This window comes from Populus alba, chromosome 18 (genome assembly GCF_005239225.2).
Source record: "Populus alba chromosome 18, ASM523922v2, whole genome shotgun sequence".
NCBI lineage: Eukaryota > Viridiplantae > Streptophyta > Magnoliopsida > Malpighiales > Salicaceae > Populus > Populus alba.
In genome coordinates, this window is record NC_133301.1 from 14,962,335 (window position 1) to 15,014,239 (window position 51,905).

The 51,905-nt window shown below is 33.0% G+C and overlaps 2 protein-coding genes and 1 non-coding gene across 7 annotated transcripts; 1 reads left to right on the forward strand and 2 right to left on the reverse strand.

Annotated features, from left to right (window-relative positions):
- Positions 1 to 1,056: 1,056 nt before the first annotated feature.
- Positions 1,057 to 7,137, forward strand: LOC118039531 (pentatricopeptide repeat-containing protein At5g57250, mitochondrial). Of its 4 annotated transcripts, XM_035046241.2 has the most exons (5): positions 1,057 to 4,518; positions 4,904 to 5,010; positions 6,252 to 6,322; positions 6,427 to 6,673; positions 6,827 to 7,137. In XM_035046241.2, exon 1 carries the CDS (start codon positions 1,204 to 1,206, stop codon positions 4,432 to 4,434), a length of 3,231 nt encoding a protein of 1,076 aa, XP_034902132.1. In that variant the 5' UTR covers positions 1,057 to 1,203; the 3' UTR covers positions 4,435 to 4,518; positions 4,904 to 5,010; positions 6,252 to 6,322; positions 6,427 to 6,673; positions 6,827 to 7,137. The 4 variants fall into 4 exon arrangements, with proteins under 4 accessions (XP_034902132.1, XP_073262379.1, XP_034902131.1 ...); XM_073406278.1 differs by lacking the exon at positions 4,904 to 5,010 and having other exon boundaries at positions 5,744 to 6,322; XM_035046240.2 differs by lacking the exon at positions 4,904 to 5,010.
- A 2,021-nt stretch (positions 7,138 to 9,158) lies between these two features.
- On the reverse strand, positions 9,159 to 17,087 carry LOC118039530 (glycosyltransferase BC10). Of its 2 annotated transcripts, none has more exons than XM_035046239.2 (11): positions 16,761 to 17,087; positions 14,769 to 15,307; positions 13,595 to 13,693; positions 12,399 to 12,499; positions 12,214 to 12,285; positions 11,923 to 12,013; positions 11,439 to 11,519; positions 10,459 to 10,518; positions 10,250 to 10,372; positions 9,781 to 9,819; positions 9,159 to 9,688 (listed from the first exon to the last, which is right to left on the reverse strand). In XM_035046239.2, exons 2-11 carry the CDS (start codon positions 15,150 to 15,152, stop codon positions 9,560 to 9,562), a joined length of 1,179 nt encoding a protein of 392 aa, XP_034902130.1. In that variant the 5' UTR covers positions 15,153 to 15,307; positions 16,761 to 17,087; the 3' UTR covers positions 9,159 to 9,559. The 2 variants fall into 2 exon arrangements, with proteins under 2 accessions (XP_034902130.1, XP_034902129.1); XM_035046238.2 differs by having other exon boundaries at positions 16,582 to 17,087.
- A 20,813-nt stretch (positions 17,088 to 37,900) lies between these two features.
- Positions 37,901 to 37,974, reverse strand: TRNAN-GUU (transfer RNA asparagine (anticodon GUU)). Its single transcript has one exon. It is a non-coding gene; the product is annotated as a tRNA-Asn (tRNA).
- Positions 37,975 to 51,905: the final 13,931 nt, after the last annotated feature.

Here is a 51,905-nt window from a genome sequence, read left to right on the forward strand (position 1 = left end):
TTAATGATCATTACAGGTCAAAGAAAATGGTGGGATGAAGAACTACAATGGGAGGATTTCACAATCAAGCAACAACTTCAGCCTCTTTTCAAAGCATGTCTTGATGCTGAATTTATTTCTTTCAGAAACATCAAAGATCGGAATCTGGGGCAAACAAAGATCGAAATCTGCTTATGTTTTCTCTGTCTTCTGTTCTTTTGCCTTTTGTGTTTGGCTGCAGAGAATGAATTTGTTGCATTGTACTGTTCAAATCCTGAGACTAATAAATGATTTTTTCTCTTCCAGGAAAAAAACTCCACAAATACTTATGGTGGAAATGGCACATCAATAATTTGGCATCACACCAACATTGCATATTCAAGAAAAACCGAGGAGAAGAAAATGCAGATGCTGTGCATTTGGTGTTATTCTTTATGCAATGCAATTTTTTAAAGTTTTTTTTTTTATTTGGAGATTTATTAAAATTTTTTTTTTAATTTTGAATATTAATATATTAAAATTATTTTAAAAAATTATAAAAAAATATTAATTTGATTTTTTTCAAGAAAAACATACTTTTTAAAGGTAGCTTGAAATACACTCTTGAAACTTATTTGAAAATAAGATTAGCCACATGTTTTAATTAATTTATTTTAAAAAAATTAATATGTTTTTAGATTATTTTAATGTATTATTATTAAAATTAAAATTTTTAAAATAAAAAAATATTATTTAAATAAAAATTATCCGTTATTAGTGTAATGGTTGTAAGTACATAGATAACAGTAATTTATTTGACATTATCAAATTTTATGAAATGAGTATTTAGTTGAGTGATTAGTAGGGTTGTAATTTCTGTTTTTAAATGATTTTTAAATTATATTTTATTTAAAAAATATTAAATTAATATTTTTAAAATTGTTTTAGATAACTTTCATAAGTTAATGTTAAAAATAAAAAAATAATTTTAATATAATTTTTTAAACTTAATAAATCTTAATTTTTATATATAAAAAAAATTTAAGGATATAATAGATCAAGCTTGTAGTTCAGGTTTTATTTTACCATAACCTCGATAGTTTATTTTGAAAAATATTCCATATTTCTGACTGGGACACCAAATCCTTTCGAGGATTCCCTGGGGACTGTATGAGTTACTCAGAGCCCAAAATCCTTAATGACACAGAACAGCGTTTTCCAAATTCAAAGTAGCAAAGAGAACTCATGTCTTTCTCTCCTTCCTCCTCCTCCTCCTCCTCTTCTTCTGTACAAACTCTACTCAAAAGTGGGTTCTCTCCAACTCTCAAATCCATCAACCAATTTCTCCACTTTCTCTCAAAATCCCACAAATACGAATTGATCACTCACTTTTTCTGTCAAATTAATCGAAACAAGATCAAATGCAACCGCCAAACTCTTTCAGTTTTCACCTTTGCTCTCCTCAAACTCGACAAATTTGAAGAGGCAGAGCATTTTATGAAGACCCAGATGGAGAAATCTTTAAAAGTTTCAGGATTTGGCGTTTGGGATTCTTTAATTCGAGGTTTTAGTGTCAATAAAAAGGACCCGGAGAAGGGTTTGTCGATACTAAAAGATTGCTTGAGGAATTATGGTATTTTGCCTTCTTCTTTTACTTTTTGTTCAATGATTCATAGTTTTAGTTATAAAAGAAATATGAGTGGAGCAATTGAGGTGTTAGAGTTAATGAAGGATGAGAAAGTTAGATACCCTTTTAATAATTTTGTTTGTAGTTCAATCATTTATGGGTTTTGTAAGATAGGAAAGCCAGAACTTGCTATTGGGTTTTTTGAAAATGCTGTAAAAGTTGGAGCTTTAAGGCCCAATGTTGTGACATATACTACACTTGTGAGTGCACTTTGTATGTTAGGTAGAGTTAGTGAGGTCTGTGATTTGGTTTGTAGGATGGAGAAGGAAGGACTGGCATTTGATGTTGTCTTTTATAGCAATTGGATTTGTGGGTATTTTAGGGAAGGGATGTTAATGGAAGCGTTACGAAAGCATGGGGAAATGGTGGAAAAAGGAATAAATCTGGATATGGTAAGCTATACTGTACTCATTGATGGTTTTTCCAAGGGAGGGAATGTGGAGAAGGCGGTTGGTTTTCTAGACAAGATGATTGAAAATGGGTCAAGACCCAATTTGGTTACCTATACTTCAATTGTGATGGGGTTTTGCCAGAAAGGAAAAATGGATGAGGCGTTTGCAGCATTTAAGATGGTTGAAGATATGGGAATGGAAGTGGATGAGTTCATTTATGCTGTTTTGATTGAAGGGTTTTGTAGGGAAGGAGACTTTGATCGTGTTTATCAGTTGCTTCAGGACATGGAGCTTAAGAGGATTAGTCCAAGCATTGTTACTTATAATACTTTGATCAATGGGTTGTGCAAGAGTGGGAGGACACTAGAAGCAGATGAAGTCTCAAAAAGGATACAAGGAGATGTAGTTACATACAGTACATTGTTACATGGGTACACAGAGGAAGAGAACAGTGCAGGGATTTTGGAAATTAAAAGGAGGTGGGAAGAAGCTGGAGTTTGCATGGATATTGTAATGTGTAACATACTTATCAAAGCACTTTTTATGGTTGGTGCATTTGAAGATGTGTATGCACTGTACAAAGGAATGAAAGAAATGGATTTGGTTGCAGATTCAGTTACTTATTGTACATTGATCGATGGATATTGTAAATTCAGTAGAGTTGATGAAGCACTTGAGATATTTGATGAGTTTAGGAAGACGTTAGCTTCTTCAGTTGCATGCTACAATTGTATGATTAATGGACTGTGCAAGAATGGTATGGTGGATGTGGCCACAGAGGTATTCATTGAACTCAGTGAGAAAGGTTTGACTTTTGATGTGGGCATCTATATGACTTTAATCAAGGCAATAGCTAAAGCAGAAAGCATGGAGGGGGTTTTGAATCTAATTTATAGAATTGAGAATCTGGGATTGGACATGTATGACACTATATGCAATGACACAATCAGTTTTCTGTGCAAGCAGAAATGTCCCCTGGCCGCAACTGAAGTGTGCATGGTGCTCAGGAAGAATCAGTTGATTGTTACATGTAAGTCTTACTATTCAATTTTGAAAGGGCTTATTGATGATGGAAAAATATGGCTGAGTAAGCTCTTAATAGGAAGTTTTATGAAAGACTATGGCATTGCAGAACCTAAATTAAGTAAGATACTGCTGCATTACCTCAGTCTGAAAGACATTAACAGTGCACTTTGTTTTCTGAGTAAGATGAAGGAGAATGATTCATCTGTCACTTTTCCTGTTTTTGCTTTAAAAGTACTAATGAAAACTGGTAGATTTTTGGCTGCCTATGAACTTGTCATGGGAGCTAAACATAATCTACCAGTTATGGATGTGGTTGATTACTCTATCATTGTTGATGGCCTTTGCAAAGGAGGGTATCCTGTCAAGGCTTTAGATCTCTGTGCTTTTGTTGAAAAGATGGGTGTAATTTTTAACATAATAACTTATAATTCAGTCATAAACGGACTGTGCCGACAAGGTTGTCTTGTTGAAGCATTTCGGCTATTCGATTCATTAGAGAAAATAAACTTGATTCCCTCAGAAATAACATATGCGACACTCATTGACAACTTATGTAAAGAAGGATATTTGGTGGATGCCAAGAAATTACTTAAGAGGATGCTCCTCAAGGGCTATAAAGGAAACACACGCATCTATAACTCATTCATTCACGGTTACTGCAAGTTTGGACAACTAGAGGAAGCCTTGATGATTCTGGATCATATGGAGATCAAATACCTTGTTCCTGATGAATTTACTGTCAGTTCTGTGATTTATGGTTTTTGTCAAAAGGGTGACATGGAAGGGGCTCTAGGATTTTATTTTGAACACAAGGGGAAAGGTATATCCCCTGATTTCTTGGGTTTTCTGCGTTTGATAAGAGGCCTTTGTGCAAAGGGGAGGATGGAAGAGGCCAGGAGCATTTTAAGAGAAATGCTTCAGTCACAATCTGTTAAGGAGCTGATAAACAGAGTCAACACAGAGGTGGAAACAGAATCAATAGAAAGTATTCTTGTCTTTTTATGTGAGCAGGGAAGTATCAAGGAAGCAGTTACTGTACTTAATGAAGTTGGCTCTGTGTTTTTTCCTGTTGAAAAGTGGTTTGGCCCTTTTCATGAATCTCAAGAACTGCTGCCACTTTCAGAGTTGAATGGTTTTAGTAGTGTTTCTTCCAGCACTGTATCTTCTTGTGAAAGAAATGATTTGGATTTGGCATCTGTGAATAAAGTAGATAACATGGTGGAGAACCCTGGTGATTTGAAGAAGATTTCTCAATGTAATTTCTTTGACTCTTATTACTCTCATATTGCACCACTCTGCTTGAAAGGGGAGCTACGGGAGGCTAATATATTAGCAAAGGAGATGCTTGCTAGTTTGGATGGAGATTGTTAATGGGTTACACATTGTTTGGTTCTACCACGTTCACAGTTTCTTCCTCCCATGCAGAACATGTAACCTCCCTATTACAAATTTCAGGTGCATCAAACTCATTTTTGCTTGTTTATGGTCTTTAAACTGAGATAATGTTATTCAGTATTGTGGTCTACGCTAAATAATCCTGCAAAGAGCAGTTTAACACAATAATGATGCTAGAATTTAAATATGTGATGTAGTGGATAAGATGGTGTCTTAATTAATGGTTTGACTTGGTCATATGTGTTTTCAGAATAAATGAGTCAAAACTTTGAAATAGTATCTTAGGAAAGTTAAACTATGCGTATGAGATTATTGGTTTCAAGAGGTCAAGGAAATAGAAATCTTGCAAGCACCAAAGACTAAGGCTATATAAGGAGTCTTGTAGTGTAGATGTCACATCATGTTATTTTATATTTTTAATGAATTATCTTTTATGGCTGTTTAGGTTGAGTTTGGCTCCCTTCTATCCATTTATGGTTTGCTTCTTCTTCTTCTTTTTTCCGCGGGTGTGGATTTGAATATTTATGTTTCTTCTCTCCTCCCATCGTATCAGTAAGTCTTATCTTCTGTTATAAAAGGCATTCCGATAAAGTCAACATTAAAGTGTTTTTGAACTTGATGCATCTGGGTTGCTCGGAAGATTATACAAGGTTGAAGTCTAATTCATCTTGTGAAATTCAACGAGATCAGCCTACTAGCACATATTTTTTATTGGAAACCAAATGTTTTAAATTTTGGGTTTTGCATGTCCCATTTGTAAGCTTTTGATATTTTCAGCTACGTCCTTGTGTTACAGTCCACCATACATAACATGAGGAACCCATTTCTTTGGCTTTAGGCATTTGAAGGAGCCAACTTCTATCTTGCATTGCTTATATATATATATATATATATATATAACTACCTCTTGCAATCCTTTCATAGCTGCACTTGGCTGGGTTTGGCTTTCCACCATCCCCTCCCTTCGACTCTCTGTCACCTTAAGTCATAATATTGTGAAGATTGTCGTTCTCTTTTTGTTACAATTGTTTCAAAACTTTCCTGTTTCTTTTTTCATTTATGCTCTTTAAAGATAAGCTTTCTGGTGTGAAATCAAATTAATAATACAAGGTATTAGAACTCATTTAAGTTGTTCTGCTTTTGGGAACAATTTAGGAGTTAAACTGAAACAATGTATATGAAATATTAAATGAGAATACTTCAGAGCAGACAAATGACAGGCTGTGAATGGTCTTATGGTCTAATAAAATGCCTCATTTTTCTGGCCGTGAAACTGTGGTTTCAGGGGTTTAGTAAGCATAATGGACAAGCATTTACTTTATATTTTTGAAGGAAGAAACGAATACTGGGTGCTTTTAAAAGTTGCTTCCAAGGATGTAGGTTTGTAAATACTTTTCCGCCAAATTCCCTAAGCATGTAAGCATTCTTTCATCCATTTCAAGATCCAGATGGATCGTAGCACCTCCTTCCGCTTCTTTTTCTTCACATGCTTTCCCTTGCGTATCCAAACAGAAATAAATTTGACAATGATGAAAATGATCTCATTTTAAACATCTCCCTCCTCCTCCTCCTCCTCCTTTTCTTTTTCTTTTTTATGTAATTTCCGTTTCATCTTTTTCATATGGTTATTCATTCAGCTTCATAATAAGACCTTCACCTGAACAGCATCATCCACAAGTAAAATATTCACTTTTATCATTGGGATATGATTTGGTTCCCTTATCTTGTTTAGCTGGTGCATCAAATTTATCCTCATAATCTGTTAATGACTAGAACCATTTACATTGATACAGGGAATGGGGAGGCTAGGAAATTGAATGAATGAAGCAGCATCACTCTCTTCAGCAATCTCATATTGTTTAAGGTAAATTTTAAAATTCTTGATGTTTTTATATTCTCCTCTGTTTTGTCTTTCCTTAATTTTGGTCTTGAATTGTTAATTTAGAGTTTTCTTTTTTGTTATTTTAGGATGTCTTGATGGGATTGCTTTTCGTTGAGGTGATTCTGGGAGCCTGGGCTTCATGATCTGGAATGGTTCAACAGGGCTTGCATGAGCTGAAGATGGATTTTATACAGGCGTAGCAGGGATCTTTCCTATTTCATTGGCCCTATCTGTCCTAATTGCCATGGAGACCATAGTGGCTGTCAATCCAACATGCTTGGGGTTTTGAATTTTATCATTTCGCATCTTATGATGAAAATCAGCAGGGTTTAGGTTCTCTCTATAACTTTCTTTCTTCTATGGCTGTAATGTAACCTCCTTTTTTATGGTTTTTCTTGGTGGTGTTGCCTCTAACGTCCAAAATTGCTAGATAGAATTGGAGAGGGTTCTGCTCTTACACTCGTGATGGTTTGTGAAAATTGCCAGGGACACTCCAATGTTTCTTCTGCAAAGCAAGGATGAGTCGTATAAAAAGATGCATTGCATGAGGGGATCATGAGATGTTATTCCGATCCACACAGCAGGGTGTCTAGCAACAAAGTTTGGATATTTAGGCGTCTGAGTTGGCTGCTGGCATAACAAGGTGGTGACTTTCTGCATGGCGTCTTCTGGCAATGTTTCTGTGTTGGTTTTCGAGTAATGTAATCTTCTGCATTCAATATCAGAAATATATTCTTGTGATCATAGTTCCGAAACCTGGCCAAATCAGATAATTTAAATTATAGTTTTTGTGATCATAGTTCGACATTCAATATCAGATAATGTAAATTATAAACCCTAATCAATATATTGTAGTCATTATAGGGATTCTGAAATAAATAGAAAAAAATAAAACTATAAAGTATAATATTTGATTTTTTAAACTAAATAGGAAAAAAAAAAGAGCTTCATTTTTTTCTAAAATAAATAGAAACAAAATAACTGACAAAATAAATAATTTACCCAAAAAATTATATTGCATCAAGTATGCACTAATTAATTTGATGAATTATTTATTATGTATGAGAGCTAGATTTGTAAAAAAAAATGTAGGGAAAAAAACCTGAAAAATCAAGAAAACAAAAAAAAAAATCTAGCTGAAAAAACCAAATTAATATATTAGAAAACCCAAAAAAAAATTGTTCAGTTTTCTATTAGAAGTCTGAAAGTGATTAAACTATATTGATTTAACCATCATTGAACTAAATTGGTTTAACCAATATTGAACTGAGTTGCAAAAAACAGGTGTAAATAAGGAATTTTCTTCTAACCATGAAATAATCAAAATATTATTTTTATTTATTTGTTTTATAATTGCCTTTTATATCATGATAAGTTTTTGCTTATCTTATTTGAATAACCACTACTCGAATGATTTTAAGCATCCCTATATTGAATCGCTATGTTACCCAAAGATTTAACTATAAAAGATCAAAAACAGGCTAACCATAATTATAGTTTATTTTTGTTGTAACTAAAGATGTGGCTAAATTGTTATGTAATGAAAGTTAATCATGCCATTCTAGATCATAAAAGCAAGTCATTTTAGGTTATAATAACCATGTCATAATAAGGTCGGTTTTTATGACATGTTTAATGACATAATTGACTTTTATAACCTATAATTAAATGACTTATTTCCATGATATGGTTGGCTTTTATGACATGATTGGCTTTTATGGCCTAAAATATCTAAGTGAAGCTCAATTTGATTAATGATTAATCTAGAATTTGCATGGTGACTAGGTGTATTTATACACCTAGTCCATGAGATTTTCTTGTGAAGAAAAAAAATGTATTATTAAGGAAAAAATTAATATGTTATCATTGATTAGTCATGATAATCACGTGTCATTCTATAATTGTTGTGTCATATATATTAGTGATGGAAATGAAGTTTGCTATTCATAGTGCTAGGTGAAAGAAATAACTTGCTCATTATGAAATTTTATAAAGCTCAATTGGACCTGGTGTGTATGATATATCATATAAAAAGCGCGCATGAAAAAATATAATGAATAGTGTCTTAGTTATAATACCGAAAAAGGCTTAGCAGGTAAACCTTGTAACCTACTAATATAGGGTTTGGCTTGCACAAGATCATTGAAAAAACTGGAGGATTTTTTTAAATCATATTATCTTAGGGTTTTTCTCTACTATTTCAAGCATTTAAAAAAAAAAAAACACTTGAATTAACTTGTATTAGCTGGCCCATTTCTTATTCCAAACCTTAGATCATACTGATTTTTAGGTCAGGGCATATAATTATGATTATGGTAAGTGCAAAGATTTTTTTTCCAATAAAGTCACCAATTAGAAGGGTACAGATAGACATTCCAGATTGCTTTGTTTTTCTTGATAATGTGAGAAAGGAGTCCAGGTGAGGAAATGGTATCAACTCCCCATTGAGCCTACGGACAAATCAGACCCCTCAAAAGCCGAGGGATCTCCTCTTCACTGTGCATCTCACCTCCTTCCTCGTCAGGATCAATTCAAATGCAGACAGGTGTTGTCTCTCAGGTTTTTACCACAGCATTATTCAAATGTAATGCCATATAGAAGCATTTACAAAGACAGGCATCCAAATTCAACAAGCCAAGGTGAGAGGTCCTAGAATTTGGAAACTTTGAAGAAAAGAAACACTCTTTCAATTCAAATGGAAAGCTGGAAAATTGGGAATTTTAAGCTGATATAATTTCCTGTCTTTAAGAAAAAAAAACAAATTTAAAGGAATTTTGTTTCTAAGCTTCTGACAAATTTTCAAATGAGTTGTACAACGTTTTGTCTTTGAAAGTTCGCAATTTTATTTTATTTTTTTTATTTTTACAAAACATCCAACCATTAAATGCACTAAAAGAAATCCCTCAAAATTCACTATACCAAAGGAGAACACTAATGGCCCAAAATGAAGGGAAAAAATGGATAACAAATCACCCACTCCTGTGGAAGGCGGCAACACTAGCTAACTGTTGGCCTCCATCCCATCTAAAGTCATCCTAACTGCTCTCCAAGTTGCCCTTGCACACAAGAATTGTGCTAGAGGAACGGAACATTCACACCTTGATGACACAACATTTACAAATTTGTAACTTGGAAGGTTCGATGAGAAACCAAGATGGTGGGTGGTCGAAAGCAACAGTCGGTTCGACCAAAGAATTTGAAGTGTTAAAACTATCTCACTCAAAGTGCTGTGTAGCTCGAGAAAAGCTGCAACAAATCATCAATAGTTTCTTTGTGGAATTTCCTCGCAAACAAGTAACATGGTCGTGTGATACCATTCCAAAGGCAAGGCTGCACCTGCACTTCCTTCTACAAAAAGCACAAGGGAAGGGAGAAACAAAGACGTCAGCCAACAGCTCATGAAAGAATCCAGTACCTAAATAGCCTTGAAAAAATTGTACCTTTTCATCACTTGTCACATGAATACTCAAATCGATTGACTGTGTAAAGATAAAAACATTCATATGGTTACGATCAAGTCCCGTATGAATAACACAACACGGTTCAACAAAAAACATCCATAAGACATTAACTACAAATATAACAGGAACAACCAGTCCACCTTTAAACATATTGGCATGCCAACCTACATAAAGGCCAGTAAATGATTCAATCCAGTTGTGATGACCAATCATACCGTGTTACATTGTCATACAAAGGGGAAGCAAGGGAATAGTTACTAAAATGATAGGCTATCTGGGATGAAGGATTGGGTATTTGATGGATGTTAGTAAACTCCAATCACTTCCATTCAGCTGTATCTACAAAGAACTTTAAACTACTATGCCAGTGATAAACCAAACTCTCACTAAAAACACCAATGGCAGTACCTATTCGAAAAGATACTCTTAAATATGAAGAAAGACCTACCGTGATATTCCTCAGAAGGTCATAAGTTACATCCTGAGACCTATACAATTTTGGATGCCATTTTCTCTCGGACCAGTCAACATGTGTTACTGACCAGTTTGCTATTCCACCTGGATCAACTATCTGAATTCATATATAAAAAAGAATGTCATAATGAGGAACCAGGATATGGAAGGTCAAGTTAATGGAATATTGAGGAAGATTCTCACATGGAAGAAGGTTGGCAAATAATGTTCATCAGCAATGCAATTTTTCCCTTCCAAGCCAGGCTGAAATTATGTAAAAAAATCCATGTCAATATCATAATCAGAACAAAATCTAGAAACTCCATAATGTACAAAGTCCCACAAGCAAGCATGTTGTCATGAAATATTTAAAAATGGTCACAGTTAACAAATGCAAGATAAAAGACAATTTGTTGTGGCATTTGCTTGAACTTAAAACATGGAAGAAGGGTCCAGAGTTAAGCTGAATGAGATTGAATATCGAACAATTTTTTAATTTAGATCATCCTGCCATCCAGTAATGACATCATATTGTTCCCTGCTGTGGGAATCTGATATGGTTCCAGGAGGAAAACACAAGTTGGATGCAAAGCGTACAAAATATTTTGTTGGTGAAAGAGATGCAGACAGTCTGGTTGTAATAGGTTTTCAAATTGCAATCCAAGTAAAAAACAAGAAAAGAACAAAAAAAAAAATGGAATAAAACAAAGAAAGAAAAGGACAAATAATTAAGAAATTATAAAGAAAGAACAAATGAATCTTCAAATAAAAAAAAACAGAGCATGCAGCGATCATGAACAAATAAAGAATCCTTTATTCTGATTATTATTCCTAATATTAGAGTTGTATGACCAAGTGTGAATGATATAAAAAAAAATGTTCTCTGGATGGAGGTCAGACGGATCAAACAAAATTTAGGAAGATCTCTAAGATCTTTAAGGAAAAATTCCCTAAAATCTCAAATACTGTTTTGTTCCAATGTGAGAATCAAGAGCTAAGTGTGTATTCAGCAAACCAAATTCTTGCACTACACTCAGAAGAGACAACATGTACCATGAAGAAAATAAAACAATCATATACATATATGCAACTCTGTGGCTGTTGGAATAATCCAAAACCCATATAAAACAGATTAAACACCTATTACAAAACCATAACTTAAGTCAGAATTCAGGAGACAATACCTTGCAGTAATCACGGAATTTTGAATAGTAAAGGCTGTCAGCCAAAACCATCACAGCATGCTGTCGCTTCATTGAGAACCACTGCATAAAAGTTCATTCATTAAAAACTGTGAAAATAAACTGACAGAATTTGAATCGATGTGCTCTCTATGTTGACGTATCTATCTCCACCAAAAGCTCCATTGTAAACATGACAACATATCTAGAAGTCACACTAATATGCTTCTATGCCTGACGGTAAGATATTACATCAAGAACCCACGTTCAAGGGTAAATAGCCAAAAGCTTGGCATGATCATAACTAGTAGGAATTACAATAGACATTTACTTCTGGCCTTCTAATGGTATTGCATGTTCATGCAGCCAATAATGAAAAATATGAAATAATTGACTGCATTATTTTCTTTAGTTGCTCCTGGGAGAACAAAAAGGGTTGCCATAAAAAATATAGCCATATGGTCAAATTGGCTTGGAGGAAGCATACCTGTGCACCCTTACTAAAGTCTTTCATCTCAACTTCAGGTAACATGTGCTCTGAATACCTGCCATTCCCATGTGGGCCAGGATCGTAAAAGCTGAAAACAAAAGGGCACATCCATCAGGAAGGGGAAAAAAGGATCAATTTGAAATATAAAGGTCTTCAATTTTACTCCATTTCAGTAGTGATTGATCTATGACAGTCCAAACAAACAACATTTCTATAATCATAGTAGCCAACTGGAGAACCTTACACAAGTACCATAAGGTCACCGCCATGTATGAGAACAGTACTTACCGATCAACATAGCTTATATTTGTAAACATAAGATAGTTGTAGATGTAGTCAAACTTGTACAATGGCACACAACTGCAATGTCAGATAAGATTTGATCATTCAGTCAGGGCAGTCAAAATTATATCAAATTCAGGTTATTTTCAAGATTGAATGGGTAAAAGCTACAGGAAGATATAATCTGATACCTATCAGAAAGTAACACAAAGTGTTGGTTATCAGGGTCTCTAAGAGCATTCGCCAATAGGCGTCTCTCTGCATCAATCATCGAAATTTTTCCCCATATCACCTGCAAAAAAATTCCCCGAGCCAGAATTTATTAGCTGTTCACCAGATACAAACTCATTTAGTAATTGGAGTGACATGTGATCTGTTTTTCGGTCAATGAACATACACTAAAAATATAGCTTTCAGTATGTCTAATAACATGAGATAATTCTACCATTCATCACATAGTTTATAGTGCATGCTACAGGTGTCCCACTACTCATTACAAGGGTAGCATTAACATGATCTCTACATCATATATGGTTAAATTAACTAGTTTTACCAACTCTTTGGAGATTAAGCATGGATTTGGGAAATCAATATCTGCAGTACCGTGATGATTTTGATGCAGATAACATCCATCCTTTACCAATAGTCTGTCAGAAAGTTTAAATTTTCCCACTCTCAGAACAACTATTGATTGGTCAAAATTTGTTCCACATCTTCAGATATAGCAAACAAGATAGTTTTTACAAGATTTATGCAGATGTTTTGGTTCATTATCATTAAAGAGTGCTGACTCCAGAACAGAGGGACAATTGAAGAAGGCATCAGGTCACCACTGATTCATCTTTCAATGGCTGACATTTGACATTATCAGCAGAGCAGGGGAAATGGTCAATCAGGAAAAGGAAAGTGGACAGCTTATAGAAGGAACAGGACTCCAAGAGCACCAAGGCATCATCCCAAAAGAATATCCCGAATGGGTGGATTAAAAGAAGCCAAATCCTATTAACTCATCTAGCATGTCCTTTCTTACAAGCTCCAGATACAACATATGTGATTGACAAGGCAAGTTTGTTTGAGAAATCATTGGCCAGCCATCTATTCTTAACAATGGGAAACCCAAACCTAGAAAATAACTAATCACCCTGTTAATTTGAAAGCAGAGCAAGCACCAGAAACCAAGAGACTATGTGTAACCAAAAAATAATGAAGAAACTTAGAGGCCTGCAAAGCCCTGAAACAAATGCAGCAAACAGGGGAAAAGTAGAAAGGCAATAAGATATTCTTTTAAACATACATCCAAAAGTGTGAAAAATCAAAGTAAAACAATAATAGATTAAATATATGAAAATCCGAAAAGGCACATCACATTGACATTAAATTTACAAACCTGGTCACTGTGTATATCTTGATTAACAAAGTAACGGCTCACATGAACTGGTTTTTCCTTGGATGCATGCACATAAACAGAGAATCTATCCTCGTGACCCTGGCAGACAAGATAAATTTGTTTCAGCTACAGGTACTTTTATAACAAGATTAGAGTCTACCAGAACATACAACAAAAAGGAAATCTGTCAGCAAACATCAGCAGTTTTGACATTGATTACAGCATATTAACATCCCACAACCTAACACCTAAACTGCACAATGACATCGTGTACATAGCGGAACCACACAGAAATCTGAGTTGGCTAAATCAATTGTGCAAACAGCACCTAAAACCTGTAGTATTTATTGTATATGCATTATGGACCACATAAATCACTAAAAAAGCTTTACTAGTTTAGGAACATCAACCGTTACAGTTCAGAACGACATGCAGCTTGACAATATTGACAATGTTTTTCAATTGCAACTTCACTGGAGCATGTTATAACAGTCAATAATGCAATGAATTTTGTGATATTACAATTTCTTTGGGGATAAAAATCATATTTCCAGCTAGGAGTTCTGGAAATGAATCTTTGTAAAATAAGCTTCCAGACAAGATTGTTTGTACTACATTTCAGAGTCCTAGCTTCACGTCTTCAAACATATTATCAGATCTAATACAGAGAAAATGATGACTATATGTATACCTTTTCTCCTCCAAAGATTCTTTTACGTTTTTTTATCCTATGACATGCAAGAAGAATCTTTCCCATGAAACTATCTTAAACAACGTGTTGCATTCATCCCTTCCTATCAAATCATTTAAACATTCATCAAAACCATCTTATCTGTATTAGAATACTGGGAAGAGTCTTCTAGCTAATGCAATGTGCCAATTTCTAGCTTGTCCAATCCAAGACATAGATGGGAACTAACGATCATCAATCAATATAGAGTTAAAGCCTTATCTATAAATTCAAGATTGGTAGACAGTTTAAATATGTTTACTTATCGAAGATTGTCTGAAACATGAACATGCATAAGCTCCATCTATTCTTGTAAAAATGATAAGCCACAACTAGAAAATGATTTCTTTGATCCAATAACTTTAAAGGCAATAATTGATAATAATTCCACAGAATGTATAGAAAAGATATGAATATTTAACATAAGGTGAGATCAAAGCTTACAGAGAAAAATTTGTCCCAGAGTTTCTCGAAAGGTAATGGGCCAGGAGTCAAAAACATAAAAGCAATTTTAGCGTTCTTTGTTGGAGTAAGAGATGCACTCAAAATTTCCCTAATCACAACACGAGAAGCAATTTCTTCATCTGTAAGTTCCCTTGTAGGAGCAGGCGGAAGCCAATCTGTTAGAACCTGGCATCCTCTTGAAGAAAATACATAACAAGCATTCCTGCTTTGCGGTGGATAGATATAAGCACAAACTAGAAACAGGCTGACCATTGAAACCAAAACAATAATCCATGTTGGCCTCTTCGAAGGAGGGCGGTGGCGAGCTACAGGCAAAATCTGCATATCACCCATGCCTAGACGCCACACTTGAGATGTCTTCATCCACTACAAGCACATCAGAGAAGAAACTCCCAGTGATGCATCACTTTACTCACAGCCACATTTCACCACTCTCTCTCAAACAAGAAATTAGGATTTGAAAGCAAGAAGGGATTCTCCAATTGATTGAAAAAAATCTCCAATAGAGTGCAAAAAATCTGAAGTCAGAAAGTAGAAATAATTAGTTGGTGTAACATAATCCATCAATTAATATTCGACATGTTAAAATACACCTATTTGGATTGCATAACTGATAATCAAGTATAAACCCCGGGAACAAATAAAAGAAGAGGAATAGGTTTGCTTCTTAACAAATGGGGCAGAGACTCTTCAATGCTTGGCAATAACAAAGAGAAAACCATTTTATTTGCAAACATGCCCTCGGAAAACAAAACAAGGAAAAACAGCACAATCATGCCATCATTAACCCAAACTAATCGCCAGAGAAATAATAACACAACCATTAACCAAGCCAAGAAATCGCACAACAAACTCTCAAACATAAGAAATAATGTAGGTGAGGATCTAAGAGTAAGAAGGAAAAAACTAAAAGGAAAAGGGGTATAATGTCAGAAGGCACCTTTATGGTCAAATCAAGCACCAATCAGATGGCACTTAAGAATTTACTTTGCTGATAGCACAAAATCTAAATTCTAAAACTCAAAATCTTTATCCCACCTTTTCTAAGCAAACAAACTGAGCCAAAAAAGGTGAATGCTTATTGAACAATTGAAGATTAAAACCAAACCATGACGAAAGATCAAATAAAAAACAAGATCAAGAAACTTAAAAGGAAAATAAAAAAGCCTAGATGGATACAAACAATTCAAAGTCCTCGAATTGCCCAACTACTAAAACCAAACCCGTATCCCCTGCTTCACCAATAAATTCATATAAAAAACAAACCCCTGGAAAAAAGTCAAACCAATCCACAACAATTCTTAAATATCAAAATCTTCACACTTCAATTCCCTCTTACAGTTCCAAAGCAAAACACAAAACCCACGACTCACAAAATCCAAAACCAAAATGCACACTCAATTGCACTGAAGTCAACCCCTCCCCTTCCTAAATATCAAAATTTTCACACTTCAATTCCCACCCCCTGTTTGGTTCCCAAAAAAATAAAAGAAGCAATCTTTTCTTGCAATAAAATTCAAAAGTACACTGAATTAGCCTTTCACTTGACCAGCCTAAAACACTCACTTAGATCCATGCAACCATACAACAATTCTTAATACCACCACAACCCACAAAAACACAACAAACATAAAAAAAAAAAAAAAAAAAAAAAAGATTCATTCTTTCCTCTCCTTTCACTTCCTTTTCCTCAACTCTTTCCCTCAAAACCCAAACAACAAACATGAATCAAAACCCCCCCGCCCCCATCAACTAAAAAAACCAATGAATGAGCCAAAAACAATAACAACACCTGATAAAGCTGAACAGAGAAGAAACCAGATCTCAAATTCTCTCAATCAATTCAAAAGCTTGATTCAAAAAGATCAAATATTTCTCCCCTTATTGGCTGTTCAAGATCTGGGGCCACCCAAGAACCACAAAAATAAAATAAAAAACAAAAACCCAGAAAGGAAAACTCTTTATATTTACATATATAGCGAGAGGTAAGAGAGTGTTTGTGTCTGTCTCTGTGTCTTCGTATGATCCGTTTATGTGTGTTGCGTTTTGTTGTGAGTTTCTTCTTCTCTCTGTTGTGTTGCTGGCTGTCTCTCTCTCTCTCTCTCTCTGTCTTAATATATATTTTTGTCTCTCTTACATCCAAAAATGGTAAGAAAATGGAGAAGTCTTCCTATGTGAGTATGTGGTATCATCCGGTCGTTATTTAGGGAAGGGCTGGCTCTGTTCCAAACAGAAAAACAGGTAGGAAATTCAAGCCGGCGGATTATTTTTGTTAATTTAGTAGTAATTAAATTGATTAAGCTTGCTTTGATTAGGAAAAGAAAAAAGGAAATGTGTCTTGTTGCATGTTAGGGAGTGACCTCTGGGTGGCCGGTGTTTTGAATTGAGTTGGAAAATTAGGTGTGAAGAGGTACGTTTAATTTGTATACATTTAAACATCATTCATTATAAAATAAAAATAATAATTATGGGGTCAATGTTTTTTTTTTTTTCTTTGCTTTAGTACAAGATATTGACTTTGCAATTTCTTATTGATTTGTTCAAATTTTCATAGATATTTAGGTCTATGGAGGCATAGTTGGAACAATTCAAAGTTTCAAAAAAATTAAATATATATATACATACACACACACAATAGCAAACTATAAATTATAATTTATTAGTGGAAATTTCAATTCATTACACAATTTTTTATCTCTTACTTAATATAATTGCGGTTATTTTTTTAAAGTACTTTTCGATTATAAATATATCAAAATTATATATTTTTTATTTAAAAAAATTATTTTTGATATCAGCTCATCAAATAATTTGAAAACACTAAAAAAATATTAATTTAAAATTAAAAAAAAATAAAATAAAAATTTAAATTTTTAAAAAACACTTTTAAAACACAAAAATAAATATTAAAAAACCTTCTATTATTTCATTCTCTCTCTTTCTCTTTTTTTTTTGGATTTTTATGAGTCCTTGTCCATCTTTTGGGAATTGGTCTTTTTTTTTAATTCTTATTCTAATTATGATGTGATTTAGAGATATTGACTTTTCTTACCTAATTCCTTGTATTGATGGTTTCACAACTCTTACCATTGAATCAAACATGCACCCTAAATGGAAGGATCTTGCTTGCTATGATCAAAATACATATAAAAAAAATTAATATTTTTTCAAAAAATAGAAAATAAAATCCTTTTTAATTGTTTGCCATGTTTTTATTGCCCTACAGCAAATATTACATCTATTCCTAGACCTTTCTCCCCTATATAAATGAATTAAAAAAATAGAAAAAAATGGAGTAATAATTTAATTCCCAATTTTACATGTAAATTTTTTGCAGGCTAGGTTGCATCAGCCAAATGGGTCAAACCAAGCTCTATTTAATTGCTATGCATAGTTTTGTTCAAAATTATTTAATTTTCAACTATGTAGGAATGGAAAAGGAAAGGTCTCACATTGATTTGATCGATCTGACTGTTTCTAAGAAATACTCTGCCGCTAACAATATAATTTAATAATGGGCATGGAATGGTCATTTAATCCATAATTAGAGTCTTAGAAAAAATAAATTAATTTAACGGTTTTAAACATAACTTTCCCATATCTAATTAATATATAAAAAACTAATTTTTTATATCATTTTAAGATTCAAACCTTCATCAATTTACTAATAATCTACAAAATAAAGTGAAGCAATTAATTTTAGATGTTTACTAATTAATAACAATATAATTCTTTTTTTGGCAATTATTATTGGCTCATGTGACATTTGATAAGGGCTCACACACATATGACACATTTCTTCACGTGGAGAGGGTCTGCTGTTGACCTAAACAAACTTTACTATAGGCTCCAACAAATCATGCAAAATAAAATAGGATTCATTGTTTATTTTTTCTCTTGAAACTTTGTAACATGGCTTGTGAGCCACAATTATGTGGTCACACTATAAATTAAATATTCAATCATTTTTTAAAACTTAATTACCCTATGGAAAAAAAAAATATTTGTCATGTTATCTTATGATCGATGAACAAATTTTCAAATGCTAAGCTTGTATTCATGAACCTGTTTTCCCCCCTCATCCATGCATGATTCGAAGGATCTCGGAGTAAGTAAATCAATAAATAAAACAAATATTTTAATTTTTACTATTGTTTGTTTATAAAATAGTCATTTGCTTCAAGTTCTTTCTCTCTGTTTGGAATTTTGTTCTAACTCATGGGAAATGATACTGTATTATTGAGGAATTATTTGGCATAAAGACTCGCCAATTTTTCTTCCTTTCTTGTAAAAATAATATATAATAAACTTTAAAGATATAGATTAACTGGTTAGGTTCTAAGTTTATTCACTAAAAAATTATTAATTTGAGTTTTATAAAGTTCAAGATTTATAAAAATTAGTTGCAAACTAAATATTCATAATAATAATAATAATAATAATAATAATAATAATAATAATAATAATAATAATAAGTATTGTTACTCAATTTCTTAAAAAAATATTCTTAATTTCTAGAAGTAGAACGGTCGATCTCCATGCTTTTATATTATATATATATATATAGAGTTAGTGCTCTGTTGACATGCAAGATCAAATTTGGTGTCTAAGAGTTGATTTTTGGGCGTTGAAAAGTAAACGTGAGACGAGAGAAAAACCTTTTAAAGGATTTTGCATTTGCTTCTAAGGTAATGTAATATACCAAATACAGAGACACAGTCAATGGCGAACAGTTGTCTTTCAATTTATCAGAAGATAACATTGTCCAGTTAGCACTACTCCCTATAATGACGCTTTTTTCTATCTTGTTTTCCCCACTTTCTGGGTATGTAGAGTTTGGAGTTGTTCATGCTATATATATATATATATATATATATATATATATATATATATATATATATATATATATTTTGTTGAATGGTGCTAGAATCAAGTGAGAAATGATTTTCTTTAAAATATTAATGCTAATAATTTAATACAGTGACATAAAAATGAATTTTTTTTATATATTCATTCATTTATATAACATTTATTTATGTAATGTTTGATTACTATTTTAAAACGGAAAAACTAAAAATAATAAAAATATAATGGACATATCTTTATGTATTTTTTATTTTCCAAGTACAAAAATTTATTTCAAAACTATCATATATTTATTTTATATTTTTAATCAATATATATATATATATATATATATATATATATTTATTATTTTTGTTTTTTCTATCTTAAAAACAATAATCAAATACTTACATACAAATGACTTACTTGTTAGGTGATAAGAAAATCTTAAAAGTAATTCATGAGTGCCCTAAACTATTTAAAAAAAACGAAAGAATGAAAAAGTCATTAAGTTTATAATATGGAATGTTAGATCTAACCCATCTGATTTTTTTTTGGGTTTGAATAAAAAAAAACTCCTCATTAGTTTAATGGTTTGCAATTATAAGTAATCATTTTCAGTTCGGTTTGGATTTTTTTTTTAAAATAACCAAACTAAAATTAAAAAAAAAAAAACCGAATCGAAATCAGTTCAAACTGACCACTTTCAGTTCTGTTCCGTTTGGTTCGGTTTTTTAGGACAAACCAGTTCAAAACGGTTTAGTTTGATTTTTCAATTTGACTCGGTTTTTTTTGGTTTGGCTTGGTTTTTTTCAGCTTTTTTTTTGTTTGGTTGGTTTGGTTTTTTCAGTTTTAGACTTATAAAAATATAAACCGAACCGAACTGGTCGGTTTTTTTCAAAATTTTAATCTGTTTAATCAATTTTTTTTCACGGCTCGATTTTTTTAATTATTTTTTTTCTAGTTTTTCTCGGTTTAATTAATTTTTTGATTTTTTTACTCACTTCTATTTATAATAAAGTGATTGTCTCCAACATGCTCAATCAGATGAATTTTAAATTTTTTTTAAAAAAACCTTATAATATTTTCATTGATTTACTAAAATAAAAAAAAATTATTACTTCTTCGTAGATTCTTTACAGCTTTAATATCTTGGACAAGTTGAATTAAAAAAAATAAATGTAAGGTCAACAGCTCCAAAGAAAACTATATTAAAATTATTGAAAAGGTATGATCCATCTTAGCTTTTTTCCACAAGAACCTAATTAGCTGTCATGTTTAGTCTCTTGGGACAACCATAAGCTAATCACACCTCTTAATTATATTCTTAAACTCCTTACAGATCTATCCACGTAACCCCATTTGCTTAGTGCCACAATAATTGCCTAGTGTGCCCTAAAGCCCATCATCCAACTTTACGGCCTCCACATTCTTAACAGGTTTGTTAAATATTTATAATTTAATTATTTGAGATTAAACTTTTTTAATATTGTTGTAAAAGAAAAGGTTTTTAATATTGAATGTAGGGATTTAGGAGAGTACTTGAGGATTTATTAGCCCTAGATTCAACAAATGTCTCCATGTAAGCTCACATGTCTCCCTTCCTATTCCTTTTCTTTTATTCCACTCCTAACTACTTTTGTTTGCCATTGATTTTTATAGTACTTTGCACCAAAATAAAACACCTTTTCGGATTAATTTTTATTTTTAGATGTATTTAAAAAATATATTTCATTTAAAAATATCAGATTGATATTTTTTTTAGTGTTTTTTTAATTATTTTAATATGTTAATTTTAAAAATAAAAAATTATTTAAAAGCATTTTTTAGTAAAAGAAATACTTTTGAAAAGTTTTATGCATTACAATATCAAACATATCTTTAATAATAGGTAAACTTGCTTCATTTAGTCATTCAAGTTGTTGAAAAATATCAAACCAATCATCTTATTTAACTTTGATAGGTCAAACCTCACATTTTCCGATGTATTGTTAATTACAGTTTTGTCATCCATCTAGGTGTGTACATGTGAGAGATAAAAAATGAACTTTTGTTGCACAAAGGGACCACATGTGACTCAATTGAAAGTTTGAGGGTTGTAGAGGCTAATTTGATCAAATTATTGGTTAATTACAAGATCTAATTGTGTTTAGTTTAATTGACATCTTAGCTAAATCATTAACAAGAGATAAAATTGCATTGTAAATTCATTTACAAAAAAATTTATAAACTCTAAAGTCAACTAACGTTATATCTAAATAAACTATGGATAATCATACTCGAGCTCTTATAGCTTAACCCATCAAACCTGCTACTCGAGTCATGAACTCTAATAGATTCATAACTTTAATTTTTAAAATTACTTTTCACTTGATTATATGATAACAAAAATAAACGTTCATAAAATTAAATATAAACCAAATACTAGAATTTTTATTTGAAACTAAAATAATCTTATATAAAATAAACCAAAAATAAATTATAAAGACTAATTTAATATTAACCAAACACAAGAGGATATATTGAAATAAAGCAATAAAAATATTGAATACAAACATAATGTTATTGATAAAATTTAAAAAAGAAAGTAAAGGAAAAAAAAGAGGTAAAAAAAAAGAAACCTCCTTCTATGTTCATTTAGGTCAGTTATATCCTAACCTTTTTAGTATGAAGTGTTTTAGCCCTATTGTCAACACCAAAAAATCCATTCATAAGAAAGAATTATTGGAAATGGTGGTTAATTTCTATTGGAGGCAATCGCACTCATTTCATTTATCGCTCTCCAATCTGAAGTCTCTCTCCTCTATCAACTACTTGATGACATGCTCAGGGCCCAAAGTATAACTACGAGATATATATGCTTCCTTCCGGCAACTGAAAAGGATAGGAGTCCAAATTGGTGGACATGATCTGGTTTTCACCCTGGATTCTCCCTCTCCCTCTCTGTCTATATATACTTATATATGATATGGACCAGTAATTCTATCCTGCATGCACCCGGGGATTGTTCTTACCCTGCGAAAAAAGATTATTGACTGTGTGTCGGCATCGTAAGAAAATTAAGGAAGCTTTTTGAATGGGTAAACAGAGACTATTCCACTAATTCTGTTTGGGAAAACATTGTTCGTACAGGCTCATGAACACTGTTCATTGAACAGTACTGTAGAGAGTTCGTTTTTAAAATCATATAGAAAATAGATTTATTTTCAATTGACGTTCAAACTAACGAAGGGTAACATTCAAAAGTAAAAAATCACCATCCCTGATGATGTGGGTTATACATAAAATACGTTTAGCAACACCCAAAAGAATGCATAAAATTAAAATAAACCTTCAACGAAGATTGAGAACATGGTTCCGAGGTCTGGGCTCAAGGTGCCATCGGCAAGCAATTAGCTCTTGAGAGGCTCGCATGAGAAAACGAAGAGCAAAGTTGAGCCAAGAACGACCAGCTGGCGGAATACATATTGCTCTGTACGTAGCAATTGGTAGCCTGCCGGCAAGTCGTTCCTGGCTCGGTCTCTACTCTTTTGTCTTTTCATGGAAGACACTCAAGATAAGCATCAAGAAGCTTCAACATTGTCCCTAATTAATTACATCTCCTAATGCAACATCTCCAGTACTCTCTTCTTTCTCTACTAGATCTCAATATCAATCTTGTGCAGCATTGTCTACGTATTTATAGCCCAAAATATTCAAGGAATACGGATTGCAAATCTCTATCCAAACCATCACGCCACCTAGCTAAGGGTATCAATGCAACTAGGTCAATTTATTCTCTTGTCATCCAAATAAGCATGAGGCAGATCGATATCATAAGAAGTGGCAATATAATATGTCAACGGGAATTGATTCTTGGACTTCAGATAGAGTGGTATGATAAGGTTCCCTCTCATATGCAAGGCATCTGCATGGCCAGTACTTAGATTAGTTTCATATCCTTTCGTGAGAGTATTTCTCTTACTTTTGTAATTCAGAAGCGTTTCAAGTAGATTTTCTCCCCTAAATCCTCAAATCTTCTGAATTGATATGATTGTGAGCTAGTGCTGGGGGATAAATGTTTTGTTCGGTATAATATCATTCACTTTTTTAATTATCTGTTTTTTTCAACGTAAAAAAGAGATAATTGGTTGTGAAAATACTTCAAAATCAAATAAAGTGTGGAAGCAAACCTAAACGATACCAGATTATTGAGGAGACGCGTAAGGGAGTGTCATTTAGGGTACTCGTTCATGGACCTGCATGTGTGAGAGCTCACATGCATTATTTTAGGCGGCTCGAAATTTCTTCAGCTAAAAGTTAATTTTATTCTTCGTTAGCATGTCAAAGTCAATTACACAGAAGCTGCGATGCTCATCAGAAAGGATCTTGGTATCGAAACATACAACAAAAACAACGAACACGATCTAACATAGATTTTATTTTTGTCCATGTTGGCCTCTGAAACCAAAACAATAATCCATGTTGGCCTCTTCGAAGGAGGGCGGTGGCGAGCTACAGGCAAAATCTGCATATCACCCATGCCTAGACGCCACACTTGAGATGTCTTCATCCACTACAAGCACATCAGAGAAGAAACTCCCAGTGATGCATCACTTTACTCACAGCCACATTTCACCACTCTCTCTCAAACAAGAAATTAGGATTTGAAAGCAAGAAGGGATTCTCCAATTGATTGAAAAAAATCTCCAATAGAGTGCAAAAAATCTGAAGTCAGAAAGTAGAAATAATTAGTTGGTGTAACATAATCCATCAATTAATATTCGACATGTTAAAATACACCTATTTGGATTGCAATAACTGATAATCAAGTATAAACCCCGGGAACAAATAAAAGAAGAGGAATAGGTTTGCTTCTTAACAAATGGGGCAGAGACTCTTCAATGCTTGGCAATAACAAAGAGAAAACCATTTTATTTGCAAACATGCCCTCGGAAAACAAAACAAGGAAAAACAGCACAATCATGCCATCATTAACCCAAACTAATCGCCAGAGAAATAATAACACAACCATTAACCAAGCCAAGAAATCGCACAACAAACTCTCAAACATAAGAAATAATGTAGGTGAGGATCTAAGAGTAAGAAGGAAAAAACTAAAAAGGAAAAGGGGTATAATGTCAGAAGGCACCTTTATGGTCAAATCAAGCACCAATCAGATGGCACTTAAGAATTTACTTTGCTGATAGCACAAAATCTAAATTCTAAAACTCAAAATCTTTATCCCACCTTTTCTAAGCAAACAAACTGAGCCAAAAAAGGTGAATGCTTATTGAACAATTGAAGATTAAAACCAAACCATGACGAAAGATCAAATAAAAAACAAGATCAAGAAACTTAAAAGGAAAATAAAAAAGCCTAGATGGATACAAACAATTCAAAGTCCTCGAATTGCCCAACTACTAAAACCAAACCCGTATCCCCTGCTTCACCAATAAATTCATATAAAAAACAAACCCCTGGAAAAAAGTCAAACCAATCCACAACAATTCTTAAATATCAAAATCTTCACACTTCAATTCCCTCTTACAGTTCCAAAGCAAAACACAAAACCCACGACTCACAAAATCCAAAACCAAAATGCACACTCAATTGCACTGAAGTCAACCCCTCCCCTTCCTAAATATCAAAATTTTCACACTTCAATTCCCACCCCTGTTTGGTTCCCAAAAAAAATAAAAGAAGCAATCTTTTCTTGCAATAAAATTCAAAAGTACACTGAATTAGCCTTTCACTTGACCAGCCTAAAACACTCACTTAGATCCATGCAACCATACAACAATTCTTAATACCACCACAACCCACAAAAACACAACAAACATAAAAAAAAAAAAAAAAAAAAAAAAAGATTCATTCTTTCCTCTCCTTTCACTTCCTTTTCCTCAACTCTTTCCCTCAAAACCCAAACAACAAACATGAATCAAAACCCCCCCGCCCCCATCAACTAAAAAAACCAATGAATGAGCCAAAAACAATAACAACACCTGATAAAGCTGAACAGAGAAGAAACCAGATCTCAAATTCTCTCAATCAATTCAAAAGCTTGATTCAAAAAGATCAAATATTTCTCCCCTTATTGGCTGTTCAAGATCTGGGGCCACCCAAGAACCACAAAAATAAAATAAAAAACAAAAACCCAGAAAGGAAAACACTTTATATTTACATATATAGCGAGAGGTAAGAGAGTGTTTGTGTCTGTCTCTGTGTCTTCGTATGATCCGTTTATGTGTGTTGCGTTTTGTTGTGAGTTTCTTCTTTTCTCTGTTGTGTTGCTGGCTCTCTCTCTCTCTCTCTCTCTGTCTTAATATATATTTTTGTCTCTCTTACATCCAAAAATGGTAAGAAAATGGAGAAGTCTTCCTATGTGGTATCATCCGGTCGTTATTTAGGGAAGGGCTGGCTCTGTTCCAAACAGAAAAACAGGTAGGAAATTCAAGCCGGCGGATTATTTTTGTTAATTTAGTAGTAATTAAATTGATTAATGATTCATTACGGTTTTCTTAATAGTATGATCATGCTTGCTTTGATTATTGGATGGATAAGTTAGGAAAAGAAAAAAGAAAAAAAAGAAGGAAATGTGTCTTGTTGCTTGTTAGGGAGTGACCTCTGGGTGGCCGGTGTTTTGAATTGAGTTGGAAAATTAGGTGCGAAGAGGTACGTTAATTTGTATACATTAAAACTAATTTAAGATACCATTCATTATAAAATAAAAATAATAATTATGGGGTCAATGTTTTTTTTCTCTTTGCTTTAGTACAAGATATTGACTTTGCAATTTCTTATTGATTTGTAATTTTCATAGATATTTAGGTCTATGGAGGCATAGTTGGAACAATTCAAAGTTTCAAAAAAATATATATATACACCCACACAATAATAAACTATAAATTATAATTTATTAGTGGAAATTTCAATTCATTACACAATTTTTTATTTTTTATTAAATATAATTACGATTGTTTTTTGAAGTACTTTTCGTTTAGAAATATATCAAAATAATATATTTTTTATTTTATAAAAATTATTTTTGATATCAGCGCATCAAATAATTTGAAAATATTAAAAAATATATTAATTTAAAGTTAAAAAATAAAATAAAAATTTAATTTTTTTAAAAAATACTTTTAAAACACAAAAATAAATATTAAAAAACCTTCTATTATTTCATTTTCTTTTTTCTTTTTTTTTTTATGAGTCCTTGTCCACCATTTGGGAATTGGTCTCGTTTTTTTAATTCTTTTGTAATTATGATGTGATTTAGAGATACTGACTTTTCTTACCTAATTCCTTGTATTGATGGTTTCAGAACTGTTACCATTGAATCAAACATGTATCCTAAATGGAAGGATCTTGCTTGCTATGATCAAAAATACATATAAAAAAAATTAATATTTTTCAAAAAATAGAAAATAAAATCCTTATTAATTGTTTGCCATGTTTTTATTGCCCTACAGCAAATATTACATCTATTCCTAGACCTTTCTCCCCTATATAAATGAATTAAAAAATAGAAAAAATGGAGTAATAATTTAATTCCCAATTTTACATGTAATTTTTTTGCAGGCTAGGTTGCATCTGCCAAATGGGTCAAACCAAGCTCTATTTAATTGCTATGCATAGTTTTGTTCAAATTATTTAATTTTCAACTATGTAGGAATGGAAAAGGAAAGGTCTCACATTGATTTGATCGATCTGACTGTTTTTAAGAAATACTCTGCCGCTAACAATATAATTTAATAATGGGCATGGAATGGTCATTTAATCCATAATTAGAGTCTTAGAAAAAATAAATTAATTTAACGGTTTTAAACATAACTTTCCCATATCTAATTAATATATAAAAAACTAATTTTTTATATCATTTTAAGATTCAAACCTTCATCAATTTACTAATAATCTACAAAATAAAGTGAAGCAATTAATTTTAGATGTTTACTAATTAATAACAATATAATTCTTTTTTTTGGCAATTATTATTGGCTCATGTGACATTTGATAAGGGCTCACACACAGATGACACATTTCTTCACGTGGAGAGGGTCTGCTGTTGACCTAAACAAACTTAACTATAGGCTCCAACAAATCATGCAAAATAAAATAGGATTCATTGTTTATTTTTCTCTTGAAACTTTGTAACATGGCTCGTGAGCCACAATTATGTGGTCACACTATAAATTAAATATTCAATCATTTTTTAAAACTTAATTACCCTATGAAAAAAAATTATTTGTCATGTTATCTTATGATCGATGAACAAATTTTCAAATGCTAAGCTTGTATTCATGAACCTGTTTCCCCCCCTCATCCATGCATGATTCGAAGGATCTCGGAGTAAGTAAATCAATAAATAAAACAAATATTTTAATTTTTACTATTGTTTTGTTTATAAAATAGTCATTTGCTTCAAGTTCTTTCTCTCTGCTTGGAATTTTGTTCTAACTCATGGGAAATGATACTGTATTATTGAGGAATTATTTGGCATAAAGACTCGCCAATTTTTCTTCCTTTCTTGTAAAAATAATATATAATAAACTTTAAAGATATAAATTAACTGGTTAGGTTCTAAGTTTGTTCACTAAAAATCATTAATTTGAGTTTTATAAAGTTCAAGATTTATAAGATTAGTTGCAAACTAAATATTCATATTAATAATAATAATAATAAAAAGTATTGTTACTCAATTTCTTAAAAAAATATTCTTAATTTCTAGAAGTAGAACGGTCGATCTCCATGCTTTTATATTATATATATATAGAGTTAGTGCTCTGTTGACATGCATGATCAAATTTGGAGTCTAAGAGTTGATTTTTGGGCGTTGAAAAGTAAACGTGAGACGAGAGAAAAACCTTTTAAAGGATTTTGCATTTGCTTCTAAGGTAATGTAATATACCAAATACAAAGACACAGTCAATAGCGAACAGTTGTCTTTCAATTTATCAGAAGATAACATTGTCCAGTTAGCACTACTTCCTATAATGACGCTTTTTTCTATCTTGTTTTCCCCACTTTCTGGGTATGTAGAGTTTGGAGTTGTTCATGCTATATATATATATATATATTGTTGAATGGTGCTAGAATCAAGTGAGAAATGATTTTCTTTCAAATATTAATGCTAATAATTTAATACAGTGACATAAAAATGAATTTTTTTTTATATATTCATTCATTTATATAACATTTATTTATGTAATGTTTGATTACTATTTTAAAACGGAAAAAATAAAAATAATAAAAATATAATGGACATATCTTTATGTATTTTTTATTTTCCAAGTACAAAAATTTATTTCAAAACTATCATATATTTATTTTATATTTTTAACCAAATATATATATATATATATATATATATATTTATTATTTTTGTTTTTTCTATCTTAAAAACAATAATCAAATACTTACATACAAATGACTTACTTGTTAGGTGATAAGAAAATCTTAAAAGTAATTCATGAGTGCCCTAAACTATTTTAAAAAAACGAAAGAATGAAAAAGTCATTAAGTTTATAATATGGAATGTTAGATCTAACCCATCTGATTTTCTTTTGGGTTTGAATAAAAAAAAACTCCTCATTAGTTTAATGGTTTGCAATTATAAGTAATCATTTTCAGTTCGGTTCGGATTTTTTAAAAAAATAACCAAACTAAAATTAAAAAAAAAAAAAACCGAATCGAAATCAGTTCAAACTGACCACTTTCAGTTCTGTTCCGTTTGGTTCGGTTTTTTAGGACAAAACCAGTTCAAAACGGTTTGGTTTGATTTTTCAATTTGACTCGGTTTTTTCTGTTTGGCTCGGTTTTTTTCAGCTTTTTTTTTTGTTTGGTTTGGTTTGGTTTTTTCAGTTTTAGACTTATAAAATATAAACCGAACCGAACTGGTCGATTTTTTCAAAATTTTAATCTGTTTAATCGATTTTTTTAATTATTTTTTTCTAGTTTTCTCGGTTTAATTAATTTTTTGATTTTTTTACTCACTTCTATTTATAATAAAGTGATTGTCTCCAACATGCTCAATCAGATGAATTTTAATTTTTTTTTTTTAAAAAAAACCTTATAATATTTTCATTGATTTACTAAAAAAATAAAATTATTACTTCTACGTAGATTCTTTTTACAGCTTTAATATCTTGGACAAGTTGAATTAAAAAAAATAAATGTAAGGTCAACAGCTCCAAAGAAAAACTATATTAAAATTATTGAAAAGGTATGATCCATCTTAGCTTTTTTCCACAAGAACCTAATTAGCTGTCATGTTTAGTCTCTTGGGACAACCATAAGCTAATCACACCTCTTAATTATATTCTTAAAACTCCTTACAGATCTATCCACGTAACCCCATTTGCTTAGTGCCACAATAATTGCCTAGTGTGCCCTAAAGCCCATCATCCAACTTTACGGCCTCCACATTCTTAACAGGTTTGTTTAATATTTATAATTTAATTATTTGAGATTAAACTTTTTTAATATTGTTGTAAAAGAAAAGGTTTTTAATATTGAATGTAGGGATTTAGGAGAGTACTTGAGGATTTATTAGCCCTAGATTCAACAAATGTCTCCATGTAAGCTCACATGTCTCCCTTCCTATTCCTTTTCTTTTATTCCACTCCTAACTACTTTTGTTTGCCATTGATTTTTATAGTACTTTTGCACCAAAATAAAACACCTTTACGGATTAATTTTTATTTTTAGATGTATTTAAAAAATATATTTCATTTAAAAATATCAGATTGATATTTTTTTTAGTGCTTTTTAATTATTTTAATATGTTAATTTTAAAAATAAAAAAATTATTTAAAAGCATTTTTTAGTAAAAAAAAATACTTTTGAAAAGTTTTATCCATTACAATATCAAACATATCTTTAATAATAGGTAAACTTGCTTCATTTAGTCATTCAAGTTGTTGAAAAATATCAAACCAATCATCTTATTTAACTTTGATAGGTCAAACCCCACATTTTCCGATGTATTGTTAATTACAGTTTTGTCATCCATCTAGGTGTGTACATGTGAGAGATAAAAAATGAACTTTTGTTGCACAAAGGGACAACATGTGACTCAATTGAAAGTTTGAGGGTTGTAGAGGCTAATTTGATCAAATTATTGGTTAATTACAAGATCTAATTGTGTTTAATTTAATTGACATCTTAGCTACATCATTAACAAGAGATAAAATTGCATTGTAAATTCATTTATAAAACAATTTAGAAACTCTAAAGTCAACTAACATTATATCTAAAGAAACTATGGATGATCATACTCGAGCTCTTATAGCTTAACCCATCAAACCTGCTACTCGAGTCATGAACTCTAATGGATTCATAACTTTGTTTTTTAAAATTACTTTTTACTTGATTATATGATAACAAAAATAAACGTTCATAAAATTAAATATAAACCAAATACTAGAATTTTTATTTGAGACTCAAATAACCTTATATAAAATAAATCAAAATAAATTATAAAGACTAATTTAATATTAACCAAACACTAGAGGATATATTGAAATAAAGCAATAAAAAAATTGAATACAAACATAATGTTAGTGATAAAATTTAAAAAAGAAAGTAAAGGAAAAAAAAGAGGTAAAAAAAAAGAAACCTCCTTCTATGTTCATTTAGGTCAGTTATATCCTAACCTTTTTAGTATGATATGAAGTGTTTTAGCCCTATTGTCAACACCAAAAAATCCATTCATAAGAAAGAATTATTGGAAATGCTGGTTAATTTCTATTGGAGGCAATCGCACTCATTTCATTTATCGCTCTCTAATCTGAAGTCTCTCTCCTCTATCAACTACTTGATGACATGCTCAGGGCCCAAAGTATAACTACGAGATATATATGCTTCCTTCCGGCAACTGAAAAGGATAGGAGTCCAAATTGGTGGACATGATCAGGTTTTTCCCCTGGATTCTCCCTCTCCCTCTCTGTCTATATATACTTATATATGATATGGACCAGTAATTCTATCCTGAATGCACCCGGGGATTGTTCTTACCCTGCGAAAAAAGATTATTGACTGTGTGTCGGCATCGTAAGAAAATTAAGGAAGCTTTTTGAATGGGTAAACAGAGACTATTCCACTAATTCTGTTTGGGAAAACATTGCTCGTACAGGCTCATGAACACTGTTCATTGAACAGTACTGTAGAGAGTTCGTTTTTAAAATCATATAGAAAATAGATTTATTTTCAATTGACGTATAAGCTAACGAAGGGTAACATTCAAAAGTAAAAAATCACCATCCCTGATGATGTGGGTTATATATAAAATACGTTTAGCAACACCCAAAAGAACGCATAAAATTAAAATAAACCTTCGGCGAAGATTGAGAACATGGTTCCGAGGTCTGGGCTCAAGGTGCCATCGGCAAGCAAGTAGCTCTTGAGAGGCTCGCATGAGAAAACGAAGAGCAGAGTTGAGCCAAGAACGACCTGGCGGAATACATATTGCTCTGTACGTAGCAATTGGTAGCCTGCCGACAAGTCATTCTTGGCTCGGTCTCTACTCTTTTGTCTTTTCATGGAAGACACTCAAGATAAGCATCAAGAAGCTTCAACATTGTCCCTAATTAATTACATCTCCTAATGGAACATCTCCAGTACTCTCTTGTTTCTCTACTAGATCTCGATATCAATCTTGTGCAGCTTTGTCTACGTATTTATAGCCCAAAATATTCAAGGAATACGGATTGCAAATCTCTATCCAAACCATCACGCCACCTAGCTAAGGGTATCAATGCAACTAGGTCAATTTATTCTCTTGTCATCCAAATAAGCATGAGGCAGATCGATATCATAAGAAGTGGCAATATAATATGTCAACGGGAATTGATTCTTGGACTTCAGATAGAGTGGCATGATAAGGTTCCCTCTCATATGCAAGGCATCTGCATGGCCAGTACTTAGATTAGTTTCATATCCTTTCGCGAGAGTATTTCTCTTACTTTTGTAATTCAGAAGCGTTTCAAGTAGATTTTCTCCCCTAAATCTTCAAATCTTCTTAATTGATATGATTGCGAGCTAGTGCTGGGGGATAGATATTTTGTTCGGTATAATATCATTCACTTTTTTAATTATCTGTTTTTTTCAACGTAAAAAAGAGATAATTGGTTGTCAAGATACTTCAAAATCAAATGAAGTCTGAAAGCAAACCTAAACGATACCAGATTATTGAGGAGACGCGTAAGGGAGTGTCATTTAGGGTACTCGTTCACGGACATGCATTATTTTAGGCGGCTCGAAATTTCTTCAGCTAAAAGTTAATTTTATTCTTCGTTAGCATGTCAAAGTCAATTACACAGAAGCTGCGATGCTCATCAGATAGGATCCTAGTGTCGAAACATACAACAAAAACTGGTGGGGACACCAGGCCCACACCACATATTACACGAGTATATAGATGGAGACGATGTAGGATGACCCAACCTGTCACGCTTTGGTTGGGAGACTAAGCTCATTTGGGCCTATTTTATTGTTATTTTATTTATTTAGCCCATTTGGGCCTGCTCATTGTTATTTTATTATTTATGTTAAACAGTTTGATTTGATGGGCCGAGCCCAATAACAGGATGTTTTAGGGTTTACTATTTATATGTTCTTTTCTCATTTTGAAAGGGATTTTTGATGATTAATGAAAAATTACAGATTTTGCATATCTCCAATCCCTTTTCTTCCTCTTCTTTAGCTTTTTTCTTTCTTTAAAGTTTTTTTCTTTTCTTGCTTTAATTCTTATTATTTATTGTTTCGCATCAAATTTGGTATCAGAGCATGGCTTTCAATTGTTCTTACAATTAAACAATCTATGTGTTTATGTTTAACCCTAGATTAATCTGAAAAAAAAGGGAAAAGCATATTGTTCTGAAAAAAAAATCGTTACTGTTCTGAAAAAAAGAAGAAGAACAGATCTACATTGTTCATCTTCTCCACCAGCAAGCCGCCACCAGCCGTCATGCCAAATCGTTGCAGCGGTGCCTCTTCGGTTTCAGCAAACAAATCAGCAGCACAGACCACCAGACGCAGTAAAGGCAACGCAACAGATCTCCATCTGCCACCGTCCACAGTGCCATCCCACAGCAGACCTGCAGCTTCAGCTACCATTGCCCTCCACCATTAGCAACCGACAAAGCAGTAGAACCGGTCGGTGCACAAAATCCATCACAGCCCACGTCGATTCGTGGTTCACTGCAGCAAAGGCAACGCAATAGATCTCCATTTGCCACCGTCCATAGTGCCATCGCCTTCAGCAGCAGCATCAGATCCACGCATCAACTGGCCCCCGTCTAGCAGCGACACCACAGCCCCTTTCCTCGCACCGCCAGTCCCAAGCAGAATCACGAAGTCCAGCTTCGTCCGTCGTCGCCGACAGCAGCGGCAACAGGTAACAAAAGCTAGGGAAGAAGGAAAATAGCAGCTGGTAAATAATTAACCTAGACACATCAGCGACATGTCAGAGCATCAGTGGCACCTTCCACGTCAGCTGTTCTTGCCACATCATCCACCACATCATCTTCCTCGTCAGCATATCTTGCCACATAATCCTTCACTGCCACATCATACGGTCAGAGTTTTTACCCATTGAAAATCATCATTCTGGTATGTTTTTACACTTGTTAATCAGTATTTAGCATTAATATTATTCTTTGTGCTTGCCCATAACTAGATTACATAGCCAACTTTTAATTGAATTACTTTAATTTTGAGTCAATGAAGATTTGATCCTCTTAGTTAATTGTGGAGCTTGGTTAAATTACTGGGAAAATTGAAACATTGTGTTTGGATTACTTGTGTGCATTTAGAGGACTTACACTGCATGCTTGCACTTTTTCTAGTTTAATCTATCATTACTTAGTTTCCAAGATAATAAAAAAAATAATTATTTTCTTTATTTATTTTATTATTATTAGCTATAATTTTATTTTGCGTTCTACTTGCAAGTGTTATTTTGTGATCTCAGTCTCAGGATATTTTGGAAGGAATAAAACCATCGAAGAAGTGGAACGCCAGTTTTTTTGGTCTAGTTTGAAAAGAGATGTTGCCAAATTGGTAGGTCAGTGTCGAACTTGCCAACTAGCTAAGCATAGAAAACAAAATACTGGTCTTTACACCCCATTGCCCGTTCCTACTTGCCCTTGGCAAGATGTAAGTATGGATTTTGTGCTTGGGCTTCCATGTACCGCAAAGAAACATGATTCTATTTTTGTGGTTGTTGACCACTTCTTTAAGATGGCCCATTTTATTCCTTGTATTAAGATTATAGATGCTTCCAGAGTTGCAAAACTCTATTTTGACGAGATTGTCAAGTTGTATGGCCTTCCCCAAACCATAGTTTTGGATAAGGATGTTAGATTTACAAGTTATTTCTAGAAAACCCTTTGGCATATGGTAGGAACCAAATTGAAGTTTTCTACTGCTTACCACCCCCAAACTGATGGTCAAACTGAGGTGGTTAACAGAAGTTTGGGAAACCTTTTAAGGTGTCTAATGAGTGATCATAATCGGAATTGGGATCTGATTCTTCCTACAGCCCAGTTTGCCTATAATAACTCTATCAATAGGTCAATAGGCATGAGTCCCTTTGAAGTTGTACATGGTTACAAGCCTAGGAAACCTTTAGATCTTCTTCCCATGTCCCTTAATGCTAGAGTGTTTGAGTCAGCCGAGTCTTTTGCACATAGAATTCAGGATTTGCATATTGAGATCACTAAACAGATTCAAGCAAGTAATGCGCAATATAAACTTCAAGCTGATTTATATAGACGACATAATGAGTTTAATGTTGAAGACTATGTTATGATACGGATTAGACCCGAACAATTTCCTTTGGGAGCTAATCGAAAATTGAATGCACGTAGTGCTGGGCCTTTCAAAGTGCTACAACGGGTTGGTCCAAATGCTTATGTTCTTGATTTACCACATGATTTTGGCATTAGCTCTACATTTAACATTAAGGATCTAGTTGCATACCATAAACCACTTCCTATTCCAAATGACCCATTTGAGAGACCACTTCACTCCCCTCCTGATAATCCTATTGAAACCTCTATTCCTTTCACCTTGACATCAGCACAAAAGGATAATATTGATGCTATTCTGGATGAACAAGTTGTTTTTAATAGGAATGATGAGGTTTAACGGTTTTAGTTCGCTGGGTGGGTCGACTTGACTCAAACTGCATTTGGATTACTAGAGATACTTTGCAGCAGCTTGACCCAGATCTTTGGGAGTACTATTAGAGTCGGCCAGTGCTACACTCGACGGGGTCGAGTTTCTCTAACCTCGGGAGAGTTGTTGGGGACACCAGGCCCACACCACAGATTACACGAGTATATGGACGGAGACGACGTAGGATGGCCCAGCCTGTCACGCTTTGGTTGGGAGACTAAGCCCATTTGGGCCTATTTTATTGTTATTTTATTTATTTAGCCCATTTGGGCCTGCTCATTGTTATTTTATTATTTATGTTAAACAGTTTAATTTGATGGGCCGAGCCCAATAGCAGGATGTTTTAGGGTTTACTATTTATATGTTCTTTTCTCATTTTGAAAGGGACTTTTGATGATTAATGAAAAATTGCAGATTTTGCATATCTCTAATCCCCTTTCTTTCTCTTCTTTAGCTTCTTTCTTTTTTTAAAGTTTTTTTTTTTTTTTTTGCTTTAATTCTTATTATTTATTGTTCCGTATCAAAAACAACGAACACGATCTAACATAGATTTTATTTTTGTCAAAAGACAACAACTGTTGGCAATCGGTAAGCTGTTGGTAATAATCATCCATGGCTGGTGGTCGTTGGTAAGCTATTGGTAATAGTTTTTGCGGAAGATTTTTATACAGCAACAAGTTCTTTCGTCTGAAAAATTATTTTTCTATTGATAAATTAATATTAACAAGATTTTTGATAATTATTTTTCAACCCTGAAATTTTATCAACTGATTTTCAAGGAAAAATGTTAATTTGTGGCAAATAAATATAATATTAAAACTTATTCAGGGTTGAAAAAAGAACCTGGGAACCTGTTACGTACAAATTTTCCAACAGATGATTTTTTATTGATAAGTTTGATGGTAATAAACTCTCTTTCATTTTAAAAAAAATTATATTGTTTAATAATTTAGATCTACTCGATAAGCGAATGATAGAGGAAATCTAGTATAAAATAATTAAAGATTATAAGAAATCACATAAAATTATTCAGTTATTCCAAAGTGTCTAATAATACAATATCACTTTCTCTCGATCCATCGTACTAACTTGATACAAGAGAGAATAAGAAAATCTTATTCTTTTCTCTCTGCAACATGCAAGAGAAACCGCTAACTATCTATTCTCGTAGAGAATATATAAGCACTCCTTAATTTGACGCTTATCCTAAAATATAGTAACCTTGAGAATTTATATGGGTTAAGGCTATTTGCTTCTCAATTAAGTTAGTTTAGTCAAGTTTTCTAAAGTAGGTTTGTTTTTGAAAAAACATAATTTTTAATTTTTCTTTTATTATAAATTATTATTTTTTAATATTTTTATATCATTTCAATAAAAAATATTTAAAAAAACAACTATCACTACACTACCTAACATCTGAGCAAAGTTACGCACAGTTTCTCACATGGGCTTACATTTTAATCAAATGGGACACAAATGATCCCTCACCGCCTTGTATTTTTCATTTCTTAGCCTACATAAGAGCTTATTAGAGCCTTAATTCTGCCAAGTCTAAACTCCTCCTTTCCCATAAATGAGGAGCTCTTTCAAGACACTACAATCTGGCCTTCACAACGAGTTACTTGTGGTTTTGATTCATGTTTTATTAGCCTTATAAGTAGTTCAGATCAAGCATTCAAGTATTATTTCAAAATTTGTTGGCAGTTTTATTTTTTTGAAAAGAGAAGGAGAAAGAACAACTCCTGACATATTTTTGAAAGCAAAACGATGTCAAACATAACCTTAAATCTCCCTACTCGTGGCTGGCTTTCTTGGATTAATCTCAAGTTATATATCTCTCAGGAACTTGGTCTTGAAAGTCTAATTAGTTGACTTCAGGGATCCAAGTAGTGTTATTAGAAAGAATCGGATTCGGGTACAGAATTTATTTTATCAACATGAATAGTAAAGCCAAGCATGGTGGCTTTCATTCTTTGTTCTTTTATAGCGAAGCTGTCCTTCGAAAAAATATTCTGCTCTTGGTTTTTGGATTCAAAAAGTTTTCCTTCAAAAAAAAAAAAATGATAACATCATACATTAGCCGGAATAAAAGAAAAAGGCCAACTCGCTAGAAGGAGGGCTTGAACCTCCGACCTTGTGGTTAACAGCCACACGCTCTAACCAACTGAGCTATTCCAGCTTATTGGTATTTTCTCGTTTTATCATATATACATATATTAATATTGTAACAAAAAGATTCGTGTAACTGTTAAGATTATGAGTTTGCGAGGTGAATGTCAAAATATATCTTTTTAGTTATTTTAAATAAAACTTTGTACTTTTTTTTAAAATCCTTTATCTTACTTCCCCTAGATTTAATCATGTCAATTTTTAAACTAATTTAAAATAAAACATAGTTAAAGTTTTAAGTTGATTGATAAACTTTTTAGATCAGAGAAGGTTTAACAGGACTCCTTTTCTTTTATTAACTATTTTGTTCTTTTTTTGAAAAACAGTTTATTATATTTTTTCACACATGTATCAAAAGGCCAGATCTAAAGCCCATGAATATCAGAGCGGGCCATGGATTTGGGTCGCTGGGCCAATAATTCTTTTTGGTAGTCCAAGTTAAACAAACTCAAGAGACAATGATTTTAGTCTCAGTCTAAGTGGGTGCTTGGATATGCTGTCGTGGCTGCGGTTAAAATTAAAAGCTGTTTTAAAATGTTTGGTTAATGCTAACCGTAATTTGTTTTTACATGAACCCCACTTCAAAATTGAGGACCAACCTCAGCTTATGAAAAGTTTTTTACCATTGTTTTTTATTGCTATGATCTCCCCCCCCCTCTCTCTCACCAACACTATATAAACTTAATAAACATTACAAAATTTTCTTAGCGCTGTTTTTGCCATGGAGCAAAAATACAAGTTTTTAATAAAATGAAGACTATTTGTTAAAAGTAATTGAAGTAGCATGTTTTTGTTTGTTTTTTTTTTTATATATAATAATGGTATTACTAAAATAACCTCTTAAAGAAATTTTTTTTTGTGTAGAGGCTGTGTTTGTAATTTTCTTTTTACATGAACATTAAAAATGCTTGAATACCTTTAGGATTGAATTTTTTATTTTACCCCTCAAACTTGTTTCTTTTTTTTTTATATATATATTTCTTACATTTACTTGCATTATCTGGACTATCAATTACTTATTTTTATTCTAATTTTGGTTTTTTATTTTAATTAATAATATTTTTTATTATGTTTTTTTCAAATAGTTTAATGGGACACTGAAAACTTTTATTAATGTACAAGGATTATTCAATTTGTTATGTTATCATAATTATAAAATAACAATGTTTTACCATTATATATATATATATATATATATATATATATATATATGTCTTTTTAGGTAATTTTACAATCAAACCTCATGTAAAAAGCATATTAACCAAACACAAGAAATTGTTTTTTTTTCAACCACAATTTTAATCAAACACATCAAATTTTAAAACGAATCTCACAAAAAGCACTTTTTATTAAACTATTTTTTTCAAGTCATAACCACAAAAATAATCACAATACCAAACAGGCTCTAAGAGGCCGTTTGGTAATGCGGCAGGAACTAAGTAGCAACTAAAACACAATTTTTATATGTTTGGTTATGTTTAAAACGTGGGTTAAAAGTGGTGGGACTCATCACCCTAGTGGCCGCACCTGTTGTTAGAAAAACGTTGCTTGCAGCTGCTGCTGACCAGCAGCAACCTCACATCCACCGATACTGTCAAGAAATTAATCCTAAAAAAAACCGTTGGATAATTAATTGCTCCCCCAGCTAAACTCCTCTCCAGCAAATCAATTCAAATAAAAGTATTCTCCTCCCCACTCATCCACTGTCAAAAAATTCTTGCCCTCAGTAATTACAGAATCTGAAAGTGATGGTTGCCACTAAACGTGGATCTGGGTTTCATGTTTTGGATTTAAAGTTTCTTAAAAAATATCATATGGGTTTAGAATTGTAGAGTAATCAGAATGGGGCACAAAGTGTTCAGGATTTTTCACACCCTTTGTCATCACACTACAAGATTTCACAGTTTTACCGACAGAAATATTCCGTCGGTGTGTGACAGAACGTTCGTCGGTAAAGTATTTACCGACTATATTACCGATGGAATACTCCCGTCGGAATACCTTTTGTCGGTGATTCCACATTCCGTCGTTATATCGGTCGGTAATAAAAAAAACACATTTACTGACGGTTTTACCAACGGCCCGTGCGCGCCAAAAAAAAGAAGTTTCCCGCTTGGAATATACTGACGGAATACATTCCGTCGGTGTTATGTAAATACCGACGGACTACCTCCGTCGGCAAAAGTGTCGGTGATATTTCATACCGACCGAATAAATCCGTCTGTAAATTCGTCGGTATTTTTATACCGACGGATTATTTCCGTCGGTGAGTATGTCGGTGATGGGATGGCATACCTCAGACATTGTCCAATGCCGACGGATTTATTCCGTCGGTAAATCCCTGTGTAATTTTTTTTTTTAATTATTTAGAAAAAATAATATAAATTAATAGTAATACAAACCAATTATGCAAATAAAATTTATATTAAGCAACAAAAACTCAAAGTTAAATAATATTCATTACAAAATGAATGTGTTTAAAAAAAAAACAATTAATTTAAAGGTGGTGGAGGAGGAGGAGGAGGATGAGGGTGGGGGTTAGGCAGCCAAAAAGGATTAGGCGCACATGTTCCGCCTTGTGTCATGTTCATGACCATTTGACGAAGCTCTTCATAGGCCGCTCTTTGTTGTTCAGACTCTGCTCTGCGTTGTTCGTCCGCCAATCTGTGTTGTTCGTTCGCCAATCTTTGCTCTTCTTTGAGTTGTGTGTACGCCTCTGATAGGTGGTCGCACCTTTGCTACACGGCCACAAACTCCTTAGATTGGGAGCTCGATACAGATTGGGAGCTCCCACCGGTTGAAGCAGTACCGGTCGACCGCAACTTGGCAGCGGTAGTGTTGGAGAGCCCGTAAACCCGATTTTTATCGGGTCCACCTGACGATCCAGCCTCCATCCACAAATCCGGATCGAATTCCGGATGGGTCAAAGGATCATCCCCATATCTCTCCCTCAACCGATTATTATAGGTCTCCTGAAAAAAAAAATCATATTCAATTCAATAAACATAATAATAACTTACAAAATAAAATGGTTGAACAAACACACCACAAACTGTTGAGCACGGTTGTCAACGAACTGTTGTTTCCTCTTTTGGCGGTCATGACTCCGCACGTGCGTCTCCACAAACAGCTCCATAGGGCTCGGCTCACGTCCAAGAGACGTAGCCTATATATAATGAAAAAAATATATTAACAACAAATTAATTGAACGATATATTTCATTTAAATTAATCTTACCATCCGTTTCGCATGTGCAGCAAACGAAACGGAGCCGCCGGTGTGCGTTATAACCGAGCCATGAATTTGCCGATTCCGGTTGCCGGCACCGGACTGTGAGCGTCGAGTGAACCGCTCAGACGTCACGTGCTGAAGATAGTGCGGCCATATATCTTCCGGGATGTATATTGGTTTGAAATCCCTCCAAACCGCAACATCGTTCCAGCCTTGTAACCCCTTATCCCTCGCTGTTTTTTTTGCTTTTTTCTGGGCGTCATACCAAAAATCACGCAACCTAATTCACGCACGAAAAAATTACATTTCAAAACATAAATAATTATGTAAAAAAAAGTTGTATTGTTTTCTATGTTACCTAATTGCCGCGTGATTTTCCCACACCCTCCTCACAACACTGTCATGTTCATCATCCCAGCAGAATCGATGCTGTATATAAAAAAATAATTTTTTAAAATGTTAATAATTTATTTACAATTATAACATGAATTTATAATTAGAAATCGTTTATGTTGCGGAGTCTAGCTTTTGAGTTGATTTCGACCAGACCATGGTGCGGATCAACTCTGATTCCTCTGTCCGTCGTGTCATACCAATAGCATTTGAATAAAAACACTTTATTCTGCTCGCTATGATATTGCAGTTCGACGACCTCTTCTAATCTACCATAGTAGTCAACTTCTAACTGGCTACTTGTGGATCCCTTAACACAAACACCGCAGTTGTATGTCTTTCTTCCTTGCCTGTATTCTTCAGTATGGAAAACATATCCATTGACAAAATACCCGTTGTAGCACTTAACTTTTCTTTCAGGGCCGAGGCTTAGTGAAGACAATGACTTGGGCGCACTCCTTCCCATTTGATAAACCTTGTAAATATATGTAATTAAATGTACATCAATACATGGTAAATGAACGAGAATCTCGTAATGACATGCATACGTTAGAATGAGTTTGTGATAGTGCTTACATGTGTTCTGAACCATGTGGCAAATTGTTCATCTTGTAATTGAAAGATCTGGGATTCGGTCAGCTGCGAGTTATTGGAGAGCAAATATTGTTGATGTTGCCTGCAAGTGATAATGAGTGTATGATATTACAATATATAATTAACAGTATATTACTGACAAAGTTTAATTACTATTACACATATATAGACTTACTGAATAAATGGTCTCAGCTCATCACAGTTAAATAGAACATAGTTGTGTGCTTGTTTGAATTCTATTTCCGACAAATATCTTCCTCTTACGGCATTTTTAGGTGTGGGTCGTCCAGTATTGGAGAATATTGACAAGTTCCCACTGGAAGGCACTTCACCGCCATCGTCATGCCGTGGAACGCGATTGATTCTTGTTCTTAGATGAGGTTCGAAATAGTACGAGATAAATGTTGATATCTCTTCAACAATATAGGCCTCAGATATCGAAGCCTCAACATGCGCCTTGTTCTTAACCTTTTTTTTTAGATTAAACAAGTATCTGCATTGAAGTACAATTCAAGTATTTTCAAATAAGAAAAACATAGAAAATACTTTAAGATATGAATTCCATTGCAACTGTAATATCTCACCGTTCGAATGGGTACATCCATCTATACTGGACCGGTCCTCCAGCTTTTGCCTCGAACGGTAGATGTATAGGGAGATGCTCCATTGAGTCAAAAAATGAAGGAGGGAATATCATCTCAAGTTTGCATAGTGTCTCGATGATATTCGTTTGAAGCATCTCAATGTGCTCAACATTCATCTTGCTGGAGCATATATCTCTGAAGAAATGACTGATCTCCGTTAGTGCATCCCATATTCTCTTTGGCAACAAATCACGAAAAGCTAATGGGATGAGTGTTTGCATAAACACGTGGCAGTCATGGCTCTTCATTCCATACAATCTGCAGTCCTCTATGTTAACATGCCTTGATATGTTCGATGCATGTCCATCCGGGAAACGCAGACTCTTAAGCCATTTGTAGACTAGCAGTTGTGCGTTTTTCTCTAACACGAAGCTTGCCCTTGGTTTTGCAACCCGTGACTCGTCATAAACCAATTCTATATTTTTACGGTTATAGTATAAAGCTATATCCAATCTAGCCTTCATGTTGTCCTTTGTCTTCCCCTTCACATCCATGACGGTGTTGAAAATATTCTCAAACACGTTCTTTTCGATGTGCATGACGTCAAGGTTATGGCAGAGAAGATTAGTCTTCCAATACAGAAGCTCCCAAAAGATACTTCGCTTTACCCAATTATGGGTCAAACCAAAACTAGGAAACTTTTGCTTACCTGATTGAAGGCCAAACACAATGTCACCGTACTCTGATACAACATGATGCAATTCTTCACCAGAAAGACGCGGGGATGCAACATCTTTTTCAACTCTACCAACAAAGAAATCTTTTATGTTCTTTCTGAACCTGTGATTAAGTGGCAAGAAGCGACGGTGACAGTCAAAAAAAGAAGCTTTACCTCCGTTTGCTAGCGTGAATGCCTTATTGTTTTCCATGCAGTATGGACATGCGAGTTTCCCATGCGTGCTCCAACCAGAAAGCATTCCATAAGCTGGAAAATCACTGATAGTCCACATCAAAGCCGCCCTCATAAGGAAATTTTGTTTCCTAGATATATCATAAGTCAGAGATCCGGAGGACCACAACTGCGCCAGCTCATCTATCAACGGTCGAAGACAAACATCTATATTCCGCCCCGGGCTGCTTGGACCGGGTATGACAGTAGATAGAAACATGAACTCCGGCCTCATACACATTCCCGATGGCAAGTTATAAACTGTGAGAATGACCGGCCAACAAGAATAGGGAGCAGCAAATGACCCAAATGGGTTGAACCCGTCTGTACATAACCCAAGTCGAACATTCCTTGATTCAGCAGAAAAGTCAGGATGAACACTGTTAAAGCGTTTCCACGCTTCGCCGTCAGAAGGATGCACCATCACACCATCAACGACATCGTGTGTTTGGTGCCATGTCATGTGCTCAGCAGTCCTTGGTGACATAAATAACCTCTGCAGTCTAGGTGTGATCGGGAAATATCTAAGTTTTTTATATGCCACTAGAGTCTTCCCCCTGCCAGTTCTGGGTTTGTAACGGGAATGCCCGCATGTCATGCACTCGGTCATCACAGCATTTTCAAGGTAGTATAACATGCAGAAGTTAGGGCACATGTCAATTTTCTGGTATCCTAAACCGAGGGGTTTCATCATGGACTTCGCAGCATAGAAGTTCTCTTTGAGCCTGTTCCCTTCTGGTAAAATGCTTCTTGCCCAATCAATAATTTTGTCATACCCGGCCTCACTCAACCTGTGATCTGACTTGATGGTGAACACCTGTGCCACAGCCGATAATTTTCTGTGGTTTGTGCAGCCATCCCATAATGGTTCGTCAGAATCTTTCAACAAATCAAAAAACCTAGCTGCCTCTGCATTAGGTTCTTCTTCTACGATTGGACATTGATTGACATTATCTTGATTCATTCTCATTGCATCCATAACCATGTTTCTGTAAGGATTAGTGTTGTCATTTGCCGCTTCATGCACGTTGCTAGCACTAGAAGTTGACCCAACCACCGTTTCTCCCATTCTCCTATTACTAACAAATACCTCTCCATGTATATACCAACACTCGTAATCCTCCACAAACCCTTTGTGTAGAAGATGCATCATTACAACATCTGGATGCAGATACTTTTTATTTTGACACTTCCTGCATGGACACCTAATACCGCCTCCAGTAAAATTTCTGGGAATAGATGTTGCGAAATTAATAAAACCTTGAACCCCGTTACAATAATCCATCCTCCGCAATCCTTGGGGTGAATCTAGATACATCCATGAACGATCATCCATGACTTCTATCGAACCTCTATAAAAAGGACCCATTAATTAAGCAAGCTCTTAATTATTTCAAAACACAACATGTAATTCGGTAATTCTACAAATTAAGTTTTAACAATTTTCAAAACAAATACAATCTTACAAAATCTAAAACAAACCATAACAAGTATAAAATTATACATTCATATACTACAAGTTTGTTTGAGAAATAACAATAAAACATGTACATCTACTAAAAAAAAAAAAATACATATACTAAAAAAACAATAAAATTAACATTTAAATGTTAAAATTTTAAAAGATAGAATTACTTACAAAAAATGATAAAATCCGTCGGTAAATCAGAACACGGATGTTGTGACCACAAAACAAATACAACTTGTTGTGCTGAGATGAGAAAGATTTTTGTTTTGGGGCTAGGGGGGGCTGGTTATTTTGCAGATGGGGAGGGTTAGGATTAGGAAGAAGAAGGAGAAATGGGGGAGGAGAGTGTCGGCAGAGGGGCCATATATTCACTTTTGCCGACGGACTTACCGACGGTCTTTATTCCGTCGGTGAATCCGTCGGCAACACCGTCGGTAATTCTGACGGGCAATCGACACGTCACCGCACGGACCTGCTATTCAAATCCCTCGGTGATTCCGTCGGTATTTTTAACGGTGCACCCGTCACGTCACCGGTACGGATCTGGCATTTCAAATCCGTCGGTGATTCCGTCGGTATTTTTTGACGGTGAATAGGTCCCATCACGCGCACGGGCCCCAGTTTTTAATTCCGTCGGAAAAATCACCCGCCAAAACCTCCGCGCCACTGCCCGCCCTTTTTTCATTAATTCTGAATTTTCGGTCGGTAATTCGGTCGGTAAGTACCGACGGACTATTACCGACCTAATTACCGACGAATATTGTCCGTCGGTGATTTCGGCCAAAAAATACCGACAGAAAAAATTCTGTCGGTATGTCCGTTGGTATTTAGCAATTTTCTGGTAGTGTCATTTCAAGCAAAGACGTCAAAAAATCTGTCTGAGAAACCAATAGAGAAAATCTAAGAATATTCACAAACTTGAAATGTTTGAATTTGGACCGATGATAATCGAGTAGACAAAAACAAGGTTTGAATTGAAGAAGAAATTGAAAAAAATAACTTAATTTGATTTAATTTGACTTAAAGCGAAAACCATTTGATGTTCAAGGATGATTTTGAAACAAATTGCAAAATTAAAAATTAATAAAGAGGTTAATTAAAGAAAAAGATCAAAATTGAGAGTTAGATTGATGAAAATTTCTTAATTTTAGAAACGAAGGATGAATTTGGACGTCTAAATTGACTTAATTAGGGATACAATTGAAAATTAAAAGGTGATTTAAATCAAATTGAATGCAATTGAAACAATTAAAAATCCAAGGACTGTAATGAGAATAAGGAATTTTTTTTGAACTTTTGTTTCAATCCACTTTTCAATTTAGTCCAAATTGATACATTGATTTCAATCATATTAGTCTAATTGAATTAATTTGATTCAATTCAGTCCAACTTAATTCAATTTCAATCCAACTATTTTTAATTGATTCATTTTTAGTCCAATTAAACCCCAAAATCCAGCGTTTAATTTCAGATTTTTTATTGCAATCCCAAGCAATTAAGCTAGGGATTGCAATCTCCTAATTGTAGCTCCTCGATCTCATAATTACAACCCAAATCTTGAAACAGGTCGCCAGGAATCAACTCCCAAAAATTATGCTAAACGACGTTAATTCCAACTTTTGCTCCATAATAAAAAGAGAGGAACAAAGGCAAGAAATGAACTATTTTTCTTATGGATAATATTTTTTTCATAAAAAATTATTGTTGTGATCAGCACACGAAAATGATCTGAAAACATAGAAAAATCAAATTAAAATTTTTTATTCTGCAAGAACATTTCAACATTTTATAGAAACGCAGTTTGCACCGCATAAAGGGTTACCAAACACTTTAAAGTTTAAACTGTTTTTTGTTCAATTTCTATTTTAATAATAATTTTAACCAAATATATATTTTTTCAAATTAATTTCAATTATAAAATATTTTTTTTAAAATAATATTTTTCAAACCACAACAATAATCTCAATATCAAACATACCAGCATAGCAGGGAAATCTATTATGGAGGAGGGGAGATAGTGGTGGTTGATCATGCCAATCAGAGGCCACCAGCTCGAAAGTGTTGGGATTTTAAAGGCTGTAGCCTGTGTGTTACTTGTTCTAGGCCAATCAATGGCCCTCTTTGTCTGGCCGACATTAAGTTCTGTAGCCAATAGTGTTGTGTTGTTTTATATGTATTAAGATTTACATTTTATATGTTTCAAAAGTTTTTTTAAAAATTAAAATTTTTATTTATTTTAAATTATTTTTTTATATTTTTAAATCATTTTAATATACTGATATCAAAAATATTTTTAAAAATATTATTTTAATTTATTTCTAAGCAAAAAATACCTTAAAAAATAATCGATGTTTAATATAAATTAAAAGTGTAAAGAATTCCATCAATCCGTCTATTTCTTAACGGTTGTGGTTTCGAGCCCCATGGTGGATGCTTTTATGTTTAGAAGATCATGTTTTTCTTTTTTAAACTGAATTTTCAATGCAAATTCATTTGTTTTTATTAAACAATAGACATGCATGGCATGTCTTGAATTTTGAGATATAAAAGGAGGACTATACAAAATATCAATAACAACAAGAAATAAGGTGGCATGCTACATAAGCATATCAAGAAATTTTGTGATTATTTATAAGAGGTGCCTTCCACATTTTGATATATTGCTTTTTTAGCAATATTATTTTCCTCCATAGATCAAGGATCTTGCTAATAGACATGCTACGGAAGGATATCAATACGAAATTACTTGATTAACATTAATAATATGACAGAAATATATAGGTACAAGATACATTATGCTATCTACCCTTTTTTTCAATGATATACGGGAGTCGATCAACTCTTAGACTAGGCTAAATATATATATATATATGAGAGTTTAACAATTCTTTTTTTTTTTTTAATGAAATACAAGAATTTTATTAATCAATTGATTTAGCTGTGAAGAGCATGGCTAAACATAAAAAGTAGAGTAACAAGAGATAGGTTAGAAAAACACACAAAATGAAACTAGGACCATGCAAATTAACTTAAAATTACCTTTATTGCTTACCTAGTAGAATGATCCACTTCCTGCATGGACATCTAATACCGCCTCCAGTAAAATTTCTGGGAATAGATGTTGCGAAATTAATAAAATCCTGAACCCCATTACAATAATCCATCATTCGTAATCCTTGGGGTGAATCTTGATACATCCATGAACGATCATCCATGACTCATATCGAACCTCTATAAAATTATGATGACATAATTTATTAATGAACTAAGTTAGGTAAATAAACTTTCAAAAATATTAATTTACCTCTAGATTATCCAACAAACCAATCACAACTTCTCATAAAATATTAAATATTTATTATCATTTATCAACGTCCATACAAATTAATATATATAAATTTACGGAAATTACCACTCTGCAATATCATTGATAAAACTTAAAACAGACCCATCAAGCAAGCTATTAATTATTTCAAAACAACACATGTAATTCGGTAATTCCATAAAGTTTTAACAATTACAAACAAATACAATCTTACAAAATTTAAAATAAACCATAACAGGTATAAAATTATACATTCATATACTACAATTTTTTTTGAGAAATAACAATAAAACATGTACATCCACTAACAAAATACATATACTAAAAAAACAATAAAATTGACATTTAAATGTTAAAATTTTAAAAGATAGAATTACTTATAAAAATTGATAAAATCCATCGGTAAATCAGAACACAGATACTGTGACCACAAAACTTCAAGAAATATAACTTTTTGTGCTGAGATGAGGGAGATTTTTGTTTGGGGGGAGGGGGGGCTGGTTGTTTGCAGATGGGGAGAGTTCGGATTAGGAAGAAGAAGGAGAAATAGGGGAGGAGAGGGTTGGCAGAGAGGGCATATATTAACTTTTTCTGACGGACTCACTGACGGAATAATCCATCGGTGAGTCCGTTGGCTATTCTGACGGAAAAATCGACACGTCATCGTACTGATCTGCCATTTCAAATCCCTTCGTGATTCCGTCGGCATGTTAAACGATGAACCGGTCACGTCATCGTACGGATCTGCCATTTCAAATCCCTTGGTGATTCCGTCAGTATTTTTAACGGTGAACCGGTCACGTCATTATACGGGGCTGCTGTTTTGAATCCGTTGGTGATTCTGTCGGAAAAAATCGCCCGCCAAAACCTCCACGTTAGTGACCTGCTTTTTTTTTTTTTTTTTTTTTTTTTTAATTCTGAACTTTCCGTTCGTAATTCAGTAGGTAAATATTGACGAAATCGTTCTGTCGGTAGTTACCGATTGAATTACGAACGGAAAAAATTCCGTCGGTAATTTCAACCTCAAATTACCGACAGAAATATTCCGTCGGTAATTCTATTGCTATTAAGCGAATTTCTGGTAGTGTGACTTGCTATTAAATTTTTAGTTTGCTCCTCCAGATTTCTCAATTTCATCTTCAAAGTTTAGTTTGTAACAGTAGCCTTCTATAATTTCCATACTTCATCCATTTATATAAGTAATTGTAACACAGAATATATATGAATAAATCTCAGTGTTGTTTTTAAAGTTTATATAAAATATTTCAGTCTCATCCAAAAAATATTCAAAAGTAAGTAAGAAAAGCCAAATTAATAAAATAAAAACAGAAAATATGACAAAATTTGAGAGAATTATTTTTTCTAGAAATCCTAAAATTCTTTCCACTTAAATTCTTATTCATCAACAATAACGTATATTTATAGAAGTGATCAATAGTGTTGAAAAAAAACCTTATCATGTTTCTTTTCAGGTAAAAAATCAACTAAAGCTCAGATTTATTTTTTTATAAACTTTAAAGGTAAAACAAATACTTAATATGAGTTTTCGAAGTCATTTAATATAAAAATTGTCCGTTTTGGTGGTTTAAATCGATGTTAACGATACTTTTTTTTATTATTGGAATTTGACGACCCCTTTTTTTTTTCTTAACTAAAAATTAAAAAATAAAAAAATAAATTTTTGTATTAAATCAAATAAAAAAATATCAAGATACTAAAAATTACATGATTTGCGTGATTTTAAACATAAACTTAATAATATTAAAACGAAAAGGACTGTGATGAAGAGTACACTGCCGTCCCATGCCATCCTGCTTCTTCTTCTTCTTTCCACGAGATGGGTCCGTTGGATGGTGCCATCATGCATTTTTCCATGAGTTGGGTACGTTAGAGTCGGTTAGACCATCCCTATCATCCATTTTTCTTCAAAATGGGTCCGTTGGATGGTGCCATCATGCATTTTTCTATAAGTTGGGTACGAGAGAACATTTCACCATGCATTTTTTCCTAAAATATATTCAGATTAAAAGTATTATAAAAAGAAATAAAGAAATTATATATATTAAAGATAAGGGTTAAATGAATCAATTCAGATATTGTGAATTATGTACTAAAATAAAATAAAATAAATTTTTTTAAAAATTTTTTTTTGTTTAAAAATACATTAAAATAATATATATTTTTTAAAAAATTATTTTTGATATCAATACATTATGAAGATAAAAAAAAATAAAAAAAATTTAAATAAGAAAAAATAATTTTCTAAAAAGATATGGTTTCAAACTTATTATCAAACGAACTTTTAGTCTGTTAAAACTAAAAAGAAAGAAAGAAGAATTAGTGTTTAGTAGTAAAAACTATATTCAAAAGTTAATGTTTAGCAGAAAAAAAAGGAAATTTTTTTTATATTGAACCTTGTTAAAATTAAAATGGAAAATATTGGGTGCTATAAGAATGATGAAAATTTTTTTACAGATTTTTTTACTTAATGTTGAAGAGTTAGTACTATAACCGTGGTAAAAGCACAAATATTTGGGCAGGAGGGCTTGAATTTGAGTTGGAAAAAAAAATCGGTGTCGAAACATCAACATCTGTGATGATCAACCTTTACCAAAGTTTAGACGGAAAAATTGACTACAACAACAGCGTTGAAAATTTTAAATTAATGTTTGGTACTTTGTTAGTTTTTGTGGTTGTGGTTTGAAAAAAAATATTTTTGGTTGAGGTTGATTTAATATTTATATATATTTGGTTAAAATTGTGGTTGAAATTGAGGTTGAACAAAAAGTAATTTAATGTGTTTGGTTAAAAGAATATTTTCAAATTGAAGTTATATATATATATATATATATATATATATATATATTGATGGTTTTTAATTTAAATATTGTAGATTTAGCTACTGCTATTACATCATGAAATAAATAATACTGATATCAAATATTTTTTATTGTTTCATTAAATGATTTACAATTTCATCACGTACGAAATTCATCCGACAAGAACTACAGTTTCCTTAGTTTTTTAAGTGCGCAACAACATCAGGTAAAATATCATCAAGAACAAAATTAGAATTGCGACCAAATTCTGCAAATGCTACGTTATTAAGCGATTTCCTTCTAATTTTTTTTGAATAAAACACAATTAAAAATTAAAATAAAAATAAAAATTGAATTTTTTTTTTCTGGGTCGAACCCAATTCAATGCATTTAGCTTTAAACTGGACCCGGTCCGGCCGGAACCGCGGAGTCACAGTCAACTATTCACGTGCACAGTAGAGTTTCACTCTCTACTGTTCAAAACTCTAATTTTTCAGATTTTTTTTAATGTATTTTGCTTAAGAAAGTCATGAACATTGAATTATAAATATTTATTCTCCACGAGGGGATGTGTCCGT

What these genes read in the sequence shown, in the direction of transcription:
- LOC118039530 (XM_035046239.2), bottom strand. Translation starts at nt 15,152, where the DNA reads ATGAAGACATCTCAAGTGTGGCGTCTAGGCATGGGTGATATGCAGATT. An exon ending in TCTGGGACAAATTTTTCTCT is followed by an intron (nt 13,694 to 14,768) that starts GTAAGCTTTGAT and finishes CTTGTCTGCCAG; the next exon opens with GGTCACGAGGATAGATTCTC. An exon ending in ACTTTAGTAAGGGTGCACAG is followed by an intron (nt 11,520 to 11,922) that starts GTATGCTTCCTC and finishes ACTTTTATGCAG; the next exon opens with TGGTTCTCAATGAAGCGACA.
- LOC118039531 (XM_035046241.2), top strand. Translation starts at nt 1,204, where the DNA reads ATGTCTTTCTCTCCTTCCTCCTCCTCCTCCTCCTCTTCTTCTGTACAA.